Below are 72,089 nucleotides of genomic sequence, written 5' to 3' on the forward strand. Positions count from 1 at the left end.
CTTTTGAAAGGTGTCTATTTAGGTCCTTTGCCCATTTTTTGACTGGATTGTTTATCTTCCTTTTGTTAAGTTGTATGAGTTCCCTATAAATTTTGGAGATTAGGCCCTTATCAGATATGACATTGGCAAATATGTTTTCCCACACAGTGGGTTTTCTCGTTGTTTTGTTGATGGTTTCTTTTGCTGTGCAGAAGCTTTTTATTTTGATGTAGTCCCATTTGTTCATTTTCTCTTTCGTTTCAAGTGCCCTAGGAGCTGTATCAGTGAAGAAATTGCTTCGGCATATGTCTGAAATTTTGTTGCCTTTGGATTCTTCTAGAATTTTCATGGTTTCCTGTCGTACATTTAAGTCCTTTATCCATTTTGAGTTTATTTTTGTGTATGGTGTAAGTTGGTGGTCTAGTTTCATTTTATTGCATATATCTGTCCAATTTTCCCAACACCATTTATTGAAGAGACTATCTTGGCTCCATTGTATTTTCTTGCCTCCTTTGTCAAATATTAATTGAGCATATTGGTTCGGGCCGATTTCTGGGCTCTCTATTCTATTCCATTGATCTATATGCCTATTCTTGTGCCAGTACCAGGCAGTTTTGAGAACAGTGGCTTTGTAATACATCTTGATATCTGGTATTGAGATCCCACCTACTTTGGTCTTTTTCAGGATTGCTGCAGCTATTTGGGGTCTTTTTTTATTCCAGATGAATTTTTGGAGAGTTCGTTCTAGATCTCTGAAGTATGCCGTTGGTATTTTAATGGGAAGTGCATTGAATTTATAGATTGCTTTGGGTAGTATGGACATTTTAATGATGTTGATTCTACCAATCCATGAACACGGTATGTTCTTCCATCTGTTTATGTCTTCTTCTATATCATTTTTCAACGTCCTGTAGTTTTCTGAGTAGAGGTCTTTTACCTCTTTAGTTAAGTTTATTCCTAGGTAGCTTAATTTTTTTGGTGCGATGGTAAACGGGATTGTTTTTATAATCTCTCTTTCTGAAAGTTCACTATTGGTGTATAGAAATGCCTCGGATTTCTTGGGGTTAATTTTGTATCCTGCTACATTGCCAAATTCATGTATTAAGTCCAGTAGCTTTTTGATGGAGTCTCTAGGGTTTTGTATGTATAATATCATGTCGTCTGCAAATAAGGACAGTTTTACTTCCTCTTTTCCAATTTGGATGCCTTTTATTTCTTCTTCTTGCCGAATTGCAATGGCTAACACTTCCAGTACTATGTTGAACAGGAGTGGTGAGAGGGGGCATCCCTGTCTTGTTCCTGTTCTTAGGGGAAATGGTGTTAGTTTTTGTCCATTGAGTATGATGTTGGCTGTGGGCCTGTCATATATGGCTTTTATTATGTTGAGGTATGATCCTTCTACTCCCACTTTGCTGAGAGCTTTTATCAAAAATGGGTGTTGAATTTTGTCAAATGCTTTTTCTGCATCAATTGATATGACCATGTGGTTTTTTTCTTTCAATTTGTTTATGTGATGTATCACGTTTATTGATTTGCGGATATTGTACCATCCTTGCATCCCTGGGATAAATCCTACTTGGTCATGGTGTATGATCTTTCTGATGTACTGCTGGATCCGATTTCCTAAGATTTTGTTGAGGATTTTGGCATCTATGTTCATGAGGGATATTGGCCTGTAATTCTCTTTCATTGTGTTGTCTTTACCTGGTTTTGGTATTAGGGTGATGCTGGCTTCATAGAATGAGCTTGGAAGTGTTCCTTCCTCTTGAATTTTTTGTAGTAGTCTGAGGAGGATAGGTTTTAGTTCTTCCTTGAATGTTTGGTAAAACTCCCCTGTGAAGCCGTCTGGTCCTGGGCTTTTGTTTGCTGGAAGCTTTTTGATGACTGCTTCAATTTCTTCCATAGTTATTGGCCTGTTGAGATTTTTAGATTCTTCCTGATTGAGTTTTGGAATGTTGTGTTTTTCTAGGAATTTGTCCATTTCCTCCAGGTTGTCTAGTTTGTTGGAGTAGAGCTGTCCGTAGTATTTTTTAAAAATCATTTGTATTTCTGTGGGGTCTGTTGTTATTTCGCCTCTATCGTTTCTGATTTTGTTTATTTGGGTCCTCTCTCTTTGCTTCTTGGTGAGTCTGGCTAGAGGTTTGTCAATCTTGTTTATCCTTTCAAAGAACCAGCTCTTGGTTTCATTGATTTTCTGTATTGTTTTTTTGGTCTCTATGTCATTTATTTCTGCTCTAATCTTTATTATCTCCTTCCTTCTGCTCACTCTGGGGTTTTCTTGTTGCTCTCTTTCTAATTCTTTGAGTTGTAGAGTTAGATGATTTACTACCATTTTTTCTTGTTTTTTGAGATAGGCCTGTAGAGCTATAAACTTCCCTCTCAGGACTGCTTTCATTGTGTCCCATAGGTTTTGGATTGTTGTGTTTTCATTGTCATTAGTTTCCAGGATGTTTCGAATTTCTTCTTTGATTTCATTGGTAACCCAATCAATATTTAATAGCATGCTATTCAGCTTCCAGGTGTTTGAGTATTTTGGGTTGTTTTTATTGTAGTTTATTTCTAATATTATGCCATCGTCGTCTGCGAAGACGCTTTTTATGATTTCAATTTTCTTGAATTTGGGGATACTTTGCTTGTGACCCAATATATGGTCTATTTTTGAATATGTCCTATGAGCATTTGAGTAGAATATATATTCCCTGGCTTTCGGGTGAAGTGTTCTGAAGATGTCTATTAAGTCCATCTGATCTAGTGAGTCATTTAGGATTGCTGTATCTTTGCTGGTTATTTGTCTAGAAGATTTATCCAGTGCTGTCAGTGGTGTATTAAAGTCCCCTACAATTATTGTATTGTTGTCGATCTCTCCTTTGATATCTTCCAGGAGTTTTTTTATGAATTTGGGTGCTCCTGCATTGGGTGCATATATGTTTACCAGGGTTATATCTTCTTCTTGTATTGATCCCTTTAGTATTATGAAGTGGCCTTCCTTATCTCTTGTTATGGCCTTCACTTTGAGGTCTATTTTTTTTTTTTTAAATATATTTTATTGATTTTTTACAGAGAGGAAGGGAGAGAGATAGAGAGTTAGAAACATTGATGAGAGAGAAACATCGATCAGCTGCCTCCTGCACATCTCCTACTGGGGATGTGCCCGCAACCCAGGTACATGCCCTTGACCGGAATCGAACCTGGGACCTTTCAGTCCACAGACCGACGCTCTATCCACTGAGCCAAACCGGTTTCGGCACGTTGAGGTCTATTTTGTCCGATATAAGTATTGCTACCCCAGCTTTCTTTTCCTTTCCATTTGCCTGAAAGATATTTTTCCATCCTTTCATTTTCAGTCTGTGTGAGTCCCTTCTAATGAGGTGGGTTTCTTGTAGACAGCAGATGTATGGGTCATGTTTTTTTATCCATTCAGCCACTCGATGTCTTTTGTTTGGAGCATTTAGTCCGTTTACGTTTAAAGTTATTATTGAAAGGTACTTGTTTGTAGGCATTTCTGTTTTTGTGTGGCTGTTTTCTTTCTGAGCTTTTTATTTCTTATTTTTATACCAGTCCCTTTAGCATTTCTTGCATTGTTGGCTTGGTGGTGATAAACTCCCTTAGCCTTTTTTTGTCTGTGAAGCTTCTTATTTCCCCTTCAAGTTTGAATGATAGCCTTGATGGATAGAGTATTCTTGGATTTAGTCCTTTGCTTTGCATCACTTTGTAAATTTCTGTCCATTCTTTTCTGGCCTGATGTGTTTCTGTTGAGAAATCATTTGACAATCTAATGGGAGATCCCTTGTATGTAACTTTCCGTCTCTCTCTTGCAGCCTGTAAGATTCTCTCTTTGTCCTGAACATTTGCCATGGTAATTATGATGTGTCTTGGTGTGGGTCTTTTTGGGTTCACCTTGTTTGGGACTCTCTGGGCTTGTGTGACTTTTTTCTTCCCCACCTCAGGGAAGTTTTCTGATATTATTTCTTCTAATAGGTTTTCTAATCCTTGTTCATCCTTCTGTTGTTCTGGTACCCCTATTATTCGTATGTTGTTTCGTTTCATGTTGTCCCAAAGCTCCCTTAGGCTCTCCTCCTGTCTTTTCATTTTTTTCTCCAATTGCAGTACGTTTTGTGTGTGTTTTGCTTCCTTGTCTTCTAAATCACTAATTCGGTCCTCCGCTTCTCCTAGTCTACTGTTGATACTTTCAATGGAGTTTTTCATTGCAGCTATATCACTCTTCATTTCTTCTTGGGTCTTACTTAAGTTGTTGATTTTTTCATCTGTTTCTTCTAGCTTCTTCCATATGTTATCGATTTTTTCATCTGTTTCTTCTTGCTTCTTGGAGAGGTTGTCGATTTTTTCCTCCATCCGGTTTATGCACTCTAGGATCCTTATTCTGAATTCTTTTTCTGTCATGTTGCATGCCTCTGTATTACTTAGCTGCTTTTCTGGAGAGTCCTCCTTCTCTTTCCTTTGGGGGTTTCTTTGTCTACCCATGTTTGATCTCGCTGACATATCTAGACGTTGAGTCGTTTAGTGGCTGCTCCCTTGGTGGCAGTGACTCCTTGGTCTGTGGTTGCTCTTCCGGTGGTTGCGGTAGCAGCTGCTCTTCAGTTGGCAGCAGCTCCTCTGGTGGGTGCTGTTCACAGCTGTGGTGGCTCTTCTGGCTGGTGGGGCAAGGTTTCACGTACAGCTGCTGTTCCTCAGCAGAGGGTGTGGTGCTCAGGAGGTTGCTGTTGCTTGGATCTGCTGCGTTGATTTAAAGGCACAAAATACAACACAACAAGGCACCACGTACCAGGCACTATACACAAATATATTCACGATATGAATAACCCCAAATAAAGGTGACCACCTGAATTAAGAGAATTAGGGGATAAGGAAGAAGGAAGAGAAAAAGAGAAAAGAGAAAAAAGAAAAGAAAATTAGGGACCAAAAAAAGGAGTGCAAAAATGAAGTTGGGAAAAAGGAGGGGGGAAAATAAAAGCGAGAAAAGAAAAGAAAAGAAAAAAAAAGAGCGAAAAGAGAGAATGAAGTGGAAGAGGGGAAGAGACTTTTTTATATGAGGAGAATACTCCTATAGAACAGCCATTATTCCCAACAAATTCCAGCAACAGCTCCCTGGAGATGAATGCAAACTAGAAACAACCAATAATATAACGATGAAAATAGAATGGAGAACACTAATCCCAAAATAAAATAAAGAGAAAATAAAATGGCACTTTAAAAAAAAATGGTAAAATGGTAGCAGTAATAATACTGGTTAAAAATAAGAAGGTAGTAATTAAAAGGGTAAAATCAGGTGATGGAAAAAAGAAGAAAAAAAAAAGAAAAAAAAAAGAAGAAGAAAAGAAAAAAAAATTGGTTTCTTAGTTAAAAGGAGAAAAAAGAAGAAAAAAAAAATATTGCAGTAGTGAAGGTCCTTCGGTTCTTCTATTCTTCAGTGTGGCTCGCCTTAGACCTGCCAGGTATTCAGGAGAGTGTTGAGTTTCCCTGCGATACACTGTTCCTCTGTGTTGTAAACCACAGTCCTTATTTTAAAGCAAGCCGCATTTGTTTCCCAGACTGCCTTATTTTGTGTTTAGCAAAGAGTCAGTTTGTGGGTCAGCCTCTGGGTGGCAGTGTTCTGGGGTTGGCCTCTGAGGCTATAGGGCCTCTCTGTCCAGTGGAAGTTCACTGCCCAGAGCTGGCTGCGTAAGAGTTACCAGTGCTGTGTTGTTGCTGGGATTGAAAATCCCTCTATAGGCCAGACCCTGTTAACTCCCAGGGACTGATCAGGTTATTTTAATCCTTGATCTCCTACAGGGTGGAATCTGGGTGTGGCTGTGCTCCTTGCCTGGGGGCTGGGGGGAGGAGTCTCACTCTCCGGAGAGAATGGCTGCCTCAGCCCTGGGCTCAGGGGTGTCTCAGCACTCAATTCGCTGCCACCTCTCCCTGCCCCCCTTCTCTCCTCAGTCTCTCCCCAGATTCCACTCCTCCGCACACTCTCCCTCTCTTCAGCACAGGTGAGTGTCTGTATTCGAAATGTCCCATGAACAGGATTCAGTGAAAACAAGCAAACAAACGCCGGCCGCGGAACCGGGGAAGGCTTGGTTTCTGTAAGCTTCTTCTCTTACCGGGACTGCATGGTCTGGTCAGCTCTTCAGGCTGCCCCCTTTAGGCTCAGTCCTCTGTGATCACAGACCCAGCTCTCAATTCCCCCGGCAGCGCCAGGAATCCCGCGGTTCTCCTTTCCCCCGTCAGGGGCTGTGCCTGTCCCAAGGGACACGCTGTCTGCCACTCGGTCTCCCTCCGACTCTCTGGGCTCAGAGGTCTGGCAAACTTTCCTGCCCAAATCCCTGGTTTTTTTTACCTTTCCAGGGGAGTTCTGCTCTTCCCGGCTGCAAACCGTCTCGCCAGCTGAGGAATTTCGCCAATTCGGGGTGGATGTTACTAGTTTCAGCTGCTCACTCCATTTGCTCAGGGACACGACCTGGGATGCGTCTGCCTATACCGCCGCCATCTTCGGAATCTGCCTCTAGTCTTTTTAAATAGGATGTTTTGCCTCCCTGCAATACTCAACTCCTAGTTTAACCAAGAAAGCTCATATTCAATCTTAATATATACATCCATGTAACTAGCATCTAGACAAATAGTGAAGAGAACAGATGGAAAAGTGCAGTCACTACCACATCAAGGTTCCCATTATCTTGACTTCCTACCCCATGAATTAGTTTTGCATGCTGTAGAACTCAAATGAATTAAATCATACAGCATCACTCTTTTATGTCTGTATATATATTTTTTGCTAAGTATACATATCTGAGATTCATATATGTTGCTATGTGTGGAGTTGGTTTATTTTTCTCATTGCCATTTGGTCTTATATGTATATAGACTTTAATTAGGGTTTATGTGTCAAAGATTTTTTGCTTATAAACAGGAATATATCATGATTATCTTTTTTGTCTATTACTGTCTGAAGTTGGTATTGGAATTGAGTTAAAACAGTCTTCTAATATGAGTAACTTCCTTTCTTTTTCTATTCTTCAGAACACTGATATAGCAAGAGGATCTGCTAGGTTGGATTGGTGACTGCGTAACAGAAAGATACCGATAAAACATGTATTTGACTTAGAAATAATTACATGTTTTATTTGGCACATTGCAGTGGACTATTTGATTCAACCTTTAATAATGCTCATTTGGCAGGAGGTAGTTTCAAAACTACTACAATTAAAATCAATTTGTGTTATATTTTTGGAATCTCTGATATTTCACCTTATGTAATCATTTCTCAAGGTTGCTTGTAATGCTAAGGAAATATTAATGTTGATAATGCCCTCTTATAAAATCTTAAAAATATTTTTATGAAATAAATAGCATTCCTAATCACCTTTAGTTGAATTTTCACAGGTTTTTAAAATCATCAGAACTGAGCCCTGGTCATATGACTCAGTTTTGCTAGAGTGTCTTCCCCTACACCAAAAGGTTGCTGGTTTAATTCCTGGTCAGGGTACATACCAGGTTACTGGTTCCATCCCTAGTCCAGGTGCATATGGGAGGTAACCCATCTATGCTTTTCTCACATTGATGTTTCTCTCTCTCCCTTTTTTTTTCCTAAAAATTCAATAAAAAACAAAACATATCCTTCGTCAAGGATTAAAAAAAATAGAGCTGACTTTTTAATATCAGGCTTTTCTTAAAAGACTTATTTCATTCAGCTGTGATAATTCCAAATTTACTAGTATGTTTGAAATTTGTCAAGACTCATAAAAAAACATTATAATTTACATTTTATTTTATATAAAACATTTATTATTTAGCTTTTATTTTCTATTTCAATGGCTTTGCATTTAAAGTATCACATGATTGCAAGCAAGAAGTAAAACTTAAAATACATTCCTGGTAAGCTAAAAAATGTTAATATATAAAGACTGCATGGTCATAATGCATACAAAATAAAAGGTCAAAGGATAGATATTTAGCTTTTGCCTGATGTGTGGAACATTATTTTAAAATCATTTTATATTTATTAGTTTATATGAATTTGTGACAAAGTGACTATTTCATTTATCTTCATGGTTGTTCAGTGCTAACATTTAAGTTTTTAAGCCTTTTTATTTTATCTTTTTATTATACTTTTAAAAAATATGTTTTTTATTGATTTTAGAGAAAGGCAAAGGCAGAGGTAGAGAGAGAGAGATTGATGGTTGAAACATCAATCAGCTGCCTCCTGCATGCCTCCTACTGCAGATGGAGCTTGCAACCCGGCATGTGTCCTGACTTAAATCAAACCTGTGACTTCTTGGTGCATTGGACAACACTCAACCAACTGAACCACACCAGCCTGGGCTTATTATATTTTTATAATTATTTTCTCATCATTACAAAGCTAGTACTCAGTGTTGATAAATTAATAATAAAATCTGATTCAGGATGTTATTGTGCCAGTAATTAACATGTATTTCAAAAACTGCTGAATATCAAAGTTTTACATCTGCCTCAGAAACATGACTTAAGTATGAATTATAATTTACATGCTATGATTTGTTATCACATGTATTAACTTAAGTAAAAGCATAATAAAAACTATGGTATAATACTCATAAGAACAGTTTGTAAGTAACTTGATATCATTAGTTATTATAATAAAAACAAATGCATTGCTTATTAGTTGATAAGATCTGGCAACTATGTATAATATATTTTTAAATAGTGTTGACTTAAGGAACACAAATAATGAAACCAAAGTGAAAGTTGATGTAGTACATGTAAGAACACTATGAAATAGAAATATAAAGCTAGCCAGATTTGTAATTTTAAATTTTATAGAGCCACATTTTTTAAAAAATTAAAAAAGAGAAAATAGTTTAATATTGTATTTTATTTAACCAACTATATCTAAAATATTTTTATTTCCACATATAATCAAAATAAAATTATCAGTGACATCCTTTTTTTTTAAGAGTCATCAAAATCTGGTGAGTACTGTATAATTACAATGCATCTTAATTTAGACTAGCCCTATTGCAAGCATTCAGTAGTTGCATGTTTTATATTTTTGGAGAAGTAAATATAAAATATGGCCCTTCAAGTGTTCACCTTAAAACCTGGAACATCCTAATTCTAAGGTAGAAAAATTTAGATCCAATACCTTTAATTTTATAGAAGATGGATAAGCATTTATTGGATCAAACAATATATTTACTGTTTGCCAAACATTTATGGCAGCAAAGCTGTGTCTAGAGAGCAAAAATATTTAAGGCAGGTCCTAGCTTCATGAACAAGTTAAAATATAAAAAATATATGTGTATAGATACATATATCTACAGGCACATATATATGTATGTATCAACATGCATATATATATGTATATGTATCTACATGCATATATATATGTGTATATATATATATATATATATATATATATATATATATATATACACACACACACACACACACACACACACACACACAGTGTGGCCTTGACTTACAAGTGTCCCGACTAATGTGTTTTTTGAGATATGAGCAGTCTCTCAGCCGATTTTTTGCTTTGAGTTGCGAACTAAAATTCGGGTTACAAGCCAGCTTCAGATACCCCACCGCTAGTTGGCGCAGCGAACACCACAGTGAACGCCACAACATCAGCCCAGCATCATGTGTCTCACTCATTCACTTTATGATTTGACATACGAATAATTTGAGTTATGAGCTCCATCACCGAATGAATTAAACCCATAAGTCAAGGCCCCACTGTATATACACACATACATATGTCTCCATATATGTTCATAAGTAATATAATGTTCTATTATCTCTTCCATTTAAAAGTGAGGGTTCTAAGGCTTAAAGAAAAAAAAAATTATCCAATCATTTTCAGATCCTCCTATGCCATTTTCTATATATTTTCCTCAGAACCAACATTCTTAACCACTGCAATACATTATCATTAAATTATCAGGTCACCTAAGGGGCTTTAAGATTGAATAATGGGTAGAAGTCACACCCATCACTAAACTTTATGAATTCTTTGTCAAATAAAATAAAAAATGTGACATAAACATTATTGATTATGCCAAATGATTTTCTTATAGATTCATGTTTTCTTCCAACTTCTGGTTGACTATTATTTAGTTATAATATTCATTTCAATATTAATAATATCATGTAATCTAAAATACTTTTATTAATCTTAATTTTAAGAGTTGATAGGGGCCATCACATTCCTGAACTTTTGATTCCACTTCCTAATGATTTGCTTATTTTATTATAAGCTTAATGCCATAAAGATAACACCAGAGCCTGGCCGGTGTAGCTCAGTGGTTGAGTGTTCACCCATGAATCAGGAGGTTATGGTTCAATTCCTGGTCAGGGCACATGTCTGGGATGTGGGCTCAATCCCCAGTGGGGGACATGCAGGAGACAAAGATTGATGACTCTCTCATTGACATTTCTATCTCTCCTTCTCTTTCTCTAAAATCAATAAAAACTTATAAAAATACTTTTAAAAAGATAATACTAGAAATAATGTGTATGTAGATGTGTGTTTACATATACACATTGTTTTAATATTCTTTAAAATATAGTTTAATAATCTTTAAAATATATGTGTGTAAATAAGTTGAAACAATTTAAAGTAGTAATTAATTTAAGCCAACTCATAAAGAACAGTGCCACTGTCAGTACCAAAAATTTAAGGTATAGATCAGACTATTGTCTGCTGTTATACTGAATGATAGGGTTGCGACAATCAAGCATTTGATAAACATATGAGCAGATCTAAAAAACAAGTCATATTTATAATTTTTTGTTTAATTTTGAAGGTTAAACTATCTGAAATCTTTTTATATTTTCTTTAAAAATGCATTCTTAAATAGATATGAAAATGTTAAAATATTCATGCTAATATGAACCTGGTAAATAGATCTCTTAGAATGAGTTCTCTGTTAGTTTTTAAAATGCTCTTGAATTATTTAATGTATTTCTAATATCTTCAGTGAATCATGGCCCAATAATTTTTTCATGAGTTCAGTCAGCACAATGGTAGAATTTTAAGGTTTATAAAATTCACTTTCTTCTTACTTTGCAGGAGAATAAAATCATTCTTCAGTTCATATAGACCTTGTTTCCCTATACTGATGGGAATACATAATGAGAACTATAATGTCTGATGTCACAGTTTTTATATAGGTATGAAGTTTTGATACATTAAATATAAAATTTGCTATTTCCAGTTTTCTGTTTCTTCTGAGTTATCAAACCTCAATAAAACAAACAAACAAAACAAGTAAACAAACAAGCAAAAAAAACAAGATGGGGAGAAGGTCTGGACTTCTAGGAGCTTTATGTTTAACTAGACAAAAAATCATTTCAAAACAGTTGGATGATTCATAGCCCATGGCCAGCCTCACGGTATCATAAAGGGAGGCAAAGGAATTGATGTAGGACTTGGTAATGGGAAATTATTTGTATACCAATAGCTTTGCCTATTGTTCTTTTTCTCTATTATCCCTCAAGTTACATGTAAGGATTTTTAAGGATTTTTTTATTCATAAATCCTACTATGTGTCCACTGGAAGTTTAGGAAAATTGAAAACACAGGGACTGACACCTGATTTCCTAATGATTTGAATAACCCCAGAATGAACTAATGTTAGATTATACTCACAGCAGCCATAACAATTTAGCCCCTTTCCTCTGATTACTTTTTTCATTTACCTGTGTACAATTTCAAATTCATACCTTGTTGTGGGTGAAAGAAAATAATTCTACAGTTCCTCCATTTAAGAGATAAACTTGAGGAGAGAGAGAGAGAGAGAGAGAGAGAGAGAGAGAGAGAGAGAGAGAGAGAGAGAGAGAGAGAGAGAGCGCTGAATTGCCAGGTGTCAGCAGATTAGCCAACTGAAGCAACAAACCAAAAATGAAAGAATTAAGTCTTAATCACTTGCTTAGATGGTATAAGAGCAATAGTCTAAAATTCAAGAAATCTCCAATTCCTCCTGTTCTGTTTATCCCCATGGAACTGAGCAGAAGCGGAGGCTCAGGTGGGTCAGCCTAAATATAGGGGTGGTTGTCCTGCTGCTGAGGGAGCCCTGAGCAAAAAGCTTCCGCGGTTTTATGGATTCTGGGCTTGGGGATAGGATGAAGGGAAGGGCCAGGAAAGGCACTGAGTTCTGAGTGAGAATGGGGAAAGTGTCTCCAACTCTTCTTCCCCTATCAGGCATCCTCAGTATGGAACCGGAAGATCTACACTTAAATGTTAAAAATTAAGAATATTTTAAATTCAATGTAAAAAACAGCTGTTTTATATATACTAGAGGCCCAGTGCATGAAATTTGTGCAAGAGTAGGCCTTCCTGCCCCCAGCTGCCAGCATCGGCTACCCTCATAGCCCTGGCTTCGTCCGGAAGGTTGTCCAGAAGGATGTCTGGTCTAATTAGCATATTACACTATATATATATTACGCTTCAGAGTGCAGGTTCCTGGACTAGGAATTTAACTTTGCAAAGAGAATGACTGGCCAGAGGTGCCTGTGTCCCTGACTCCAACTCCCTCTGGAGACTGCACTGCACTGGCTGTGCACTAAGTCTGGTGTCTGGAGGGCAGCTCTCTCTCCCCCAAGTGGCCTGCCAGGTAAAGTTTTGTTACTGCCTGTGATCTGACCCGAAAAATCACTCATAGGTTTTAACTGGAAGCCAGACTCTTCACCTCTTTCCAAATTGAAGGTTTATACATCCAAAATAGATCTTAAATAGAAGAGAGGAATAACACATATCTGGCTGATTTGTCATTAATGTGAACTGGTATTTTGTTCTTAAATATTTCTATAAAAACTATGAAATAGGTGTAGGTCTCATGGTCTGGGAAGAAGAGACATTAATGAGAAGTTTCTCTTTGTTTGAATGCTACTAGCCCATCTTGGTCAATAAACAAATTATACACAAGTATATATTTAAAAATTTCACATTTAAAGCTTTTCTTAAGGTTATAAAAGCAATATATGTTTGGTGTAAGAAGATGCCCAGTAAAAAAAAATGTTTAACGTTTAATTGAATTACCAGGTATGTTATTGTTTTAAGAGAGTGCATCCTTAGAAAATTTTCTCTTTTCATATAAACATGTAAGTTTGTATAAAAATATGTGTTTCTGTAGGTAGGTATATTTGTCTACTTTCTAACTTATCAAATAATAGTGTCTCTAGTGCCTGCTGTACCTTTAAAATTAAACTATGAGAGCAAAATTATGTTAAGTTTTTGTCAGCTCCAAGCATAGGAACAACTGAGATTAAATTAGTGTCTACAAAGTACATAATGATGAGTGTTGAAGCTGTTATTATTACTTTTTTTCTTGTAAGTGTCTAGCTGGTTTAGAATGAACCATAAAGAAACACACCATCTAGAATTTTGCAGAGAATATAGCTGAGTATTCAGGTGCTGAATCCCGTGAGAAAGATGGGAGAACAATAGATTTGAGACCAGAACAAAAGGGGTTCAATATAAGCTACAAGACATAGTCAGAAATAACAATGTAGGACAGAAACACAGAGACCAATTCAACTGCTTCTATGAGACTATGTAAACTTCCCTCTACATCCACTCACTGTCTGGCATAGGAAAAAGAAGAGAGTTACTTTTGAATAGTGTGGAGTGAGACTTACTGACAATGTAAACTTTTAATTCATTGAGTATATCCAAAAATTGAATGAATTAGGCTTAAAATAACTGACTTGAATTAGAAATGCTTATCTACTTTTAATTGCCTAGATATTTTTTTAAAAAAACTATGTTCTGTCTGGTGGGCACAAACTCTCCTGAACAATTTAAGCTTTGTCATATATAAAGAAAGCTACATATTTTTTTGTATATTTGAATAAAAGAATGGAGATTTCAACTTGACTCAAGAAGTGAGATAAACAACTCAAGAAATTACCAATGAATCAAAATGGAAATTACGTAACCCATGAGAATACATAGATAAGAGGAGCTACAAAATTAAAGGATGAAACAGGGAGGAATCTTGGCAGAATTATTTCAGCTTCTTTTACAATAGAGCATTAATCTCTATAGTTTAAATAAAAAATATTATTTAATATGAGAGAACACAACATAACTTCAAAATCCAAATAGTATTCCAATTTATTCTCTTTGCCTGACAGAAGGATTTAAGAAATCAACATTACATTCCACATATGAGTGAAGTCATATAGTATTTGTTTTTCTCCAGCTTATTTCACTTAGCACAATACTCTCAATGTTCAAATATGCTGTCACATACACACACACACAAAATTCTTTTTTATGGCCGAGTAGTATTCTATTTAGTAATTTTACTACAGTGTTTTGTTTGTTTGTTTGTTTATGCATTCATCTTGTGCTGCTCCCAAATCGCGGCTATTGTATATAGTGCTGCAATGAACAAAATAAACTAACAAAATAGAAACAGATTCATAGATACAGATTGACAGCTGTCATAGAGGAGGATGGTTGGGGGGCTGAATGAAAAAGGTGAAGGGATTAAACAAAAAAAAAATCATAGACACAGACAATAGTACAGTAATTACTGGAGGGAAAGGAGGTTGGGGAAGGTAGAAGAGAGTAAAGTGGGGATGAATGGTGATGTAAGGAGACTTGACTTTAGATGGTGAACACACAACACAATATACAGATGATGTATTCTAAGATTGTGCACTTGAAACATATAATTTTATTAACCAACATTGCCCCAATAAATTAAATAAAAATTTAAAACAAATTAAAAACAACAACAACATTACTCATGGGGAAGAAATAGTTATTGGTTTCAGCAATTCCTTTTATTCAGTTCTTTACCATTAAACAACAGTAAAATAAAATATTTTATTAAATATGAACATGGGTTTGATGTTCACACATATTCCTACATACATATGTTTTCTCTCTGTGAATATAATCATGGATGCAGTCACAATTGGCACCAAGTGCTGATTCTGGGTTTTATCATTTGGTCCACACAGGTATCATCAAACTTTTTTACCCACTACATATTGACAGTTGAATTTAAGAACATCTCTTCTTCAGAAAAAAAAAAAAAAAAAAGAATTTCTAGTAAGAGCTAATGTGACTGGCACTCATGTTGTATGTAAATCTGAAGCCATTTCAGCATTATAAATATTGAATGAAAAGCAAGTCAAGTCAGCAGAAATGTCAAAAGTGACAATTTCGTCTGGGCTGTATGGTTCACAGCAATCATCAAGATGCCTTTAATTTGTCAAATATAAAATAATAGGGGTTACAGGAAAGTTAGCAGAAATAAAATATATACATAATATTTCAGGAATAAGAAATGGACATTGGCAAGATAGTGCATAAACTTAGTTGTGCACTTAGGAATGGCTGACTAGTGTGTTTTTTAATGGCACCTTTTTATTTGATGCTAAATAAGTTACTAGAATGAAAATTAAGACTTACACAAGCTTAGTGTCTTTGAAGTGAAAATTAAGTTATTTATCAAGAGGGTTTGTATTCACAAATAAAATCAGTATTTACATTAGACAGACTGAGATGAATGTAACCCACTACTGCTGCCCAAATGCTTTTCCCAGGCTGCTGGTCCCAGCCAAAGGGATGGTGAGGCAGAGGCACTTTCCCCTGAAAGGACTGATTGACCCACACGGCCTGTGTGCCACACCACCTGGGAGAACCCTGCTGCAGGCCCTGCTGGAAATCCAAGCCTCTGACTGGCTGTTGGGCTCCCTGCCATCTTCATCAGACAGCCATGGTTCTCACACATGCTTTGTAGAGGAGAAAAAAGCCCTGACCTGAACATTTGACTGGTAAACTTAATTTTGTTGATGAAAGAGAGTGACAAGAGAGATGTGGTTGGAACTGGACACACAGGCCAGTAACTTTAAGGAACTCTCTTCTTCTAAATAGTAAAAAAGATATCTTAAGCAAGGAAGTAGCTTTCTTTTTGAAAATGTCCTGAGTCTTGTCTCTTATCTTTTTTTGTCTAATAACTGTAAGTCTTAACTGAATGTGTATTACTACACTGAGTAGCATTACAAATAAGTGAATTATAATTGGATGTCTAATTAATGTTGTCAGTAAAATTGGATATGCAGCTATAAAAATGGAATATAGCTAAATATATCTTATTAAGGTTATTTTCAGAATGATTAGGAGTTAAACTTGAAGAATAATCTCCATTATTTAGATTGTTCTCTATGATATCTTAGATATCATGTCTTAAATATGCACAACACACACACATAATAAATAAAGTTGGGTAAATTTTAGTACCTGCAAATAAAAAATCTATATAAATATATACAGCATAGATATTTTATAAATTACAAAATGGAGACTATATTTAAATATATATTTATACATTTATATATATGTATATGTCTGCATAGCCATCAAATATGTATATAATCCAATTACCATAAGACATATTTGAAGAGACAGATAACAATAAGAAAAAAAGAAACAAATAGAAATAGAAACAAATGGCATACATAGATAATTTAAAGAAAATTGATGCCAGGTGGCCAATAAACATAGGAAAAGTTGTCCAACATTAGTGTAATTAGGGAACTATAAAACAAAACGAAAACAAGTAATTGCAATTTTATACCTGTTAGCCTGTACAAATTAATATCTGATTATGCCAGTATTGGCTTGAGAGAAAATGGACTCTTTACATATTACTGTGACAGTAATTAGTATGGTTTATTTGGAGCTCAATTTAAAAATACCAGGTAGTATTGACAAGTGGGTACCATAATCTGGCAACCCATTTCAAAGGGCTCTTCCACAGGGAAATTCTCTCCTGGAGTCTTTCAGAGAACATAAAGATTTACACGTATTACATCATTATTGTAGAGTTCAATGATGGCAAACAATCTAACAGTACCTCGTTAAGGAAATGCATGAATAAACATTGGCTATTTATATGAGGACTGCAGCAGAGATGTTCAATTGAATGAAATAAATCTTCACAGCTAAGTATCATGTAAACAATATTGGGGTTTTCAGAAGGTAATTTTCAAAGGACAAGTTATTTTTGAAAGCCTTTATATATATTTAATTTTATTTATTTGCTATTATTCAGTTATAGTGGCATACAATATTATATTAGTTTTATGTATTGTTAAATCTCAAAATAATAGAATACACCTAGTAAGACTGAGACATAAAATTACTAATGTTTGATCTTTCTGACCAACAATAATAGCATTTTATATGATTCAAATAATGACCTTAGAAATAGATGGAAAGTGCTAAATGAAAATGACTCATCTCAATTTAGGAATAGTGTGCATCTCTAGGGAAAGGTAAGTTGAAAGGAAGGGAACCAGCTATATCTCCAAATTTTGCTTATCTATGCTAATAAAAGGGTAATGTGCTAATTAGACCAGACAGACTGGACGTCTTCTGGATGTCCTTCCGGACAAAGCTGCAGCGGCTGCGAGGGCTGAGGAGACAGCAGCAGCGGGGTGATGGGGCAGCGCCTTCCCCTGATCTGCCCGGTAGCCTCCTGCAGAGGGAGGCAGACTGTGGCTAAGCCATCAGTAGGACATCCCCTGAGGGCTCCCAGACTGAGAGAGGGGGCAGGCTGGGCTGAGGGAACCCCTCCAGTGCGCAAATTTTCATACACTGGGCCTCTAGTTTAAAGTAAAAGAAGAGATGAGAAAAAATATTCCTAGTAACAGCAAATAAAATACTTAGGAATATATTTAATTGTAAATACATTTATAATTAAAAATTTATTTAATTATAAAAACTGTGAAAACTATAATGCTTTCTGTAGGAATTAACATAACTCATTAAATCAAAGGATAGAGCATAATATAAAATTAATATTTTGGAGTCTATAAAGAGGTTAAAATTAATTTTATTTTTCATTAAAGTCTAATGAAAGCTCCAATGAGAATATTTTTATTTGAAAATTGAGAACAATTTTATTCATAAAAAAGTGAATATAATAAAAAATTTGATAACAGACAATTTTAATATTATATTTATTAGTCAGGGTTCTCTAGAAAACTAATAGAAGGTATGTGTGAGTGGGTGCTCTTCTGAGTCTCCAGCTTTCCAGCCCACCCTGTAGATGTTGGGACTTTCTAGACTCCATAATCATGTGAGTCAATTCCTTATAGTAATTATCTTCATAATAATCATTATTATTATTAATAAGTAATTAATAAGTGCAAGTTTATATCATTAATTTATGTTTAAAGATTGCATTATTTACTATTAATAATTATTATTACAAACATGGAGGGTGGGTGGTTTAGTTTGCTTCTGAGTTGGCAGCCTGAGAAGCAGGACAGCCAATAGTGTATTCTATTCTGAAGGCCAGCAGGCTCCTGTATCAGGAAGAGAAGTTGTTCACATGATTAAATAATTTTTATAAAGAGTAAAACTTTGAAACCCTTCTCTCATAAAACAAGTGAGTAAATATTGAACTTGTATCATAAAGGATACAAGGCTGTAATTTGACTTTTTAAGACTGCTATTTGTGATTGTTCCAGTTTTAGGAATAAGTTGCCATTAATATATTAACCTTAGCAATTCATTCTATGAGAAGACCTGGGTGCAGTGGAACTGGCATGGGTTTTGTAACCAGACACAAAGGGATTAACTGCACATCTACCACTTATTTTGGGTGATTTTGCAAAATTCCTACAGTTTTTGTATCACAGTTTTATTTTCTATAAAATGGACTTAGCAAAATCTACCAAATCTTCTAGGGTAGTTTTAAAGGGTTGATGAAATCATGGCTATAACTACCCTGTCACAACTTAGACAGTCAAAATTAATTTACTTCTTCCACTTTCATTATCAGTATTCTTTTCATATTTATATGCAAAAGTCTAGGTTCTGGACTTATGTTCTTTCTAGTACTTTACTATTTGTCTTGTTTAATTACAACAAAAACTGTGCTTAGAGGAAGTTATGAAGAGGTGTGTGATAATGTAAACTCCAACTCCCTTTAAGAATCTCTCTAATACAGTTGTCCCCGTGATACATATGAGTAAAACAATTGTCCTTTAGATCTTCAGTCTTAGAAACTGAATTTTCCCAGTTGAAACAATGGGTCTTTGAGGTCCTCTCCAAAACTTGATACATACCAATCAATATATCAGTAAATTCTTCTATAAAATGAAAATTACTGTTGAAAACGAATTTCTTACATTGACAAGCTAGTACATATTCTACTGATAGGGGAGCTGTATGATGAGCCAGCATAATACACAAAGCAAGTATCATCGATATATGATTCACATTTTACTAGTAGGCACACTTGCCAGGTGGATGGAAGAACATTAGCCTATGAAGTGTTCTTAGATGGCATCTGCAACTATTTTCACTTTTCCAATGGTTTTATTTTTTACATGCTTTTTTCTCTAAACAATATAAAAGTTGATAAATTAAGTTTCTGCTTTGCAAATTAAATCACCTCTAGTTTTGTTTCATTGATTATACTCATGCTATTATTGCAGTTTTGGAATTTCCCAAACTCTTTAGTGATAACCTTTTCACAGTTCTTTAATTTATTTTTCTAATCATCTAAATTTATATGGAGATTTTATGTTTTTAACTCTCAGAATACAAACTTAGTGTTATAATTTTTAATCATTAAATATTTTGGAGTAAGTCTACTGTCATTCTCAATTACTTAAAATAAAAATCCTCTTCTGCAGCTAGAAGGCAAAGAAATCCGAGCCGAGGGCCAGCACAAAGACATAATATTACTGAGCGGCTTAATGTTACAGAAAGCTAAATGTCCAGCCAGAACAGGTCTGTCATTGTAAAGTCAGGGGTCTGGTTGGGGGAATGATATTTTGATCTGTGAGATGGAATTATCTAGGTGGATGTCCCCAAATAGTTTGACTATCCAGCCTCCTTTGAAACTTCTGAGCCTGCAGAAGTGACATGTCCTGCCCTGCACAACTAGAACACCTCATTCGCTGGAATAAAAAATACAGAGACCTTTTTCCCAAATGTCGAGCAATCTTCTTGGGCCACTTCTCCTATCCATTAAGTCTATGAAAGAGGGTTCATTCACAGTATAACATAGATAGGAATGAAAGGCTTGATAATGGAGGAAAGGAGCTAGAAAACTACACTCCAAAGGAGTTAGAAAAGTTAGACATCATATAGCAGGAGGGGTTCAGGGAATACATGTGCGAGCTATATTTTTACTAATATAAACTAGGTAAGGAAAGATGGTTAGTTAAGGTAATATAAAGCTGCATATTTTTAAATATATTTTTATTGATTCCAGAGAGGAAAGGAGATGGAGAGAGAGATAGAAACTTCAATGATGAGAGAGAATCATTAATAGGCTGCCACCTGCATGCCCCCTACTGGGGACAGAGCCTGCAACACAGGCAGGTGCCCTGACCAGGAAACAAACCAAGACCTCCTGTTCATAGATCAACTCTCAATCACTGAGCTACACCGCCCAGGCAAGATGAAGCTTTATTTTAAAGTTAGACTAACCATCCTTCTTTGAAAAGCTAAAGCCGGTTTTGTTCTTTAAAAATCACATGTGACCTATTCAGTAGATAAGCCTCATCACAAGAACTGTGATGAGATGCCCTAGAAAGGTTATTTCTGAAATACTGAAGAAGTGAGGCATGGAGCCCATCATCCCTACCGAAGGGGGCCAGGGCGAGTTATTCACTGCCACCGAGGCCGAGGGAAGAGATGGATCTGCTTTGAACGACACAAAAATAAAAATGCCCTTTACTCAAGGGATATTTGAAAAGCATGTTCAGACATTTGAGAGCTCTATGCAGTGATTCAGCTTTAGCAAATATTCACATCAGGCCAGTGCTATACGATCCTCTGAGATTCAATGAAGTAGTTATTATCAAGTAGACTGATTTCACACAATGGTACGGTATCACATCCCATCCTTGTGAAATTGTCCAAACAATTCAGCAAAAGAGAATTTGGATCTAGGAAAGGTCTGTGTAAAATCATTTAATATATTGGCCATTCTTGCATATATAGACCATGTGATTCAGGATAGGAGAACTGTATAGTTTTTTTCTTAATTTTTGTAAATATACTTTAACTCTTCCTTACTCATTTTCCCCTCTAATACTGAGGTTTAATTTAGGTGTGTTTACCAAACATTAACTTAACTTAGTTTACTTCTTTGTATTAGTGTAGGTTAGGCTGCATTAATAGACAGATTCCTAAAATTGTAAAGGCTTGAAGACAAAGAACACTTTTTAAGGCTTAATTTTTTTTTTCAGTTTACAGAACATAAAAACAGTTGGCTGCAACCTAGGCCATCTTCAGCACATGACTCACAAGTTAATTCAGTGGGTTTCCATCTTGGAAAAGAGCTTGGAGGAGCATAGCAGGAGGAAGTTTACAGAGAGAGACCTGGTCTGCAAGTAGCAAAGTTCCCTTCCTCTTCTATTTCATTGGTTAGAACTCAATTTCAAGGTCATACCAGTAACAAATAAGGTTAGAAATTTTGTTTCCCAGAAAAAGGGGAAAGGGATCTTTTAAAGAATTAGCAACCTCTTTATAATGTGCAAAACTAAAGAACCTATGTGATAAAATTTTGGCTCATATCCTATTTCAGCTTTCTGAACAAATTATTCATGACTGAATTCTTATGAATGTCAGTTGATATTAATGTTTTCAACAGTCTGGAAATCAACTGAGCATAATAAAAATGGGCTATTTTGCTTCTAAACATTTTCTCTGAAAATGTTAACATCGGAAAACAAACAAACAAAAAAACAAAAAACACCCACAACTCTATATCTAATAAAATTTTCAAAAACCATTATGTTATTTTATTTTATAAAAAGTTTAAGTTGCTTCATCTCAAAATTTATGGCTTAATCCAAACTCTCCAGAAACTGTATCAGTTTTAAGTCTATGATAATATGTACTTCATGCGATAGAAAGGCATCTAATACATTACATTGTATATGTTGTAAGTAGTAGGAAATACTGTATTCGTAGCAATAATATACACCTTGTGACTTCCCTTCCTGATTTGGGAATGGTTCTCCAGTTCTTTGAATGTTTCCTGACCCCTGATGCACTTTTTTTTTTGTCATTCAGTGTAACTTTACTGTTTATTGCACATGATTTGAGGTCTTGAATTCTAACCACCAGAGATTCAAAGGACTATTTTTTCCATGAAGTTTAACATTAACATTAGTGAATTCATGTATTCATGTGTTTTTATTGTAAACATATGAATTATTCACATTGCTATAGATCCTGAACTCATAAGCGTGGACCATGCACAGGCTGGCAGGAAGCCAGGAAGCCACTCTGCAAGCAAACAGATACTTTGAATAAGGAGAAAAACCATAGCACAACATTTAATGTCCAACCTGAGTCACGTCAGAATGTTACATATATTGACTTTTTAATTCATATAGTATCGGGAACTCAACTGCTTGGTTGGTGATGGGGTTGGCCTGGTTTCGGGAGGATTATTACTGAACTAATTAAGGAAAGGGGGGCTCAATCTTTCTTCTCCTTGGTTGCTTTCTCCTCCCCAGCACCTTCATCTTTCTTCTCATCCTCAGTTTCCTGGGCATCTTCTCCTTCACCTTCACCTCTTTCTTCCTCCTTTGCGTCCTCAAATTCTTCCTTGGCGCCTTCTTTCTCTTCCTCAGCCTCTTCCTTCTCCTTCTCCTCCTCTTCAGCTTCTCCTTCAGAGGGGGGTTCATCCTTAGCTTTCTTGGCTTTTGCAGCCTTAATGGTCTCCTCCACCTAGATCTGCTCCTCCTGGACGTGGCTGGTGTACTAAGAAGGGAAGGAGTGAGTGGACATCAAGTAGGAGCTGGTCTGTAAACCACTGTAGGCAGATCGGCCAAAGACCTGGGAACTCTGGGAGTAGCTGCTGGCCATGCTTCCCACGCTGGTGAAACTGAGCTGGGCTCCTCACCTTCCAAGAGTTTCCTGTAAGCTGCAATGTCAATGTCCAAAGCCATCTTCACATTGAGGAGGTCCTGGTATTCTTTTAAATATCGTGCCAATTCACTCTCTGCAGTTCTCAACTCATTTTCTAATTTGTTGATTGTGTCCTGCATAGCACTAATGCCAGCGTTCTGCTTATCCTCCAGCTCTTGCAGCTGCTGTTCCAGCACTTCCTTCATGCCCTGGCATGCTTCCATCTCCAGGGTCTTGGCCTTGAGCAGGCAGCGGCTCTCAGAACCTCGTCCTTGGCAGTGCACACCTCTTTGGTGTTCCTGGCAGCACTCTCGGTCAGCATGGTGAAGCGGCTCTTGAACCATTCTTCAGCATTCTGCATGTTCTTGGCAGCCAGCTTCTCATACTGGGCCAGATGTCCTTGAGCAGCTCAAAGAGGAGCCGGAAAACAGGTCCATCTCCACAGACATCTGAGCATACTGGATCTGAGCCTGCAGCTCAGCGATCTCCTCTTCACTCATCTTCTTCAAAAAGGCGATTCCATCCGTCAGGCTGTCGATGCGCTTTTCTAGATTAGCACCAGCGAGAGCTGCCTTATCTGCACCTTTGCGTACCTCCAGCAGCCGGCCCTTGGCGTCCCGGAAGTTCAGAACCTCTTCCTCGGAGTGTGCCTGCAGGTTGCTCTCAGCCCCTCCCAAGTCCCGTGCCTCCTAATGGGGTCCGAGGCTGCACCCCTGATCCTGCTGCCCTCTCCTTTCCGGGGACCGGGGGTTGTGTGGTGGGGTGCAGTTGTCCCATTTTCATTAAAATGTTCAAACCATGCCTGCTCCACTGGTGTCCACAGGCGACCCGGGGGCAGACAGTGATCCCGGAGGCGCTCGCTGCCCCCACCAGAGCTCAGCCACAATGGTCTGTGGTGAGACAGCCCCACCAGGCCTCCTGGCTGCAACTTGGACCCGCTTCCTTAACCAGGGACCTGGCGCTGGGCAGGCGGCAGCAGTGCTTCCTCCCCAGCCTGTGCTGGAGTGGGTCCCTGCGGTTTTAGAACTGAACTCCAAGGGCCTCCCAGTGGGCAGTGGCCCTGAGCCCCCCAGCTCTCCCTCCATCTGCCAAGGCTTGCTTCTCACACTTGCTTCTCACACTTGCTGAAAACCTTCTCGGTCCACTTGCCATAGTAATCAGTTCGGGCTGAAAGAACTGGGGACTCCGGGAGCCTGAGGGGACTGGGTGCTGCCATCTTTGTGATGGAGTGATGGTTAATTTGCATATTACCCTTTTATTAGATAGGACTAGAGGCCTGGTGCACAAAAATTTGTGCACTGGGGTGGGTCCCTCAGCCCGGCCTGTGCACTCTCGCAATCTGGGGCCCCTTGGGGGACCCTTCCCCTGGCTGCTGGCACCAGTTTTCCTTTGGTGCCCGGAACCCAGGCCTTCGCTCTTTGCCGGGAGGGGCCCGCGTGGTGGGCGAGGGGCTTAGCTCTTTTAAAAATACTTCTGAATGTTTGGTAAATAGTCCTGTAGGAATCTACTTTCTGAAACATGCTGGTTGTTAAGGGCTGATTTGGGTAATCAACAAAATGTATGTTAAAATCCTAATCCCAGAACCTCAGAATGTACCTGTATATGGAGATAAGATCTTTAAAGAGGGGATTACATTAAATTGAGGCAGTTCCAGTGTGACCCTTAGCCCATCTCACTGAAGTCCTTATAAGAAGAGGAATGTTGGGGTCCTGCCTCAGCAGGTCCAGGGGTTCCCAAATGTGTGGACGGAGTTGGCGAAGAAGGAATGACACAGAGGCAACGTTCAGGTGATCATCATAGCCAGGTTCTCTTTTTATTGTCCTGTTAAATATTTATACTATTTGATCCTATAAGCATGCCTCTATAAGCTTGTTTTTTTTTTCCGAAGCGAGGATGGAATGGGGTCCGTTTATTGGGAGGTCAGTCAAAGGGGGAGCTGGCTAGGGTGGGGTAGGGCAGTAGCTTGTCTGGCCCCCGAGAAACCCAACTTGAGTCCAGAGCCTTGACTGCTTTGAAGCCAAAGTCTTCCTCCACCTTTATCTACACGGGGGCCAGCTCCGGAGTCAGAGGGACTCCCGCCCGGCACCCTTCCCATGGCACTCACCACCTCTTCCAACTGCTGGGCCCCTCACCAGGGGTCGGGCTGCTGGCTTCTGTGGGCGCTGGCGTCCTCCTGGGCGGGGACAGCCCCTCTTTCTCCGGAGGCTCGTTCTCAGCATTGCCTGGGGTGGGAGCATCTGTGCCCTGGCTGCCCTCGTCCTCCAGTAAGATGGTGAACTGGCTGGCCCGGTAGTCGTCGCCGTAGGAGTCCAGCACCCTCATGAGGAACCTCTGCTCCTGCTGGAGTCTCCATGTTATCCTCTGTATCTGATGGAGCCTGTTCAGGACCTGCTGGTTCACCTGCTCGATCTCCCTGCAGCGCTGATCTAGTGCTTGGTACTTCCTGTGATTGAGTTCCCGTTGGCACTGTGGCCACCGGCCTTGGGCTGCCTCCTCCTCTTCGTCTTGCTCTTGGAGGCTGGAGCTTCCCAGACCCCCAGACATGAACTCCACTTCGGTCTCAAGCTTGCTCTCCAGGATGTGACCACCAAACAGCGGAGGCAGCGCCAGCTCCGAGCAGGGAGGTGCTGAGAACTCCTCAAAGCCCACGGCTGCCATGGACCCCTCTCTCTGCTCCAGCTCCATTTCTCCCTGGCTCCGGGCCAGAACTTCCAACCTTGCAAGCCTCTTAAAGTGCAAAACAACACGCCCCATCCAATTTCACGGCCAGGCACACAGGCCCCTGCCGCTAAGCCTCCTGGGGGTTGTAGTTCTCTATTTCTCGCTCGCTTCCCTCGCCCCCACCGTGAGTCCTTGCTGAAAGGCCCTGCTTGCTGGTCAAGTGCCTCTGGCCAGGCATCTGAGTCACCTCCATCTTTATTCCTGTCCTGACACCGTGCCCTCTGATCACGGAGACTCTCCTCTTGGAAGGCCCCTGCGTCTCCTTCTGGGGCCTGGCTGCATCGCCCCTGGGACCGGATCTCGAGCCCCAGCAGCAACTCAGCCCTGGCCCCTGGGTCTCCTTCTGGGGTCGGGGATGCACTGCTGCCTGGGCACTGGATCGCGTGCCCTGGTGGCGACACAGCCCCGGCCTCTGGGTCTCCTTCTGGGGCTGAGGATGCGCCGCTGCCCAGGCACCGGATCGTGTGCCCTGACGGTGACACAGCCCCAGCCCCTGGGTTTCCTTCTGGGGCCTGGCTGCCTTGTCCCCGGGACCGGATCACGTCCCCAGGCAGGGATGCAGCCTGGCCTCTGGCCCCGCCTCTGGGTGTTCTCAGATCACTGGTGATCCGTGATCTGAGAAGCCCTGCCCCACCTGGTTTCTCCGATTACTGGCCCAGGGCCAGCAAAGGTGGCCCAGTTCTCCTGCTATTGGCAGCCACCTGGGTTCCGTCAGCAGCAGACGGCTTCTTCCATCCTTCCCCTTTCGCCTCCCATCATTGTGCCTATATATGCAAATTAACCGCCATCTTTCTTGGCAGTTAATTTGCATATCACCCTGATTAGACAATGGGAAGCATATCGGAAGTATGGTTAATTACCCTTTTTGTCTTTTATTAGTATATATATATAATATATTATAGATATATATAATATATCTATAATATATATATATATATTAGAATATTATATATATATATATATCATTTCTGAAGTAGAATACCTACTTAAGTTTTGTCCTTATTTTTGGCCCATAATAACCAATATCTAATTTATTTTCACCCTTGCTTTCTAAAACAAATAAGTTGATAACTGTAGAAGGTCCTGGGCTTACCATGATACAATTTATAATTTTTTGATTTTACAATGGTGTGGAAGCTATTCAGTAGAAACTGTACTTTGAACTTTGATTTTTTTCTGGGCTAGCAATATATGGTTCCTAATTATCTGGTGATAATGGGTAGTGGCAGTGAGCTGCAGCTCCCAATCAGCCATGATACAAGGGTAAACAGCTTATACTCAGTGTACTAGCTGCCAGCGATTTTTTGATATTGTGTTTTGTGTTTTTGCATCCCATCATGTCTGCAAAAATGCCCATCTGTGTCTCCTGCTTCTGATGAGGCAAACATGCAGGTGGTTACAATTACTATGAAACTGAAGATGATTGCCCAACTGTTTGCTAATGTAAGTATTCTGAACACATTAAAGGTAGGCTATTCTAAAGTATCATGTTCAGTAGGTTATGGGTATTAATTGTATTTTTGACTTATGATGAATTTATTGGGTCATAATAACCATGGTAAGTCAAGGAGCATCTATACTTCAATTTTAGATTAAACTAGAGGCCTGGTGCATGAATTCATGCATGGGGAGGTGGGAGGAAGGATTACAGGAGGTTGGCTGGCTGGGGGTGGGGGGGGGTGGGGGCGGAATCACAGGAGGTTGACCACCAACCCTGAGGAGGGAGCTGGCCCTTGGCTCCCCTGGGAAAGGGGCTGTGTCTGTTGCCCCATACCCCTTGTTTCCCATCCCAGCCTGGGCCCTAAGGCCCCAGTGGGGTTGGAACAGGAGGCAATTGTCGCCAGGCTGGGCATGGAAGGAATGTACACCAACACCACTGTCAGTGCCCTACCACTGGGTGGTTCCCCGCCTCCCCCCCACCTCCTTCCCTTGCAGCCACACCACCACCGTGGTGAGCGAGTGGCCCCTGGGAAAGGGAGAGGACAGGAATGAGGCAAACCCTTGTGTTGAGGGCTAACTTTCAATAGATCACAGCGAGGGAACTGCTCTGCTACATAAGAAACCCTGACCCAGAAGCAAGTCTCTATAAATGGTTTAGCACCAGGGGCTGATGGGTGCAAGCTGGCCAGGGGGAGGGGCCATGGGAGGTTGGCTGTGGGAGAGCACTGACCACCAGGGGGCAGCTCCTGCATTGAGCATCTGCCCCTTGGTGGTCAGTGAGTGCCATAACGACTGGTCAACCAGCCGTTCCAGTCTTTCTGGTGGACTGGTTATAATGGTCACTTAGGCTTTTATATATATAGACTAGAGGCCCAGTACACAAAATTCATACATGGGGAGGGGGGGTCCCTCAGCCTGGCATGCACGCTCTCCAATCTGGGACCCCTCAGGGGATGTCCAACTGCCAGTTTAGGCCCATCTCTCAATCTGGGACCACTGGCTCCTAACCACTCATCTGCCTGCCTGCCTGGTTGCCCCTAATCACATCTGCCTGCAGGCCTGATGCCCCTAACTGCTCCCCTGCCAGCCTGATCACCCCTAACTGATCCCCTGCTGGCCTGATCATCACTTAACTGTTCCCCTGCTGGCTTGATCATCACTTAACTGTTCCCCTGCTGGCTTGATCATCCCCTAACTGGTCTTCCCTGCTGGCCTGATCACTCCTAACCACCTCTGCCTTGCCCCCGCAACCGTGGCTTTGTCTGGAAGGACATCCGGAAGATGTCCGCTCTAATTAGCATATTACCCTTGTATTAGTATAGATTACTACTGTAAGAGTTAAAAAGGAATGGGCTGTGGCAAAACCATAAGTGATATTTAGCCCATTGCTGCACAGTAGTCATTTTAAAATGAGTACCTTGATCCAAGGTAATATACTACAATTAATCTATATTCTTTCCTTGAAACCTTCACTATGGTTTTGGCAGTAAGGTATACAAATCCTAAATGTTAATACATCTAGACTTCTGACAGGATCCATTAAAATTGCCCATGTATAAAAGGGTCAATCTGCCAACTGTGACCAGGATATTGTCTCCAAAGCTATCATCCTATGGAAAGCTTTAAGTAAGTCAGGTGTACTGGTATTCTGAAAAATCTTTGGCACCCAATGTTGCCTCAGCTATTATTAAATAAATATTAATGGATACGTAAGAATTTTGGTGATAATTTTATATAATATGGTTTTATTTTGATGTTCTGATTGAGATTCTATTAGAGAAAATTAGAATTGACCTACTCTTCAGTGGTGGAAAGAGAGAAAAGGAAAACATTAAGTAAGAAATAAATGAGAGATTAAAGAATTTAAGAAGAAAGATCAGATAAAGAATACACTACAATGACTAAAAAAAGAAACGTTGATCAAGAAAAAATATGTAGAAAGGGAAAGAAAAAAACTAATTATTTATTATAATTGTATTAATTGATTTATCAACTTTTGATTTTCATCCTGTTTTTTTGACTGGGAGCTAGAAACAGTGCCAGCACTTTACCATTGTGGAATATTTACCAGTCTTGGTTACAGAAATTTCCAGTGGTTACCTAACATAAAATAGTTTATCTGGTGACTTCAACATATTCCTTTACTTGTTTCACAACAGAAAAGCAGATTTCTTCCTGGGGGCTTAGTTAATATAAAGTCAATCTTTGCAAAACAATCTAAACTGTTATCTAAAACCAGACATATATCTAGAGCTCACTAAATAACTTTTAATTAAATTAGTTAAAAGTGATCTATAAATTTACAAAGTTCTTATGAGTTTGAAATGTAAGGAACATTTAATTTTGTCAAACATTAATTTATATAAACAGTACCTATAGTTAAAATTGTGAAGATTAATTAAATAATGATTATAGTAGATTTTTTCATTTAAATCATAATATATTATATTCAACTAGAGGCCCAGTGCATGAAATTCGTACATGGGGTGGGGGGGTCTCTCAGCCTGGCCTGAACCCTCTCTAATCTGGGACCCTAGGGGGATGTCCAACTGCCTCTTGCAATTCGGGACCGCTGGCTCCTAACCACTCGCCTGCGTGCCTACCTGATCACCCCTAACCCCTCTGCTTGCCTTCCTGATCACCCCTAACTGCCTCTGCCTCACCCCGCACCCATGACCCAGGATTCCCTCCTCCAGCCAGTTGCAGGCACCCAGGACCTGGGCTTCCCTTCCTGTGGCGAGCCACAGGCACCCAGGACCCGAGCTGGCTTCACCTGGGCCGGCCACAGCAACAGGGGATCTTGGGTGAGCGGCTTTGCCTGGGCAGCAGCCACTGGTGCCTGGGACCACAGGGCAGGCAGCTTGTCCTCTCCCGGGCCACAGCCTGGCTGGTTCTCATTCCTCTCCCGCAAGCCCATTTGTACCTGGCTGGTCCCCATTCCTCTCTCCCCAGTATTGAGTGTCTGAGCCATTATGGTGTGACAGTGTGAGGGCATGACAACCATTTGCATAGTAACTCTTTATTATATAGGATAATATAATATTTATAATATATTGAGTATAATGTATGTTAACTGATATACTATTTTCTGTATTAAATTAAAGCATAATATATCATACTATATGTCTTGATAATATAATATCAAGATTTCTGTAACTCATGTTGTGGTAAAGAGCTTCCTGGGAACATGTTTAAAAAAGTGCCTTTTGAGACCTTGAACAATTCTATTCTAATGTATACATTCTCCTCCCATCAGTCTGTTCACTTTCTATACTATTCTTTGAGAGATACTTTTAAATAATGCTGAAAACCAGGAGTTCAGTAACTCATGTTATTTACCTTAATATCTGAGCTTGGACAATCAAGTGGCAGTAAAAACTTTTGTGACCTTGATATGGTTGTAATCCAATCACCGGAAGATTAATGTGGCTTTAATAGGAACAAGGAGAACTTTTAAAATAAAGTATGATGTTTATAAGAATCTATGATTACAAAGATACTATTGAAGTTGGATTATTTTCTTAAAGCTTAGAGTGGTATGCCTTTGCAATTTAAAAAATATATATTTTTAAGATTTTAATTTAGAAGTTCAAGAATACCAAGTTCAGTTAGTATTTTATAAGATTTTTTAAAGATAAATAGTTTTCATTTTCCTCTACTTTCATGTTAAATATATGTAACTTTAAAAGATGAAAAAATCAGGTATTTTAAAAGTACTTGGTTAAATAAACTTCACTTGTTTTTCCAAAATTATACAAAAATATTCCTGCTTAGTGGAAAGCCATTAATTCAGGCTTTGAATAAGAATTGTACTATATTTTTTCTGAAATAATTTTAATGAAGAAATAGAAAAAAAAAATTCTATAAGTTAAAAAAAGAGAGAAACAGTTTTTTTTCAAACAAATTTTCTTAAATTCCCATCCCACTCCCAAGGTCCTCACCACTCCGTTGTCTGTGTCCACGGATTATGCATATATGCATACAAGTTCATTGGTTGATTTCTCCCCACCCACCATCCCCTGCCTTCGTTCTGAGGTTCAACAGTTGGTTGATGCTTCCATGTCTCTGAGTCTACTTTTGATCATCAGTTTATTTGGTTTATTAGATTCCACATATGAGTGAGATCATGTGATACTTACCTTTCTCTGACTTGCTTATTTCATTCAGCATAATACTCTCCAGGTCCATCCATGCTGCTGCAAATGGTAAGAGTTCTTTTCTTTTTTATTCCATTGTATAAATGTACCACAGTTGTTGTTTTTTTTTATCCACTTATCTGCTAATGGGCACTTAGGCTGTGTCCAAATCTTAGCTGTTGTAAATTACACTGCTATGAACATAGGGGTGCATATATCCTTTCTGATGAGTATTTTGGGTTTCTTGGGATATATTCATAAAAGTGGGATGACTGGGTCAAATGGTAGTTTCATTTTTAACTTTTTGAGGAAAATACTGTTTTCCACAGTGGCTGCTCCAGTCTGCATTCCCACCAGCAGTACAAGAGGGTTCCCTTTTCTCCACACCCTCACCAACAGTTGTCATTTGTTGATTTGTTGACAACAGCCATTCTGACAGGTGTGAGATGTCATCTCTTGGATGATTAATGTCTTTGAGCATTTTTTTTTTTCATATGTCTCTTGGTTTTTCTGTATTACCACTTTGTAGAAGTGTCTATTTAGGTCCTTTGCTCATTTTTAATTGGATTGTTTGTCTTCCTTTTCTTAAGTTATATATGAGTACCCTATATATTTTGGAAATTAACCCCTTATCAGATGTATCATTGACAAATATGTTTTCCCATGTAGTGGGCTCTCTTGTTAGTTTGTTGATGGCTTCTTTTGCAGTGCAAAAGCTTTTTATTTTAATGTATCCCATTTTTTTTTTATGTTCTCCTTAGTTTCCATTGTCTTAGGAGATGTATCAGTAAACATATTGCTATAAGAGATGTCTGAGATTCTGGTGGTTGTGGTTTCTTCTAGGATTTTTATGGTTTCACATCTTACATTTAAGTATTTTACTCATTTTGAGTTTATTCTTGTGTATGGTGTAAGTTAGTGGGTTGGTGGTCTAGTTTCATTTTTTTGCATTTACCTGTCCAACATTCCCAACACCATTTATTAAAGAGACTCTGCTCCAAAGTATGCTTTTGCCTCCTTTGCCAAATATTAATTGAGCATAATGGCTTGGACTGATTTCTGGGTTCCTTGTTCTGTTTATTTGGTCTATATGCTTGTTCTTGTGCCAGTACCAGGCAGTTTTGAGAACAGTGGCTTTGTAATATAGATTGATATCTGGTATTTTTATTTTATTAAATCTTTATTGTTCAGATTATTACATTTGTTCCTCTTTTCCCCCCCATAGCTCCCCTTCACCCAGTTCCCACCCCACCCTCTGCCCTTACTCCCCCACTGTCCTCATCCATAGGTGCACAATTTTTGTCCAGTCTCTTCCCGCATCTCCCACACCCTTTTCCCCCCCAAGAATAGTCAGTCTATTCCCTTTCTATGTCCCTGATTCTATTATAATCACCAGATTATTTATTCACTTGATTCTTAGATTCACTTGTTGATAGATGCATGTTTGTTGTTCATAATTTGTATCTTTACCTTTTTCTTCTTCTTCCTCTTGTTAAAGGATACCTTTCAGCGTTTCATATAATACTGGTTTGGTGGTAATGAACTCCTTTAGCTTTTCTTTATCTGTGAAGCTCTTTATCTGACCTTCAGTTCTGAATGATAGCTTTGCTGGATAAAGTAATCTTGGTTGTAGGTTCTTGGTATTCATCACTTCGAATATTTCTTGCCATTCCCTTCTGGCCTGCAAAGTTTCTGTTGAGAAATCAGCTGACAGTCCTATGGGTATTCCCTTGTAGTAACTGAGTTTCTTCCTCTTTCTGCTTTTAAGATTCTCTCTTTGTCTTTTGCTCTTGGCCTTTTAATTATGATGTGTCTTGGTGTGGTCCTCTTTGGATTCCTTTTGTTTGGGGTTCTCTGCGCTTCCTGGACCTGTAAGTCTATTTCTTTCACCAGGTAGGGGAAGTTTTCTGTCATTATTTCTTCAAAGAGGTTTTCAATATCTTGCTCTCTCTCATCTTCTGGCACCCCTATAATTCTGATGTTGGTACGCTTTAAGCTGTCCCAGAGGCTCCTTACACTATCTTCGTATTTTTGAATTCTTTTTTCATTTTGCTTTTCTGGTTGGGTGTTTTTTGCTTCTTCACATTTCAAATCTTTGCCTTGATTCTTGCGCTCCTCTGGTCTGCTGTTGGGAGTCTGTATAGTATTCGTTATTTCAGTCCGTGTATGCTTAATTTCTAGTTGGTTCTTTATCATAACATTGAGGGTCTCATTAGATTTCTTGAGGATCTCACTACATTTATCGGCGGCTTCTAGACAGTTCTTAAGAGACCTTAAAAGTGTGGTTCTGAACTCAACATCCTCCATTGACAGTTTTGTCCTGTTTCTTTGTCTCCGCATTTTTTATGCTTTCTTGGTGCACCCCCTAGTAGTCTTTGTGCGCAGTCTTGTTGTAGTTAAGCCTTGATTGTTGTCGGCAATACCGGGTTGATTTTACCTCCAGGCTAACTGGCTAGGAGAGTCGATATCTGGTATTGATGGATCCCTCCATCTTTGCTCTTTCTCAAGATTCCTGCGACTATTCAGGTCTTTTTTTTTTTTTTTTCTTTTGGTTCCATATAAAGTTTTGGAGTGTTTGTAAGTCTGTGAAATATGCTGTTGGTATTTTAGTAGAAATTGCATGGAATCTATAGATTGCTTTGGGTAGTATGGACATTTTAATGATGTTCATTCTACCAATCCATGAACATGGTATAATCTTCCACTTGTTTATATCTTCCTCTATCTTTTTTTTCAACATCCTATAGTTTTCAGAGTATAGGTTTTCTACCTCATTGGTTAAGTTTATTCCTAAGTATCTTTTTTGTTGTTGTTGCAATGGTAAATGGGGTTATCTTTTTAGGTTATCTTTCTGAGAGTTCACTATTGGTGTATAAAAATGCTAGGGACTTTTGGGTGTTAATTTTGTATCCTGCTATGTTTACAAAATCACTTCTTAAGTCTAGTAGTTTTTTTTATGGAGTCTTTAGAGTTTTCTATGTACAGTATCATGTCATGTGCGAATAATGAGAGTTTTACTTCCTCCTTTTCAATTTGGATGTCTTTTCTTCTTCTTGCCTGATCACTATGTCCGGGACTTCCAGTACTATGTTGAACAAGAGTGGTGTAAGAGGTCATCCCTGTTGCTGTTTAACTATTGGCCCGTAACCCATTTTATTTTTTTTATTTACTTAGCATTTTATTTAGACTTGTAATCTTAAATTCTTTCTGGTTCTTTGAATATATGTAAATCTTCTTCTAGCCTCTTACCAGTTTTATAACAAGCAATGTTTTTTTTCAAGCACTTGGAAACCATCTCTTTGAAATGTAAACATTGAAAGGAATAGAATCCCTATCTCCCAGTCTCTGTGGGAGGGTAGGAGCCTAAACTCAATCAGAAAACACAGATGGCCTGATCACAGAGAAAAACAGTTGCAAACTCAGGAATATCTCTAAGATCTGGACACATCAATAGATGAACTTCCCCCAGAAAGTCCTTTAGTTCTTTTCCATTAGCTTACCTCTTGCTTTTTCTTTCAGCAGATTTGAGTTCAGTCTCTCCTAATGAGATAGTCTTGAATAAAATCTTCCTTGTCTATTTAACTTTATCTGGTAAAACTTTTGCTTTGACATGCTGAATATTTATTGGGTACATTTTGTGTCCTTCTAGTTAGTACAGGTGCATTTAACCCACATTTTTTATCACTACATAATAAGTAAACCAACTTTTATTTTTCCAACTTTTATTTTCCTCACTGCCCACTGCCTGGTTCCACAGAAAATGCCACATACTTCAGTAATTCTTCCCTTTGGCAGTGTCCCATTTTTATTTTTCTTTATTTTTAAAATTATATTCATATGTTTATTTTAAAGATCCTCACCCAAGGTTATGCTTCCATTGGTTTTTAGAGATAGATGAAAAGAGGGAGAGAGAGAAACATCAATGTGAGAAAGAAAAACATTGTTTGGCTGGGCTGACTCCCCCATGCACCCCAACTAGGTATAGAAACTGCAATCTAGTACAGTATGTGCCATGACCAGGAATCGAACCCACAACCCTTTAGTGTGTGTAATGACTTTCCAATCAACTGAGCCACCCAGCCCAGACAGGCAGTGTCCATTTTTAGTATCAATCAGCTACATTCATAACAATGCTGCACTTCCCCCAAATTTGATGGTATTGAGGGGGAGCAGAGTTTGACACCACAAAACATGTCATTGGGAGGATATTGATTGTTTTAGGTTGGTTATTTTTAAGAAGTTAATGACTCAGTGAGAACTTTTGACCTTTCTCCTCACTGCATAAAAATATTTGGATAGAGGACCTGTTCCAAGAAGAGAGTCATCATCATAGATAAGTGTAGTGTAATATAAACTATAGGAATCAGCAAGGCCCATTTATTCAGAGTCCTTTCTATGACCCATTGCTAAAGATGGCCGAGCAAACATTTGTTTTGCCATCTCCATGTTAATTGCCTTCCTCCCTGTGAAGTTCCAAACCACACATGCCTGGGGTCTCCCTTTCTTCTTAGATCAAAATGGCATGTAAACCTTAACTGTCTCTTTTTTTTTTTTTAAATATATTTTATTGATTTTTCACAGAGAAGAAGGGAGAGAGATAGAAAGTTAGAAACATCGATGAGAGAGAAACATCGATCAGCTGCCTCCTGCACATCTCCCACTGGGGATGTGCCCGCAACCCAGGTACATGCCCTTGACCGGAATCGAACCCGGGACCTTTCAGTCCGCAGGCCGACGCTCTATCCACTGAGCCAAACCGGTTTCGGCTTAACTGTCTATTTTAAACGTTGATATTTTATCCTATTAATCTGCCTTATGTCTATTTTATTATTAGACCCACCAGAAGAACTTAGAAGAGTAGAAGAAAAATTATTGTTTCTCCCCTAGAGTACATATATAATCTTACTTTTTTTTTTTTTTCATTAGTTTTACAAGCCAGCGAGAGAGGCTGTGTTTTGGGCTGTAAGTCTGAAATTCAGCGGGCGTGACTCTGCTTCAGTATGTAGTTTGGCTAGGCTTGACTCCAAACTCTGGATCTGCTCCATTTGCCTCAATATGTGGTCCAGCTCTAATGGCCAGCAATTTCTCAGAGTATTTTTTTTTTCATGGCATTGCCAGAAGCTCAAAAAAGACCAAAACACCATCCAAGTCTTTGCTTATATCACATCCACTAACATCATATCAGCCAAAGCAAGTTGTAGCAAGTCTGAAATAAAGAGGTAGGGAAGGACATTCTGCCTACCAGGAGGCTATAGAAAAGGTGCACATATACAAGGCAAGGGCGGAAGCCATAAGCTGTTGCCTAGAAAAGTGCATTCGTGTTTTCACTACATATAGTCCACTGTTCAAAGCTTCAGAATCATAATTGGAGTAAATAAACAACAATAGTTGATTTAATTTTTGATGTGCTACAATGAGGTGAAGCTGAAGAACTGTCAGCATCATAGGAAGAGAGAGTTGGGAAGGGCTCATTTTAGGAGTGAGGCACGGCTGAGTGGTTCTGAGGAGGGTTGAAGTAATAGAAGACAGCTTTAGAGTAGATCAGTGGTTCCCAACCTGTGGGTGGCGACCCCTTTGGGGGTCGAACAACCCTTTCACAGGGGTCGCCTAAGACCATAGGAAAATACATATTTTCGGTGGTCTTAGGAACTGAGACACCGCTCCTCTATCCATCTCCAGGCAGGTCCGCCCACATGCAGATATGCCCACATACGAGTACCTGGCATGATGACATCATCACGCCAACCCCATCACATACACCATGTACATCCAATACAGGTGTATGTGACAGGGTTGGCGCCATAATGTACTTATGTGGACCAGTCACACACGTGTAGAAAGCAGCTGCTGTGTAGAAAGCAGCTGCTGTGCTGAAAGCAACAGTATTGGAGGTAAAACGACACTTCATGAATTATAATTACTGGGTAAATGTAAAATCATCAACTACTGCAAAAAAAAAAACAAACAAAAACAAAACATCTGTACCAGGGGAACTCAATCTGGATGCCGATTGGTCTTTTTATATTCAGCTATGGTTGATGTGAGTACTGCCCCCTTGTGATAGTAGCAGGTATGTAAAAACAACAACACAGAGAATGGTAAATCATAGGAAACTTTAATGAACTGTATTGACTGAACTATGCCATGTATCATCTTTTGTATTATTAAAGCTATTGTTACATATTATTTTCATTAGCAAACCATCCCATGACAATGGATCCTGTAGAGAAGAACATTAAGAAAAGAAAATATAGTGAGGATTTTTTACAGTATGGTTTTACCTCAATAATTACAGCAGAAATTGAGAAACCGCAATGCGTTATTTTGTTGTAAAGTTCTATTAGCCAAATCTATGAAGCCAAACAAACTAAAAAGCCATTTTGATAGCAAGCATCTGAGCTTTGCCGGCAAGGATACCAACTATTTTAGAAGCAAAGCTGATGGATTCAAGAAAGCCAGACTTGACACTGGTGGCAAGTACCACAAACAAAATGTAGCAGCCATTGAAGCTTCATATTTGGTGGCACTCAGAATCACCAGAGCTATGAAACCTCACACCATTGCTGAGGATTTACTGTTGCCAGCGGCCAAAGACATTGTTCAAGTTATGATCGGAGACGAATCTGTTAGGAAATTCAGTGCAATTTCCTTATCTAATGACTCTGTCCACAGAAGAATAGATGACATGTCTGCTGATATTCTTGATCAGGTAATCCAGGAAATTAAATCTGCTCCGCTTCCAATATTTAGTATCCAGCTTGATGAATCTATAGACGTTGCAAACTGTTCACAGCTACTGGTTTACGTGAGGTATATTAATGATGGCGACTTTAAAGATGAGTTTCTTTTTTGCAAACCTCTTGAAACAACAACTACTGCATGTAGTGATGTATTTGACACAGTTGGTTCATTTCTGAAAGAGCATAATATCTCTTGGGAAAGGGTTTGTGGTGTTTGCACAGATGGTGCTCCAGCTATGCTAGGATGTCGATCTGGATTTCAACATTTGGTACTGAAAGAGTCACCAAAAGTCATCAGAACTCACTGTATGATTCATCGGCAAATATTAGCAATGAAGATGCTGCCACAAGAGTTACAAGAAGTAATGAAAAGCATCATAAGTTGTGTCAATTTTGTAAAGATGAGCACTTTAAACAGTCAACTGTTTTCACAACTGTGCAACGAGTTGGATGCGCCAAACAATGCTCTGCTATTTCACACTGAAGCGAGATGGTTGTTGAGAGGAAAAATTTTAAAACGTGGTTTTGAGCTTCGTGATGAACTCAAAACGTTTTTTAATCAGAAAGCAAGACCACAGTTCGAAGCACTTTTCGGCGATAAAAGTGAACTGCAGAAAATAGCTTACTTGGTTGCCATCTTTGCCATCTTGAATGAGTTAAATTTATCACCCCAAGGATCAAATGCAACATGCCTCAATCTGTCTGAAAAGATCCGGTCATTCCAAATGAAACTTCAGCTTTGGCAAAAAAAATTGGATGAAAATAAAATTTACATGTTGCCTACCTTATCTGCTTTCTTTGAGGAACATGACATTGAACCAGACAAAAGGATTATGATGATAATTTCTGTGAAAGAACACTTGCACATGCCTGCAGACGAAATTTCATCGTACTTTCCAAATCTACCTGACACCCATTTGCACTTGCCAGAAGCCCATTCACAGTCCAAGTTGAAGATGTTCCTGAGACAGCACAAGAGGAGTTCATTGAACTTACTAACAACGATGCAGCGAGAACTGATTTCTCTACAATGCCGGTTACAAAATTCTAGATCAAGTGTTTGCAGTCATATCCTGTTCTGTCTGAGACTGTGTTGTGCCTTCTTCTTCCATTTCCAACAACATATCTTTGTGAAACAGGGTTTTCCAGCTTGTTGGTTATCAAGTCTAAATACAGAAGTAGACTTGTTGTGGAAGATGATCTTCACTGTGCTCTTGCAAAGATGCAATCTCAACCTTCGCACCGACGTTGGCTTTTTACGCATACTGTCGCAAAATGTAGCAATGTAGTTTACTGTTGTTATATTAAGACTCTTACCCATGCTACACCATGCTTCAAGACAAAATTTCATTTATTTGTAATTAGAAATAAATATTTCACAATATATAATTACATATTGTTTTTGTGATTAATCACTATGTTTTAATTATGTTCAATTTGTAACAATGAAAATACATCCTGCATATCAGATATTTACGTTACAATTCATAACAGCAGCAAAATTACAGTTATGAAGAAGCAATGAAAATAATTTTATGGTTGGGGGTCACCACAACATGAGGAACCGTATTAAAGGGTTGCGACATTAAGAAGGTTGAGAACCACTGGAGTAGATGCAGATAACAGAAAGGAGCATGTGAGAGATAGCATATCTGGGTAATTTTTAATTTGGTAGTGAGTACAGCAGGGTTAGAATTTTCATTGATAAATGTAGTCACTCATGTGACCTGGAAGCAGAGGGAATATATTTAGTTGATTTCATAGTTCCAATGAGTTTTAAGAGACAGTTCCACTGTCTCTTAAGAAGCTTCTGCTTCTGAAGATAAGTTTGAAAGATTCAGAAAGCAGATAGTGTGCTGTTTCTATAACGACCACCAAAGGTCTTTCAGGTCGTGTGCCCTGCCTCCATCCTTTCTTGTGAGCACCAGGTGGAAACTCACAGAGGTGGTAAGTGAGGACATCTTTTGTGCCCGGGACTCCAGGTGACTCTAAACTGTTATTGTAGGCCACATTAAGCCTTTAAATGTCCATTAAACCTTTACTTGCTTTCCCCCACTTTTATTGCTCTCATCTTTCTCCCATACTATGCTAAAGGTGAGACAGTTTCTCCTAGGAAGGGCTTCTTTAACCTTTCAAATTTCAGTTTATTTGGTTGCCTTGAAACTTCAGCTCTCTAAGAAACTAAAAAATAGTTATGATTGTGGAGATTGCATAGATTTTTCTAATTTAAAATCACATTCTCTTGTGATTTCCTATACCCTAAACCAGTGATGGCGAACCTATGACACGCGTGTCAGAGGTGACACACGAACTCATCTTTTTGGTTGATTTATATTTGTTAAATGGCATTTAAATATATAAAATAAATATCAAAAATATAAGTCTTTGTTTTACTATGGTAGCAAATATCAAAAAATTTCTATATGTGACACTGCACCAGAGTTAAGTTAGGGCTTTTCAAAATGCTGACACACCGAGCTCAAAAGTTTCGCCATCACTGCCCTAAACCTCCAACTTATAAGGTATTATTTTCAGAAAAATGAATGATTTAACATTAAACATATTATCCTGAGGATAATACAATGAGTTGATTATTATTTTTGTTTAAAAATGAGAAATATGAATGTTAATGAAACCTGGGGTGCGGGGAGCAGCTCTCCCCCTTGCGGGTTTTTGCCTCACGAAGTTTGAAGAATAAAATTCATGGACTAAAAGGACTTGTTAGTAAAAGGGTGGAAATTTATTGGAAGCAAATACAAACTCCCACATAGGGTGGGGTTTACAAGGGGGTAACCTATGAAGCTCCTTTTTTCTAAGGTTGATAAATGCTGTAGTTCTTTGTCTCTTCATGCTCCCTTCTAATTGGATCCCTTCCCCATTTTATGACCCTGTGTTTTTCTAATTGGTCAGTCTGCAGAATATCAGCTTCCAAGTTCTAAACCCACATGGTTCCTCTCTTTCTCTCCCCCTTAACTTGCAACATTTCTCTATCTCCTGTGAACATGTTTCCCACTTTCCAGCATCTGTCGACATTTCTCTACCCTCTGTGAAAGTATGTTTCCTTTTTCCCAAACTCTGTGACTCTGCCTTATCCTCTGTGAATGGATGCCTTCCTCCCCCCTTATCCTGTGGCACCTTTCTATCCTCTGTGAATGTATGTCTTCCTCGCCCGTTAATCTGTGGCACCTTTCTATTCTCTGTGAATGTGTGCCTTCTGGCACCTCCAAGCCCTCACTGATGCATTCCTTCCCCATGGACCTTCTTTATTCCTAAGACTCCCTAAACCTGCCTATTTTATCCCTAAAATTCCTTTCATCAGGAAGGTTAAGTAATTTGCTTCAGGTCAAGCCAATATCATTTGCTATGGTGAGAATGGAAATCTTGCTGCAATGTCTGTATAAAAAGCCTAAAACCATGCTGGCCCAGAAGATCTTTCTAGGCCCTGATAACTCCTTTCATTTTTCAAGCTGATGTTTCCCTCATTGTTTTCTCCATATTGTTCTTTATACCACACAACTATATCCAAATTTTAAATTTTTACATGTATTAAATGTGTTTATATTGCAATTTTGCATTTCTTTTCTTAAAGAGGGTCCCCAAAATTGGTTAAGTATCAGTCTTCACAAAACTTTGATTCACTTTGTCTATGGGTGCTAATTGGAAATTAATCTGAATTTTAAATTGTAAATACTCATGCAATTCCTATCATATAACTATAGCAAAAGTATAATCAATAGCACATGCATACATGAAATAAGGGACTAGTTAGGACAGTGGTCTGCAAACTCATTAGTCAATAGAGACAAATATCAACAGTACAACAATTGAAATTTCCTTTGATAGCCAAATTTATTAAACTTATACTGCATAGGTAGATACATTCAACTTTAAATTCAACTTTAAATTCACAGTTTTCATATTCCAATTTTCTTTGCTTCTTCTTTGTAGCCATGGGCCACAAAGTTTCAATCGCACTGTACGTGCGTGCCTGCACATGGTATTTTGTGGAAGAGCCACACTCAAAGGGCCAAAGAGCCACATGTGGCTTGCGAGCCACGGTTTGCCCACCAATGAGTTAGGAGGAGTAATGATAACATATATTTTAGATATTTAATTTAGAAGAAAAGGTCTTTCCATTTTAAAGGGCACACTAATTTACAGCTGGAAAGTGGAGTCACTGAAGCACAAAAACACTTTGACATCAAAATATGTCTTCTATTTTTTTTAAATATGATGGAATTGTGTTTTAAATGATGGATCTTTTAATACTTATAGTCAAATTTACTCAATGGAGCAGTCACGGCACAGTACAAAAAATGTCAACTATGTCACTATAGATGTTATGAGACCATTTTGTAAAAGAGGAATTGAAGTAAAGTGATCTATCTTGGATCTCCATTTCAGCCAGGTAATGCTATTATAGTCTTGTCTCTTTATAATAGGGGTACTTTCTCTAAATGAAAAATAGCATCACAAAGAAGTAACAGGTTCAGCATGATTCCTACCCCATTCTATGTGTTTAATGATGCTTGTAGGAAAGCTTACTTACTCTGACAAGATACTTCCTTCAGCATCCTTGAGTTGAGCAGAATAAAAATGATGCGAAAATCATGTCCGCTATTCATTTAGGTGAAGATCATGCCCTAAGTGGTTGCTTTTTATGTGACATTATATATATATATATATATGTATATATATATATATATATATATGTATTTCTGTGTTATAATTTCCATAAAGGTGCATGCACCCAGAAAGATAATAAAGTAATTTTTTCACAATCACAAATTAAATTTAAGCTCTAAGTAGACAACTCTTTTATCTCAAATTCACATTCCCATGATTCCCTTAGGTTGATGTATCAATAACATTAAACCATCAGGTACTAAGAAATACCTAAAATGTCCTTACAAAATGGTAAAGACCTTGTACTTTTTGTCCCTGTGGATTTATTAACTTAATAATTTTAACAGGAAAGTGAGGAACTTAGCTATAAAAACATAAGCATCATTATCATTGTGAAGAAAATTGTCCTTGTGTCCAAAGTGTAGTGCTTTATCATTATCCTACATAATAAAAGCCCAGCAACTGTTATGGTGTAACTACCAGAACAACCAATGACCAGACCACCAGCCAGTAGCTATGACGAGCACTGACCCAGACCTTGCTGTCGGCGCCCTGATAGCCCCAAATCCCATTCACCCACACTCCAAACCCTGACAGCAGGGAAGAGGGAGCCCCATTCCCCCTGGAATCAGCCATTGGTCAGCTTGCTGTTGATGCCCTGACAGCCCCTAATCCCATTCACCTGCACTCCAGACCCTGAGAGCAAGGAGGCAGGAGCCCCATTCTGCACAGAATCGGCCTTTGGTCAGCTTGCTGTCTGCACCCTGACAGCCCCGAATCCTGTTCACCTGCACCCTGAACCCTGACAGCAGGGAGGAGGGAGCCCCATTTCTCACAGAATCAGCCTTAGTCAGAAGATCAGAAGATTCTGCTTATAGTGAATGGTTACTAAACTTGGAGATGGCAAACTTGATAGCAGTTTTCATTTAGGAATGGGTATTATTGAAATCTCCCATGAAATGATTTGTAATGGATCTATTATTAAAGCTACTTTTGGAAATACTATATCTACACTAATAAAAGGGAAACATGCAAATTGACCATCCCTCTGCTATGCCCACCAACCAATCAAGGTGAGTATGCAAATTAACCCAACAAAGATGGCGGCGGCCACGGAGCTGGAGGCTTGGGTTGCCCTTGGTGACGGAGGAAGCCAAGCTTCCCACCCACCCTGGCCACCACTGAAGGAGTGACTGGGTGCCTGGGTCACTGGGGGGCATGACCAGCCTGAAAATGGCCCTCAGCCCCTCACCCAGGCTGGCCACACCCCCAAGGAATAAGAGTCCCCACTGGGGGGCTCAGCAAGCCTGAAAACAGCCATCATCCCCTCATCCAGGCTGGCCAGGCACCCCAGTGGGGACCCCACCCTGAATAGGGTATGGTCAGCCTGAAAACAGTCCTCAGCCTCTCACCCAGGTTGGCCATGCCCCCATGGGGTGAGGGTCCTCGCTAGGAGGCATGGCCAGCCTGAAAACAGCCATCAACCCCTCACCCAAGCTGGCCAGGCACCCCAGAGGGAACCCCCACCCTGAAGAGGTGTGGCCAGCTTGAAAACAACCCTCAGCACCTCACCCAGGCTGGCACCCCCCCCCCCCAGCGGGGACCCTCACCCCATGGGGGCATGGCCAGCCTGAAAACCACCACAGGCCCCTTGCTCAGGCTGCCTCACACCTCAAGGGAAACCCCACCCTGATCCGGGACACCCTCAGGACAAACTAGCCATCCCCCACCCGTGCACCAGGCCTCTATACTAATAAAAGGGTAATATGCTAATTAGACTGGGAGACCTTCCAGGAGACCTTCCAGACATTCTTCTGGACAAAGCTATGGTGGCAGGGCCAAGGTAGAGGCGGTTAGAGGCCAAGAGGGGAGGGCAGTTGTGGGTGATCAGGCCAGGATGGGATGGCAGTTGTCAGTGATCAGGCCAGTGGAGGGGGCCATTGGGGGTGAGAAGACCAGCAGGGGGGCCAGTTGGGAGCAAGCAGGCCATCAGTGGGGGTCAGTTGAGAGTGATCAGGACTGTGGGGAGGCAGTTTGGAGTGAGCAGGCCAGCAGGGGTGCATTTGGGGGTGAGTAGGCCAGTGGAGAGGAAAAGTGAGGGTGAGCAGGCCAGGAGGGGAGGCAGTTGGGGCCGAGCAGGCCAGCAGGTAGAGTGATTAGGGGCAATCAGGCAGGCAGGCAGGTGAATGGTTAGGAGCCAGCAGTCCCGGATTGTGACAGGGATGTCCAACTGCTGGTTTAGGCCCGATCCCTATAAACCAGCCGTAGGACATCCTTCCAGGGGTCCCAGATTGGAGAGGGTGCAGGCTGGGCTGAGGGACACCCCCCATGTATGAATTTTGTGCACTGGGCCACTAGTCTATAGATAATATTAAAAATATTTCTAAACATGCAATTCTTTGTCCTAAAAATGAGCACATTCATAAAGTAAATGAAGAAATTTTGGATATAGTTGATGGAGATTTTCACACATATTTGAGTGATGATTCCATCAATTCAATAGATGATGCTGAAAAGGAAAATTTTCTCATTGAATTTCTTAATAGTATTACACTTTTGAGAATTCCATGTCATAAATTAAAATTGAAAGTAGGTGCAGACAGCCAGTTGGCCTGGAGGTCAAATCCCCCTAGTATTAACTACAACAATCAAGGCTTACCTACAACAAGACTGCGCACAAAGACCACTAGGGGGTGCACCAAGAAAGCATAAAAAATGTGGAGACAAAGACACAGGACAAAACTGTCAATGGAGGATATTGAGTTCAGAACCACATTTTTAAGGCCTCTCAAGAACTGTCTAGAAGCCGCCGATAAAGTTATTGAGATCTACAAGAAATCTAATGAGACCCTCGATGTTATGATAAAGAACCAACTAGAAATTAAGCATACACCGACTGAAATAACAAATATTATACAGACTCCCAACAGCAGACCAGACGAGCACAAGAATCAAGGCAAAGATTTGAAATGCGAAGAAGCAAAAAACACCCAACCAGAAAAGCAAAATGAAAAAAGAATATGAAGATAGTGTAAGGAGCCTCTGGGACAGCTTCAAGCGTACCAACATCAGAATTATAGGGGTCCCAGAAGATGAGAGAGAGCAAGATATTGAAAACCTATTTGAAGAAATAATGACAGAAAACTTCCCCTACCTGGTGAAAGAAATAGACTTACAAGTCCAGGAAGCGCAGAGAACCCCAAACAAAAGGAATCCAAAGAGGACCACACCAAGACACATCATAATTAAAAGGCCAAGAGCAAAAGACAAAGAGAGAATCTTAAAAGCAGCAAGAGAAAGAAACTCAGTTACCTACAAGGGAATACCCATACGACTGTCAGCTGATTTCTCAACAGAAACTTTGCAGGCCAGAAGGGAGTGGCAAGAAATATTCAAAGTGATAAATGTCAAGAACCTACAACCAAGATTAATTTATCCAGCAAAGCTATCATTCAGAATTGAAGGTCAGATAAAGAGCTTCACAGAAAAGGAAAAGCTAAAGGAGTTCATCACCACCAAACCAGTATTATATGAAATGCTGAAAGGTATCCTTTAAGAAGAGGAAGAAGAAGAAAAAGGTAAAGATACTAATTATGAACAACAAATATGCATCTTTCAACAAGTAATCTAAGAATCAAGTGAATAAATAATCTGATGAACAGAATGAACTGGTGATTATAATAGAATCAGGGACATAGAAAGGGAATGGACTAGTTTTTTTGGGGGGAAAGGAGTGTGGGAGATGTGGGAAGAGACTGGACAAAAATTGTGCACCTATGGATGAGGACAGTGGGGGAGTAAGGGCAGAGGGTGGGGTGGGAACTGGGTGGAGGGGAGCTATGGGGGGGGGGAAGAGGAACAAATGTAATAATCTGAACAATAAAGATTTAATAAAATAAAAAAAATAAAAAAAGAAAGTAGGTGCAATCATCATGCTACTGAGAAATCTTATTAGTAAATGGGGTCTTTGTAATAATACTAGATTTATTATCAAAAGATCTCAACCTAACATAATTGAAGCTGAAGTATTAACAGGATCCGCAGAAGGAGAGGTTGTTCTGATTCCAAGAATTGATTTGCCCCCATCTGACACTGGCCTCCCATTTAAATGAATTCGAAGACAGTTTCCCGTGATGCCAGCATTTGTGATGACTATTAATAAAACACAAGGACAAACTGTAGACAGGGTAGGAATATTCCTACCTGAACCCTTTTTCAGACATGGTCAGTTATATTTTGCCTTCTCTTGAGTTCAAAGAGCATGTGACATTAAAGTTAAAGTTGTAAATACTTCATCACAAGGGAAATTAGTCAAGCACCCTGAAACGGTTTTTACTCTTAATGTGGTATACAGGGAGATATTAGAATAAGTTTAATCAATTTATCAGTCATTGTATCAATGTTGTTTTATATTATGTTTTTGTTGTTTTTATATCATGTTTTTATTGTTTTATATCATATCTTTGTTGTTATATTATGTTATTATTGTTTATTTATAAATAAATTTATATATTATTTTCATATACATTTTACTACTTTTCTTTAATCTCTGACACTTATATTATAGAGAAAGGGTGAATAGTAATATTAAAATATTTCTTCTAATTAATTCCCTTTCAATGTGCATGAATTCATGCACTGGGCTACTAGTAATGATAATAAAAGCAATTTATACTGTGTGATTCATAATAGAATTGGACACTTCAATAAATGTATGTTCATTAATAAGCTCTTATTAAGAATCTAGCCAAGAAGAAACATTGAAGATGATGGCTGGCAGGATGGAGGTGAGGGATAGGAAGTGAGTGAGTGAGGGGATGAAAGGAGAGTGTGTGGATGTGTGTGGTGTGTGTGTGAGGGAGGGAGGGACAGTTCAATCTGGCAGGAGCAGCAGAGGCTGGCAGACCAAGCTCTCTGGGACAGAAGAGACTACCACCGCTGAGGCACTCCCAGGACTGCAGACTGGGCACAGAGCCCACGCCATCTTAAAGGGGAGAGCAGCCTCTTCTAGGAACTCAACAGCACCACCACCCAGACAGGCCTTGGGCACTGCCAGTGACCCGGCAGCCACTCCAGCAAAAATCCTGCAGCCACACCCGCAGACTTGGACTCTGCTCCAAAGGAGCAACGCGCCACTGGCAGCAGTAAGTGCAGCCTCCCCCTCCCCAGGGGCAGACCTCTGACATCACATTAGTGTGTCTCCAGCACACAGGTCTCCAAGGCACACCACTCCATAGACTACTCTTGGGAGTCACTGGGAGACTAAGCTGGGTGTGGTTTTGCACAGACACAGGCTCACTGCCACCCCGTAGAAATTCTGAATTCCCTCTGCCTGAATAACTACCCCCACAAACCCAGCTGTGCAACTTAAGCTCCAGGGCCCCACAGAGTGTGTCAGAGCTCAGCGCAGGGGAACTGCGCCTGTGAATTGCACCACCACAGTTGCTCACTCCCCCTCAGCCCATCTATCCACAGGGCACTTTGGGGACGCCGTGGTGAGCCTCTGCTGGGTCCGATCTTGGACTAATAGGGACTCACTCCCCTGGGCAGTAGAAATTTGGAATTCACCCATCCTGGATACCTGACCAAAGCATACCAGGGCCCTTCAGAGTGCTTCAGTGCACCTGCGCTAGCAAACTCACTGCAGGTGCTCCTGATTGCCACTAAGGGAACGCAAGCCTATCCACCACAGTGCACCAGCAAAATCTGAGTTTCCCTACCCCACAGCTGCAGAACTCTGGACACTACAGGTGCATGCTTTTCCAGCGTGCGGGTCCCCCAAGACCACTGCTCCACAGGCAGCCCTGCTGCAAGCCCTGCTAGTCCTGCACTTAAACAAACAGAAGTGCACTGCTGGGCTGTAGAAATTCTGAATTCCCTCTTCTGGGATACCTGCCCACAGACACTGCAATCCAATGGCTTCAGTGCCAGAGCCCTTCAGAGTGTGTCAGTACACCCTGCTGGCAAACACACCACAGGTGCCTCTGTGAGCTGCTGCTGGAATCGCGTGTATCCAACCATGGAGGCAGCAGCAAAAGCTGAGTCTACCCACCCACAACGACAGAACTCTGGACACCACAGTCACGCTTTGCCAGAATGCAGTCTTTCTGAGCCCCACCACCCCAATAGACGGTTCCTGGGTGCCACTGTGAGTCCCTGTAGGGCACACGTGATTTCAATCAAGGGCATAAGACAGCAAAAATTGGAACACCCCCTCCACAGCTGCTGACTTCTAGACACCTCAGTTGCGCCTTTCCAGCTCACAGGCCTACATCAAGAGAACTCAAATAGCTCAAGTAGGGAGCTACACTAGACTACCAAACCCAGGAGACCTGAGAGGTCACAACAGTAGCACCACACCCTAAAGAAACTGGGTAGCAAAGCAATCCGAACTAGAATTAAAACATTACAGCAAAACATGGGAAGACAAAAAAGCAACCCACAAAGGAAAGAAAAAGAGGAGTCACCAGAAAGGGAGTTAAATGAAATTGAGGCTACTAACTTATGAGAGAAAGAATTCAGAGTAATGGTTATAAGGATGCTCAAATGGCTGGATGACAAATGCACACAACTCAATGAGAATTATAAGGAGCTGAATGAGAATGTCACCAACATGAAAAGGAACCAAGAGGAAATGAAGAACAACATAGCTGCAATAAAGAACACAATGGAAGGCTTAAACAGCAGACTAGAAGAGGCTGAGGACCGCATCAGCGAATTAGAAGACAAGGTAGGAAAAAACACACAAACACAGGAGCAACTGGAAAAAAAACCTTAAAAAGCAAGAGGAGAGCCTAAGGGAGCTTTGGGACAATGCAAAATGAAACAACATTTGCTTAATAGTGATACCAGAAGGAGAGGAGGAGAAGCAAGGAATAGAAAACCTGTTTGAAGAAATAATGACAGAAAACTTTCCCGATACTGGCAAGAAAAAAACTACACAAGTCCAAAAAGCACATAGCTGAGCACAAGATGAACCCCAATAAACCAACACCAAGACACGTCATAATTAAATTGGCAAACACCAACAACAAAGTAAGAATCTTAAAGGCTGCCAGAGAGAGACAGAAAGTTACCTACAAGAGATCTACTATTAGAATATCAGCTGACTTCTCAACAGAAACACATCAGGCAAGAAGGGAATGGAATGAAATATACAAAGTGATGCAAAGCAAGGGAATGAATCCAAGAATACTATACCCAGCAAGGCTATCATTCAAAATTGAAGGTGGAATCAGGAGCTTCACAGATAAAAAAGGGCTAAGAGAGTTTATTACCACCAAACCAGCAATGTAAGAAATACTAAAGGGACTGCTGTAAAAAGAAGAAACAGTAAGACAAGAAGAAACACAAAAATTAAGAATAAAAATGACCACAAACAAGTACTTTTCAATAATAACATTAAATGTAAATGGATTAAATGCTCCAATAAAAAGACACAGGGTAGCTGAATAGATAAGAAAACATGACCCATATATTGGCTGCCTGCAAGAGACCCACCTCAGAACAAAGGATTCACACAGACTGAGAGTGAAGGGATGGAAAAAAATTTTTCAGGCAAATGGAAATGAGAAAAAAACTGGGGTTGCTATAATTATATCTGACAAAATAGGCCTCAAAGTAAAGGCCATAACAAGAGATAAGGAAGGCCACTACATAATACTAAAGGGAGCAATTCAACAAGAAGATATAACTCTGGTAAACATATATGCACCCAATATAGGAGAACCCAAATACATACAACAGCTTCTGGAAGATATCAAGGGAGAGATCAATATCAATACAGTCATAGTAGGGGACTTTAATACCCCACTGACACCACTGGATAAATCCTCTAAACAAAAAATCAGCAAAGAAACAGCAATCCTAAATGACTCACTAGATCAGATGGGCTTAATTGACATCTTCAGAATATTTCACCCCAAAGCTACAGAATATACATTCTTCTCCAGTGCACATGGGTCATTTTCAAAGATAGGCCATATATTAGGACACAGGCAAAGTCTCTTCAAATTCAAGAGAATAGAAATCATAACAAGCATCTTCTCAGATCACAACTGCATAAAATTAGAAATCAACTACAATAAAAACATTGAAAAAAATCAAATACTTGGAGGCTAAATAGCATGCTATTAAGCAATGACTGGGTTACCAGAGAGATCAAAGAAGAAATGAAAAAGCATCCTGGAAACTAATGACAATGAAAACACAACAATCCAAAATCTATGGAACACAATGAAAGCAGTCCTGAGAGGGAAGTTCATAGCTCTACAGGCCTACCTCAAAAAAACAAGAAAAACTGGCAATAAATGATCTAACCCTACAACTCAAAGAGTTAGAAACAGAGCAACAAGAAAAGCCCACAGTATCCAGAAGGAAGGAAATAATAAAGACCAGAGCAGAAATAAACAACATAGAGACAAAAAAAAAAAACACAATACAAAAGATCAATGAAACCAAGAGCTGGTTCTTTGAAAGGATTAACAAGATTGATGAACCTCTAGCCAAGCTCACCGAAAAACAAAGAGAGAGGACCCAAATCATCAAAATCAGATATGAAAGAGGGGAAATAACAACAGATCCCACAGTTATACAAAGGATTCTTAAAAATACCATGAACTCTATTCCAACAAACTAGACAACCTAGAGGAAATGGACATATTCCCATAAAAATACAACCTTCCAAAACTCAATCAAGAAGAATCTAAAAATCTCAATAGGCGAATAACTATGGAAAAAATTGAAGCAGTAATCAAAAAGCTTCCAGCAAACAAAAGCCTGTGGCTAGACAGCTTCACAGGGGAGTTTTACCAAGCATTCAAGGAAGAACTAAAACCTATCCTCCTCAGACTATTCCAAAAAATTTAAGAGGAAGGAACACTTCCAAGCTCATTCTATGAAGCAAGCATCACCCTAATACCAAAACCAGATAAAGACAACACAATGAAAGAGAATTACAGGCCAATATCCCTCATGAACATAGATGCCAAAATCCTAGCAAATTTCTAATAAATTTCTAGCAAATCAGATCCAGCATTACATCAGAAAGATCATACACCATGACCAAGTAGGATATATCCCAGGGATGCAAGGATGGTACAATATCCGCAAATCAATAAACGTGATGCATCACATAAACAAATTGAGAGATAAAAATCACATAGTCATGTCAATTGACACAGAAAAAGCATTTGACAAAATCCAACCCCATTTCTTGATAAAAACCCTCGGTAAAACGAGAATAGAGGGATCATCCCTCAACATAATAAAAGCCTTATATGACAAATCTACAGCCAACATCATATTCAATGGGCAAAAACTAAAACCATTTCACCTAAGACAGGAACAAGACAGGGCAATTAGACAAGAGGAAGAAATGAAAGTTATCCAAATTTGAAAAGAAGACATTAAACTGTCATTATTCACAGATGACATGATACTGTATATTGAAAACCCTAAAGACTCCATTGAAAAATTATTAGACTTAATAAATGTATTCAGCATTGTAACAGGATACAAAATTAACACCAAGAAATCTATGGCATTTCTATACACTATAGTGAACTTACAGAAAAATAGACTAAAAACAATCCCATTTACCATTGCACCAAATAAATTAAGATACCTAGGAATAAACTTATCTAAGGAGGTAAAAACCTATACTTGAAAAACTACAGGAAACTGAAAAAAGAGATAGAGGAAGACATAAACAGATGGAAGAGCATACCATGTTCATGGATTGGTAGAATCAACATCATTAAAATGTCCATACTATCCAAAGCAATCTATAGATTCAATGCACTCCCCATTAAAATACCAATGGCATATTTCATAGAACTTCAACGAACTCTCCAAAAATTCATCTAGAATAAAAAAAGACCCCAAATTGCTGCAGCAATCCTGAGAAAGAAGAACAAAGTAGGAAGGATCTCAATACCAGATATCAAGATGTATTACAAAGCCACTGTTCTCAAAACTGTCTAATACTGGCACATGAACAGACATATAAATCAATGGAATAGAATAGAGAACCCAGAAATTGACCCAAACCACTATGCTCAATTAATATTTGACAAAGGAGGCAAGAACATACAATGGAGTCAAGACAGTATCTTCAATAAATGGTGTTGGGAAAATTAGACAGATACATGCAAAAAAAATGAAACTAGACCACCAACTTACACCACACACAAAAATAAAATCAAAATGGATAAAGGACTTAAACATAAGATGGGAAACCATAAAAATATTAGAGGAATCCACAGGCAGCAAAATCTCAGACATATGCAGAAGCAATATCTTCATTGTCACAGCTCCTAGTGCAGTGGAAACTAAAGAGGAAATAAACAAATTGTACAACATCAGAATAACAACCTTCTGTACAGCAAAAGAAACCATCAACAAAACAACAAGAAAGCCCACTGCATGGGAGAACATATTTGCCAATGTTATCACTGATAAGTGTTTAATCTCCAACATTTATAGGGAACTCATACAACTTAATAAAAGGAAGACTAACAACCCAATCAAAAAATGTGAAATGGACCTAAATACTTTTCGAAAGAGGACAGAAGGAAGGCCAAAAGACATATGAAAACATGTTCAAAGTCACTCATCATCTGAGAGACGCAAATCAAACAACAATGCGATACCATCTTACACCTGTCAGAATGGGTATCATCAACAAATCAACAAAGGAGAAGTGTTGGAGAGAATGCGGAGAAAAATGAACAGTGCACTGCAGGTGGGAATGCAGACTGGTGCAGCCACTGTGGAGAACAGTATGGAGTTTCCTCAAAGAACTAAAAATGGAACTCCCATTTGACCCAGTGATCCCACTTCTAGGAATATATCCCAAGAAACTAGAAACACCAGTAAGAAAGGATATATGCACCCCTGTGTTCATAGCAGCAAAATTTACCATAGATAAGATTGGGAAACAGTCTAAGTGCCCATCAGCAGATGAGTGGATTAAAAAACTGTTGTACATCTACATAATGGAATACTATGCTGCAGTAAAAAAGCATGGATGGAACTGGAAAGCATTATGCTAAGTGAAATAAGCCAGTCAGAGAAAGGTAAATATAACATGATCTCACTCATTTGTGGAATATAATGAACAACATAAATTGATGAACAAAAACAGATCCAGAGACAGAGAAGCATCTATCAGATGGTCAAACCTCAGAGGGAAGGTAGAAGAGGCAGGGGTAAGGGGTAGAGATCAACTAAAGGACTTGTATGCATACATATAAGCCTAACCAACGGACACAGACCCCAGGGGGGTGAGAGCATGAGTGGAGGGGTGGGGGGGTGGGGCAATGCAGGGATAAGGACACATATGTAATACCTTAATCAATAAAGAAAAAAAAGAATAGTTTTTAGTGAAAGAAAAAAACAAAAAGCAAAATACTGTTTACAGATTATGTATCAAAACTGTTAGTCACTGTAAATGCACTAGTTCTGAAAGGCAGTACTACTTTACTTCATTGGAAAAAATATTGCTCAGGATATATAACTTTAAAAAGTTTTCAAATGGATGACCATATTTTCTTACACACAAAATCAAAATCAATGTTATTTCAAATAAACTATATGGTTACATCACCAGAGCAGGCAGTAGATGAGGATTTCTGCTATTAGAACTCTATCTTATCTCTCACCCTCCTCCTTTTACTGGAAATGGGGAAAAAAAAAAAAGAATTCTTGATAGATAACTTGTTTCACCTTTTGTGTTTACTGGTATTATGAGACCAGGAAATACTATATCTCTCGTTCAACTCAAATTAATAAATTTCTACAACAATTTATGGAAGCTGAAAAATAACAGGATTCCTTTTTTTTATCTCTCTCTCTAGATCATAGAAATCTACTTGTAATGTGAATGCCACAGAAGCATTAGCATAGGACTTAGGCATAGAGAACCTTAAAGGTAATTCAGAGACAATTTTTCTTGACAATTGTCTAATAATACTAATTTGTCCTTGTACAAATTTTTAGTCTTATGTTAAATTAATACAGGGGTGGGAAAAAGTAGGTTTACCGTGTCATTGTGATAGTCTGGGTTAATAAAGCTATTTAATAATTATAACCCACATGTCTTTCCATACAAATAATTGTAAGCATACTTGGCCCATCCTTATATGCAAAAATTGTCTCTATTACACACTAAAGCATTATATCTTAAATGAATTCAGATATATTTAGAATAAGATGTACCTCAAGTGACAGAAAAAAATAAAACATGTAGTTATTCCCCAAATTTTAATCCATTAATATTGCTTAAAGCAATGTGCACTCATGACAACATCTATAAATACATTAAGTACTAAAACTATGTGAATATTTAAAAATTTGAAACAGGAAAAGTCTCAGCTCCACTGTTCCTAGCATTATAACTTGTAAGCAAGGCAGATGATCAATTATCTGATATTTGAATTCTTGAACATGAAAATGTGGCATATTAGAGAATTCTGGGAACAGTGTATTCCTCAGTAACACTAGTAAACAGGCCAAAAAGGAATGAATACAAAAATATTCTTTTTAATTTTGGTAGAGAAAACATGAGCTATTACAAGGAATTTGTTTTTATGATTATGTGGCCTGGATTGGCAAGTGTGAAATGTGTTGGTGTGAACCTCTCGAGTAGAAGTTGATGCTGCAGTGCACAGGCGGAATTTCTTTTTCCTTAGGGAAACCTCAGTTCTGACCTATCAACTGATTAGATCAGATCCACCGACATTAATCTTCTTTACATAAAGTCAATTAATTGAAGATGTGGCTCACATCTACTAAATACTTTCACAAAAACACCTAGATTAGTGTTTGATGAAATAACTGGGGACTCCAACCTAACCAAGTTGACATATAAAATTGATGATCACCTCAGTATACTCCTTGTCAATTTGGAACCCATGCAGATCTCCTTAATCAACACCTAATCCACAAAGGATGACATACAAAGCCAAACTTCCAGTGAACATGATAAACCTGTTCTACATAAAACAAAACATGCTAAAGTTTTCCCCAGAAAATACTTCAAAGTCCTTGGGTGATACCCTTCTTAATATAGCATAACTTAAATACATGTAAAGTATTATTAATATATCTTATGTGAGACTATAAAGGGATAAGAAAGGAAAGATAAAAAATAATATATATATATATATATATATACACTAGAGGCCTGGTGCACAAAAATTTGTGCATTTGGGGGTGTCCCTCAGCCTGGCCTGTGCCCTCTCACAGTCTGGGACACCTCGGGAGATGACCACCTGCTGGCTTAGGCCCACTCCCTGAGGGATCAGGCCTAAGCTGGGAGTCAGACATACCTCTGGCAGCCTGGGAGCCCTTGGGGGATGTCCACTTGCCAGCACGGAGCAGGCCTAAGCTGTAGTCAGACATCCTTAGCACTGCTGAGGAGGTGGGAGAGGCTCCCACCACCACCACTATGCTGGCAGCCATCAGCCTGGCTTGTGGCTGAGCAGAGCTCCCCCTGTGGGAGCACACAGACCACCAGAGGGCAGGCAGCTCTTGCATTGAGCGTCTGCCCCCTGGTGGTCAGTGTGTGTCATAGTGACCAGTCATTCTCAGTCTTTCTGCTGTTAGGGTTAGTTTGCATATTACCTTTTTATTATATAGGATAGAGGCCTGGTGCATGGGTGGGGACCGGCTGGTTTTCCCTGAAGTGTGTCCCAGATCAGGGTGGGGATCCTGCTGGGGTGCCTGGCCAGCCTGGGTGAGGGACTAATGGCTGTTTTCAGGCTGGCCACGGCCCCCAGCCACCCAAACTCCCAGTGGAGGTTGGCTGGCAACAGGTATCTGGGATTTATTTATCTTCTATGATTGAAACTTTGTTGCCTTGAGCGGAGGCCACAGCCAGCCAGGTCAGGCGGGAAGCTTGGCTTCCTCCATCGCCAGGGCAACCAAGCCTCCTGCTTGCTCCAGCTCTGTGGCTGCCGGCCACCATATTGGTTGGCTTAATTTGCATATAGTTGCTCTGACTGGCTGGTGGGCATGGCTTAGGGCGTAGTGGAGGTGTGCTCAATTTGCATGTTTCTCTTTTCTTAGATTACTAGAGGCCCGGTGCACAAAAATTTGTGCACTTGGTGGGGGGGATCCCTCATCCCGGCCTGTGCCCTCTAACAGTCTGGGACACCTCAGGAGATGACCATCTGCTGGCTGAGGCCTGCTCCCAGGGGATTGGGCCTAAGCTGGCAATCAGACATTCCTCTGGCAGCCTGGCAGCCCTCGGGGGATGTCTACTTGCCAGTGGGGAGCAGACCTAAGCTGCAATCGGACATCCTTAGCGCTGCTGAGGAGGCAGGAGAGGCTCCCACCACCACCACTGTACTGGCAGCCATCAGCCTGGCTTGTGGCTGAGCAGAGCTCCCCCATGTGGGAGTGCACTGACCACCAGAGGGAAGTTTCTGCATTGAGCGTCTGCCCCCTGGAGGTCAGTGTGTGGCATAGTGACCAGTCATTCCCAGTTTTTCTGTGTTAGGGTCAGTTTGCATATTGCCCTTTTGCTATATAGGATAGAGGTGGTGCACCGGTGGGGGCCAGCTGGTTTGCCCTGAAGGGTGTCCCAGATCAGGGTGGGGGTCCCGCTTGGGTGCCTGGCCAGCCTGGGTGAGGGGCTGATGGCTGTTTTCAGGCTTCCCGCACCCCCTTCAGGGTGGGCATCCCCACTGGGGTGCCTGGCCAGCCTGGAAGAGAGGCTGAGGGCTGTTTTCAGGCTACCCGCACCCTCTTTAGGGTAGACGTCCTCACTGGGGTGCCCGGCCAGTCTGGATGAGGGGCTGAGGGCTGTTTTCTGGCAGGCCAAGCCTTCAACTGAAGCTCCCAGTCTCTCCTTTTTTCTTTTTTCTTTTTTTATTCTGGGATTTATTTACCTTCTGTAATTGAAACTTTGTTGCAGCTCCGAGGCCAGCTGGCTGAAAGCAGGTATCTGGGGTTTGTTTAGCTTCTATAATTGAAACATAGTTGCATTTTGGAGCTGTTGCTTTCAGGCTCAGAGCCGGGCTGCGGCAGGTGGGGAACCTTGGCTTCCTCCATCGCCGGGGCAACCAAGCCTCATGTTTGCTTTAGCTGTGTGGCTGCTGGCAGCCATCTTGGTTGGCAGTTAATTTGCATATCACCCTGATTAGCCAATGGGAAGTGTAGCGGAGGTATGGTTAATTACCATGTTTGTCTATTATTAGATAGGATATATATACATTTGTATATATATATTCTTAAACATTCACGTGAACATTCATAACAATAATAAAGATATGCTCATTACAATTTACTGTCTTTGTTTCTGCAACTGGTCACATGGTCATAATTGCTATTGATAACTATTTTCTTCTACTGCCCATTCCATGTCTCCTTTACCATGGGCAAACATCTCAGCTGGTTATAGTCCATAGTCTGGTGGGTTGATCTGAACTTTCACTTCTAAAGGGTCTTGGCCATTAGCACTCCTCTCTGAGTTGAGTTATAGTTTTCTATTGACTTTAATCATAGGACTTGGTATGACTAATAAATGCCCTAAGGGACCTCCTCTGTTCTAGGGACACACATACACTTACTATCTCCACTGTGCAGGAGCAGTGCTTTTTCCCTTTGGTAAGCAGGATCAATCACCTCATTCAGTATATAGTAACTCTCTTTGTCTTTTAAGAGGTATAAGAAGTCCAAAATGGCACAGTAGCAGTCATCACTTTGATTCAGTGGAAACTTTGTTGTGGTTTCCAGTGGAAGCATTTCTTCCTTTGTAACTAGACCTCTATACCAGCACAACTTAAGGTTGTGGTGAACAGGAAGTAAATATTTTGTTCGGAGATCTCTAGAGGCGATAATTAGTGGTGCTGTTCCACTGGTTTGTTCCTGCACTTGGGAATCCTAATTATGCAGGGACCAGCACCATGTATTAGATTTTGGTTTACAGCGGACACAGCCTCCTTGAGCACATTGTCCCAGCCATGCAAGGTATTAAAACATAGCTGGCATTGTAAACGAGTCTTCAAAAGGCCATTTTGCCATTCTTTCAAGGATGTTTAAGTACAATGGGGAAACTGGTAAGACTAGTAAATTCCATGAGCAGGGGCACATTGCCACATTTCATCTGCTGTGAAGTGATTTCCCTAAGCAGAAACAATGCTATGTGGACTAGAACAACAGCAAATAAGACTTGTGCCTTCATTCTTTTCTTTTCTAAGTCCACAGATTGTAGTCAACCTAAGCCAGGGGTAGGCAACCTTTTTGTGAGTGCGTGCCAAAACCAGCAAAATCTCTGACTCAAAATTCTTCTGCATGCCAACCCTAATTTTTTGAGAACATGCTATGCCTACTTGATATCTCTTAAGGTGTACATATGTGAACAACCTTGAAGAAATAATAAAATTCATTTGAGCGACAAAAACACAGTATATGATGATGAAAAATACATTTATTTTTTAATGTATACATGTTATCTAAAATTATTTTTTTATCTAAGATGCACCTACACTGAATTTATCTGAAAAATAAAAAAGTCGATATTAAGAAAAAAATTGTAGATGGAAGATTATAAGAGAGGGTTTCGCGTGCCAGCAAAAGTTACTGGTGCGCCATGTTTGGCACACGTGCCAGGGGTTGCCCACCCCTGACCTAAGCACTATTTTCATGGAAAGCAAATCCATAGCTAGAGTGTCAGATCCAGCAAGAACAAAGTGTTGATCCTTTGAAGATGGAAGCAGTCCTCTATAATCAACCTGCCACCAGATAGCTGGCTGATTACCTAGGGCCGTGGTTGCAAACCGTGGCTTGCGAGCCACATGTGGCTCTTTGGCCCCGTGAATGTGGGTCTTCCACAAAATACCTCCACACTCAAGGGGCCAAAGAGCTGCATGTGGCTCATGAGCTGCAGTTTGTGGAGCCACAAGTTTGCCAACCACTGCCCTAGGGAATGGTGCCTTATCAGACACACAGGTTCGGTTTCCACTGCAGTGTTACAACTACCTATTTTTGGGTGGTTCCAGAACATCACACAGATCCATGTATAAAAGAGGTCAAGTTTTCTCTGCATTAGTCATCTGTTCATAGGAAACCTTTCATGAGGCGATAAGTATTACCGGGAAAGAGAAGAAAATGTAGTAATGGTAGGGATCAGGGGCATTTGGGCCACTTACTTATGTAACTTACTTGTGCCTCCAGAACCTCTGAAACCCATTATTACTTGATAATAAAATGCTTTTCTTCATACCCAATTTTATGACTTGATGGGTCATAAATACTGAGTAACTCAGGTGACATCATATCTTAATGGCCTATGGTTAAGCATTCAATCTCTAGTTGAATAAACAAAAAGTTGTTTCTAAAAAGAAGAATAGTTATCCTCAAAGGATAGAAAGCTTTGATCCAAATCCATAAGAGATGGGGTTTAAAAGAGACCTACAAAAAGCAATAAACAGTCTTTCATTTTGCCAATGACACTTCAAGCACCATTGGATCTGCTAGATGATATGACCTAAGGGACAACAGTATGCATGGCAGCTTAGCTCTGTTGAAGAATGTTTTCTTATGTTGAGCCCCACTCAAACAAATTGCTCTTTTGGTTACTTGGTAAATAGGATGGAATCGCATATTCATATGAAAAATGTGTTGCCTCCAAAAGTCAAATAGGGTCCACTCTGTATCATGCCTCATTTTTGCTTATAGGTGGGGCCAGATATAACAGCTTATTTTTCATCATAGTAGGGATCTCTAAATGTGTTACACCACTGGACTCCTAGAAATTTCACTGAGCCTAGAGCAGTGGTCAGCAAACTCATTAGTCAGCAGAGCCAAATATCAACAGTACAACAATTGAAATTTCTTTTGAGAGCCAAATTTTTTAAACTTAAACTATATAGGTAGGTACATTGTTATTAAGTTAATTAGTGTACTCCTAAGCTGGCTTTTGCTAAAAACGTCCTCAATCTGATTGAGGTATGTTCGCTGAGGTCAACCCCTTCCAACTCTCCCATCCACATTCGTCTTGTATAGTTGTTTCGTCTATCTCCTTTTGTTCATCCTCTCTATATGTCCAAACCATCTCAACATACCCTTCTCAATCCTTGACACTACATCTTCTTTCACTCCACAACATTCCCTAAAATTAACTTAATAAACTTTAAAGTTTTAAGTCAACTTTGCACTGTATGTGCATGCCCGCACGTGGTATTTTGTGGAAGAGCCACACTCAAGGGGCCAAAGAGCCACATGTGGCTCCTGAGCCATGGTTTTCCAACCACTAGCCCAGAGGCTTCTGAAATTCTGTCGGATTTAATTCCTACCATTTGACATGTAACTGTCTTACCAATATATCTAAGAGTCATTGCTATTTCTTGTTTACACACATCATTCCTTCTTCCCTTTTTTACCTTATCAGCACTATGGAAAGAAAGAGGGAGGAAAGTAATCAATATTTTTGTAGTTTCCAAGACTATATATATAGGTAATTCCCAATACTATATAATAAAAGGCTAATATGCAAATTGACTGAATGGCTGAATGTCCAGTCGCTATGAAGTGCTCTGACCACCAGGGGGAAAACGCTCAATGCAAGAGCTGCCCCCTGGTGGTCAGTGTGCTCCCACAGGGGAAATGCTGCTTAGCCAGAAGCCAGGCTCATGGCTGGCGATCACAGCGGTGGTGGCAGGAGCCTCTCTTGCCTCTGCGGCAGTGCTAAGGATGTCCAACTGCTGACTTAGGGCCACTTTCAGTCAGACATCCCCTGAGGGTTCCCAGACTGCAAGAGGGTGCAGGCTGGGATGAGGTACCTCCCCGAATGCACGAATTCTGTGCACCAGGCTTCTAGTATATCATATTTTAATAAAATTGTATTTAGTAATGTTTATTGTTTTTTAAATGAATTTTATTTAATCTAGTAGAATTTTTCTAGTTCATCAACAACTCCTGATTCTTTAAACAATTCATTTTTTTAGTTTTATAGCGCAGCAATCTTCTGTTTGTTCTCCTTCTTGATCTCCAATGTTAGCCCAGTTTCCACTCTTAGATGTCTGAATCTTAGAGAGCTCTATTTTGGGATCTCTTCTGATTCTGCACCTTTTCCTTAGAAGCTCTTATCTGGCCATATGGCTCCGTATAACATCTCTAAATGACAATTTTCAATTTTTGTTTTCAGTTCTAGAGCGCTTCTCTTGGTGCAGAATCATACACCCAACTGTGTATTTGAAATTGCAGTACTGTTCCCATGTCAGGACATATTATAGAACTAAACTATAATATTAGCGGTATTAACCAAAATGTGGGACTTAAAAACAAAGAAACATAATAAAAAAGTTAGAAGAGGAGATGAGGGGGAAAGTAGACATCTCTATAATTTGGGGGGACCAGAGACATTTCAAGGACAAAGATGCATATGTATTTCAGAAAGAAACTGAAAAACCATTTGCATGATTTTTCTATAGTTTCTTCTTGTGTGTGTTTGTGAGTATGTGTGTGTTTATGTCATTTATGCCCTCCCTGAGAAATAGATTCCTTTTCTTAGTCATACTAAGGAAGAGATAAACACTATAAAATGATCTTGAAGACATGTTTCCACAATCTTCTTATACTTTTTCTTAGGCCTGCCACTGAGAAAATTGATTTACTTCTTCTTTAATACATCAAAATGTGCTATGTTCCTTAATTATATGCTTTTCAATTAAATCCCCTATTCCCTGCAGAAATTAGTCTCAGCTAGATGTTAAGAAGAAAACTAAAATGCTAAATAAGATCCAAATAGAATGAAATGTTTAAATGTCAAAGACATTGAGGCTTATTAAATAAAAAGAGTGGGTTACAATTAAATACCTGCTTTTATACAACAAAGTGAGGTTTTGAGAACTTAGTTTGCCCTAGCTTGTTTGGTTTAGTGGATAGAGTGTCAGCCCTCAGAAGGGTCCCAGGTTTGATTCTGGTGAAGTGCATGGTCCTGCCCCAGTGCGTGCTCTGCTGGAGGCAACCAATCTCTCTCTCTCTCTCTCTCTCTCTCTCTCTCTCTCTCTCTCTCTCTGTCTGTCTCTCTCATCTCTCTTTCTCTCTTTCCACCCCCTCCTCCCTCCCTTCCACTCTCTGTAAAGATCAGTGGAAAAAAATGTCCTCCAATGAAGATTAAGCAAAAAAAAAAAAAAAAAAGTAGAATGACAGAAATTAGTTTAAGAGCAGTAAGTTTTTAGACTACTCTAAAGTTCTAAACTGTCCAGTCTTTAAGACTATATAATATGAAGTATAGATTTCAAAACAATATTTTCTGGAGGATTATATTAATTTTTCAGTAATATGCTCTAAGTGCAAATTACAAACTGTTACATGCATAGAAGCATTATCTTGATGAAAAGACTTGAAACCTTTTGATAAATTCTTGCAGATATTGCAGATACTGAGGCTTGACACATTTGGTTTTTTAGAGTCTACAGTGTTGGTAACAGAAAATTTTACATATTTACGTGTGCTCAGGAAGGTTAATTTGATCCTTGTGTCATGATTAAGGGGTAGATCACTAGAGCCTTCCAAAAATTACTTAAAGAAAAAACTGATAAAAATGCTAATCCTTATGTCACTAAATTTTATATAGGGGCAGAACAAGCGTTACATGAGAATTTAAAAATCTATTTGCTCTAAAGGTCAACAAATAAACGGAAATCACAGGAAACTGCAAATACATCACTGGCCTTGCTGGAAAAGGAATCGGAGCACACATTTCACACTCAGTGGAACCATTCCCATTTCTTGTACTGTTTGAGCAAATTTAATTGTTCCTGCTGCCTTGGCATTTTTACTACTTGTATGTCTCATCAGTTTAAAACATTTACTTCTGTGACTGCTGAACCAATGAGCAAATTGGTTCTTCAGCTCAATATTCTTGTTCCAAAAAAGAAGTCATGCACAGGTGTCTGGCAATGTTTATTCACTGAAAGCAGTTTATCTACTACTGTTGACTGTTAGTGAAGTGACACTCCATTTTAGGTCTTTAATCATTTAAAACATTTTCTAAGAAAACTACAAGTTGAGAAAGAGAGAGCAAGCTCAATGTACTATTAAATAAAAATGGCCAATCAGTCAACACAGACACTCTCTCTTCACAGCAATCAGCAACAGCTGCATCCCAATTAATGCTATGATTTTGCAGGTGCTCACAGAAGTCTATGTCAAAATAAATCCACCTATTTAAAGTGTTTTGAAGAGCTATAAAGTCTTTATAGTTAATTTCAGGCAAAATAATTTGTAGGGTTTTACAGACAACTTATTTATAAATGTCAAGATTCTTGGGTAAAAGAAGGAAATGAGATCAAAACAAGATGTCTTTGGGAAAACATCATTCTCTTATTAGTTGTAAAGATAGACAGGAGAGGAGAGATTAAACAGCACTACATAAAACAGGTGGAAACATATGTCACCTCTCAATTGCCTACAGGAAATTATTCATTTTTAATTATTCAGTTTAATTAATGTGTGGTTGGCATAGCACCGTGGTCGGCAAACTGCGGCTCGCTAGCCACATGCGGCTTTTTGGCTCCTTGAGTGTGGCTCTTCCTAAGCATTAGGAGTACCCTAATTAAGTTAATAACATGTACCTACCTATATAGTTTAAGTTTAAAAAATTTGGCTCGCAAAAGAAATTTCAATCGTTGTACTGTTGATATTTGGCTCTGTTGACTAATGAGTTTGCCGACCACTGCCATAGCACATACACTTATGGTAATTCCTCTTAAAGCATTTCTATTGGATGAATATTATATATATATATAAACTCTAAAACAGTCATTTTAAATTTTACTTTGCATAAAAATTACAAGGTAATGCTATAAATACAAATATGTCTATACACATTCTAGGGATTCTGATTTTGTAGGTGTATTGCTAATTTGTCCATGAAATCTACATTTTTATCAAATATGCCTAGTAATTATGATATAGATAACTTACTCAGGCAGATTTTGAGAAAATCTGCTTTAAATTTGTGCAGGTAAAGAGTCAGAGTTTAAAAAAGTCTTTGAATATTTAAATTTTAAAAATATTTATTTCCAAAGAAACATATACCCATTTGCTTATATACACAAGATAGCCTTTTCTCTCTCTGAATCCACTCACCAGTATAATGATATATCTGTTTTTTAAACAGGTATTATCAGGAATGTTTACTTATCTAAAGCACTAGAAAGTTGTAAAGTTTAATTATTTAATGTTTGTCTAATGCTTTGAAAATGGGATATTCTTTTTCAGAGCTAAATATTATTGTAGCTATTAAACATCTATTGTAGTCTGGTTTAAGTTGGCAACATTTGACAGTAGCATATGAAACTATTCCCTTAGGAATTTATAAATTGTCTGAATTGAACATATCACACAGGATGACAAATTATTGATTTATTTTAAGAGTAGAATTTTAGTTGTTCTTACTACTTTTTAAGAGTATTCAGATAAATTTAACATAAATTTAATTAGAAATCAGAGAAGCAACAATTTGGTTTACAGAACACTTCTCAACAGAAATGATGGGAGACACAAACAAAATTATTTCATTCAAGTACTTAGAGCAAATAAATGCCAATCTAGAATGCTTTATATAGAGAAAAGATTCAAGAATCACTTAAAATTATATTCTATAATTTCTGCAGGCAGAAAGTTAAATTATTATAACTATTTATTTTTTTCACATTTTAATTGAAGTATAACATAATTTTTTATTGACATATAAAGTACACCAATTGTAAGCACAAATCTTATGACATTGTTCAATGTCATAAGGTACCCATGGGTATTCTTACACATACCCATGTAAGCAAAACTCAGATCAAGATGTAGAGTATGTTATAAATAACCACACTGAACCTCTTCGTCTCAATGTGGTTATTTTATAACTAACATATATTCAAAGTCACTCATTCTTAATTCTGCTCTTTAGAACTTTCTTTCAAGTGCATTTATTGAACTATTAGTTTCAGATGTCATAAATATTTTAAGGAAAATATTATTTTGATCCTTTTATTAGATATTTAAATTTATTGGAAAATGTTTTATATTTTCACATCTTTTCTTTAGTATTTAGTTATTTAATGTCCTTGTTTGATAATTTCAAAAACTGTATTGTGTATGAATGTGTTTCTTTGTCCCTTTTAATCCTTGAATTTAGTCATTAGGATATATTTTTATTGTGTCTTGTAATGTTTTATTACATACCAGATATTGTCTTTTAAATTATTTGGAGTCTCTTGGATTATGTCATGTTCCTCCAAAATAGTTAAAATTTTACTTTAGTATATAAATGGAATGAAAGCAGATTGTCTTGAGAGTTATTTACATTTTACTGTTTCTTAAGTGAAAGCTTTCAATAGTCTCAAATGAAAGTTTGGATACTTTTATGACCCCTTTACCTTTGTGGCCCTGACTCCAATTTTTTTATCTACATCTTATTGCCAGTACTTATCTTTATTATTTGTAGCCTCTTAACATCTGTTATCTGCTTTGTTTCTGGAGTCTTGCCTCACACATATGAAGCTTAGGAGTCACCAAATAGCTTGAGGGCTAATTACATACAGAATAGCTCACTTCTTTGTGTCTCCCTTTTCTTCTGTATTTTATATCTTTCAGTTTTCAGTAAGTGTTGGTCAGGTTTCCTTCAAACTGCTTCCTCTCTCTACTTGTTCTCCTTCCCAACTGGGATTTAATTGTGTGTGTGTGTGTGTGTGTGCACGTACGCACGAATGTGCTTTCCAATTCTATTAGGTGATTTCTGGTTTCTGTAATACATAAACTGCAATTTTCCAGTGGCTTGATCCAGTATGTATTCTATAATCATGCAACAATAAAATAAATCTCTACCTGGTTAATGAGAAATTATGCTTTGGATAGCCACTCAATAATCCAGGCTTTCCAGTCTTGTGACTCTGCTGAAATTTTCAACAATTGATAGAAATGATGATTATGTCTCTGTATGCTTTATGCCATTATTCAAAATGCATTATGTACAAGTATATGTAATTTTGCCCTTCAACAAATAAGAATGACATGTAATTATTTTTGTTGCTGTTAATACAGGACAGTTAAAATTACTATCCTGCTTTAAAAAGCATTTGCTTTTACAGACAACATGTTATATTTACACAATGATTTTTAGATTATATTCAAGAAGTCTATTTTCAGAAATCTACATCTTTGGTAGATTTCCTCTCAATATTGAAATGTCTTTAATAACTGTCAATGGTAATAGTTTATCCTAGAAAAATTGGAATGGATGGTGTCGTGTTTCCCTCCACGTCCTGCGTGGTTAAGGGTTCGGGTCTGGAAGAGGAGCCGCGCAACAAATGAAAAAGAAAAGACAGGAGATAATTTGGGAATATTGGGGGACCAGGTGGCAAGTCCAACTCAAGAGGAAGGACTTCCACTGTGCTCAGGCCTCACCAAGCTTTTTATAGTGAGGGCTAAACAAGGTGGTGGTTACCAAAGTTACACTTTTCTTATGAGTTTCACTTGTTTACACCATGGTTATACTTCCTGCACTTCCTCAGCCCATTAGATTCCCAGATAAGATCTAGGGAGTGTTATAAGGTCAAGCCTAATTATGCTAAGAGGACTGTGCCCTCTAAGCTAGGACTTGTTTGTGACTTTGCCAGCAGGTCAGTCCGAGGCTTAACCCTATATCAGTTTCCCACATCTCACCCTTTTTTTTTTTTAATTAATTAAGGTACTGTAACTTACACATCAAGAACAAAACTCTGGCTATTAAAACAATAACAATGCCAATCTGTAACCCAAAACATTTTAAAACTTAAGCATAACATTTCAAGGACAAAAAATGTTTTAAGTCCCAATTTCAATATCCAACTGTTCTGAGTCCAAGTTTCAATGTCCGACAGTTCCTTATGTGTACATGTCAGCAATGATATTTCAGTTCTGGATGGTGGACAAATGGTGGCAATGCAGGTCCGACCCTCTCTGGTTTGATCCTGGGCAACCTGCAGTGATGCACAGCTGCTGACTGCTAGCATGGCAAAGCGTCGTCAGCGTCTCCATCTCTGAACTGTCTCTCCTCTTGTCTTCATGACTGGAGCATTCCTGAGAATTCCTCTCTGTTGCATCAATCCACGTGGTCTTGAAGTTGTTTTCTGAAAATATACAAACATATTCTCGACCGAAGGTTAATAAAGAAATTTTTACTTAGGGTACTTTTTATATTTGCCCAAATGATTTTCCTTTGGCTTATTTTGACACCATGTGTGTTTTCCTGGGTGTCTCACTGTTAGCATTATAAATGAAAAAAATTTTTCTAGATTTAATTTAGTTACAGGATATTTTTCCTTACATGGTATTCTTCCACTATCCCCCCTTTTTAGATTTAATTATTAGGAGGAGTTTTGGAAAATTTATAATGCAGTCTAGATAACTTTAAATTTTAATTTTTTTGCACAAAAATATGACTGTTTTAGGTTCATTATATGTTAAGCAATTTTTCCATGAAATGAAAATTTTGGTTAATACTTCTTGAGCCAATTTTAATCTGAAAACCTGACTGCTATTTTACTGTCAAATTTAATACTCTAACAACAATCTTAGTTTACACTGTAAATATTAATGGAAAGGATTATTTTGCATCCTTGAGAAAGCCCTCAGCATTCCTGGTGTTAGGCTGGATGTAGATATAGGGTAGCTGTTGTCAGCCAAGTCTCTGTTTTCTGGGTACTGATCTCAGCTGGGCCAAGTCTCTTTCTGTTACCTGGGTCCCGATCTGAGCTGGGCATGGGAAGCGCAGCAGCCATGGGGGTAGGAGACCTCCCTCAGAAGGGACGAGTGTTCAAGTCCCTGCATAATTGGGGGGGTGAGGATCTGTGCACCACCTCTGTTGACCCCCAAGTTCTCTCCCACTGGCCCCCAGCTGTGCCTGTCTTAGGTTGCCCCACCCTGTGGGGTCTTTTTTTTTTTTAAATATATTTTATTGATTTTTTACAGAGAGGAAGGGAGAGAGATAGAGAGTTAGAAACATCGATGAGAGAGAAACATCGATCAGCTGCCTCCTGCACATCTCCTACTGGGGACATGCCCGCAACCCAGGTACATGCCCTTGACCTGAATCGAACCTGGGACCCCTCAGTCCACAGGCTGACGCTCTATCCACTGAGCCAAAGCAGTTTCGGCCCCTGTGGGGTCTTACCCGTCTTTGACTACCAGCCATCTCTGGGCCAAGTAGGGTGATGTGAGGTTCAGTTCTGTCTCCTTGGTAGCCTATGCCCCTGTGGCCTCCATGCCCAGCAACTGCCTTGGGATCCCCTTGCCTACTGGCGGGACCCCGGCATTGAATCACATATCGTGGGGAACCCAGGTTTTCTTTTCCAGGGAGGGCCCAGCTCATGCCATTAGGCAAGAGACAGATCCATGGCACCAGCCACCATGAGACTTCAACCTCAGCATGAACAGAGCTCAGGCTACAGCTGTGGGCAATTGGATTGTGAGAAGAGGGACACTCTTGGCAAAAAGAGCAAGAGAGGTCAATATAGAATGCTCAAGTGCCTTCCCAGGGGGCCTTCCACACAGTAGAAAGGATTAAATCATTTCATGTCCTTAATTAAATTACTGCCAAACATTCAAAGAATTTGTAAGTTTGTTTGGGATAAATGTACAATAATGACATTGTACAGCAATATCATGTAATGATATTCTTTTTTCTAGGCCATGGCAATTCAATTTTAAACTGGCTGTTAATTTCTTTTTGTATGGACAAGCTCTTAGTTACATTTTCCTTGACCTGTTGTACGAAATGAGAGGTCTGAACAGTCTGTACCATAGATGAAACAGCAATGCCCACAGAAGTAAGTAACGTTATGAGGGCAAAGATTCCTGCAATTAACATTCCAAAAAATCTTTTTTGTCTTTTTAAGATTTTTTACTAGATCATGCAATAGTTCGTAGGTTTGATGAGATTCCCATGGTTCAGTTAAGTTAGTGGGAACCCAAGCAAAAGCTGGTTGTTTTAAAATCATGAGGGAGTTCTTTTGAACAGTAGAATTGATACAAAGGGGTTAATGTACAATCTGTGCATGACACCTCATACAGATGGCTTGTAACATTAAGATGCATCTGAATGGGGCCTGATAGGAGCACGAACGGATCAAACACACAGGCAGTAGCAAACACTGTCTTATTGAGAGTTCCTCATAAAAAAAAAAAAAATGGAACTATTTGAGCTATCATTGAAACTATACCATTTTATAGGTGCAAGCGCAGCAGCTAATTTCCACTGCGTGCTTTGCAGAGGCCAGTTGCCATGTTGAAATTGAGGCCCAACAAAGTCTCCTCCAGGAGATGGAGTGATTTTCTTCAGCAGATAGATAGGATGCATGCCCTTTCCATTTAGGGTGCGGGTGTTACTATACAGAGAACCATAAGGGCTCCGGTCTACAAAGAAAAAAAATCATTAAGTTTGCTGGTGGTAGGATAATTACTATAACAGTCTTGCCAATTAACTTCTTTCTCAGTGGGATTCCATACATAAGACCCTTTACGTAAAGGCTTAGTGGGGGGGGGGGGGGAGGGGGGGTGCCTTAGCACACTTATATTTTCTTCACCTTTCCCCAGAGCAAGTAGAGATAATACATGTACTTGTGCCGTTTCTTCCCCGTTCTTTGGGGTCCAGGCTGGCCAAAAACTTCTCTTTAATTTTACACACAAGAGCAGTGGCTTGATTTAGAGTCATACAAAAGGGAAGCTGGGTGGCAACAACTGTGTAATAATACCTTGTTCATATGCTTCCTTGACCCACTTGTGGTCTTCCTGGAAAGACCGGCCCATGTAAGGTTTCTTACCCATGAAGGGTCAGGAGTGTAAGTCTGAAATACTTACACATTTGCCCTAGGTAATATTACTCTACAGATGATTACTGCTAGCATGGCAAGAAAGACATTCTCTGTAGTCTTCTTTACCATGCCCCAGGTGGTCTCCAGGCTGTTTGTTGTCTGGCTCGTCCTCCTCCTGCTGCTGCTGGGTTAGACTTGGAAAACTTCAATTTAAAAAGAAATCTTTTTCTTTTACACTAAGTAACCTACAGGGTTACTTCCTGGATGTTGACTGATAGTGCCGCAAGGCCATGTATTTCAAGTCAAAGCCATTACACATTTATGGTGACTGTACTTTCAGATTTGGTATTTTAACAGCAAATCATTAGATTATCCTATAAATATTAGTGGAAGATATTTCAAAATTTTAAAATTTCTCCTTTTTATTAAATTTAAGATAATATTTTTAAACAGCATTCCCTTTCGGCTTATTCACATATATGGAGGGATCATGGGAAGCCTTCAGTAAGTTTTTTAGAAGAATTTTACTTTACTAGGATTCAATTGCTTACAAAGATACTGGCTTCTTATAGTAGGTACAGTTAGTAAATTTAGTAAAGTTTTATGTCTGATTCACAAGGTGCAAACGCTGCCCCACCTCCAGCCTAATTTAAAATGCAGCGGCGAGGAGCTTTTGCTATTTTAAATTACATCTTAAAATTCTACTGCTGCATTTTAAGAAATATCAAACAAAATAACTTGTTTTGCCCTTTCTTAGAGGCAAAAACTTAAAATATATTTATTAATTTATATTTGATAAATCTTTCCATGTGATTTCACGCATATTAAATTGGATTTATTAAAAAATCCTTTAAGAAGAGAGAATAAACTTTTGAAAATATTTCAGGGCCCATGAAATGTCCCAAAGTCATTCCTTGGTTATAGTTTTGAAATACAACTTGAAAGACCATCAAATATATATGTGTATATATGACTTAAAGATTATATATCTTTTATAATTATTAAGAGATATCAATTAAATTAAAACTGATCTTAGCATATAAAAATTTTGGTTGGGATCACAGAATTTACCCTCTTTTTTCAATTAGACAAATGTTGAAATTTTACTATAATTATATGATTTCTCCCAATTTATTTAACCAGAACTTTAAACTCTTAGCTGGCAAGTCAAATATTTAGCATTTCTCAATCAATAACATTTTTAAGAATAAATTTCAAAAATGCAAGACATAATCAACCAACAGATTTAATTCTGTCCTCTAGATTTTTCATGAGGCAGATTTAGCAATTTAGCAAACTCCCAAAGCCCTAGGCTGCCATTGCTCCCAAGGATGGGAAACTGGGAAGCAAGCCTGTCTTTAGAAGTTGCCACTGGCAGGAAATTTTTGGTCTACCTGCTTGTTCTGTTGGGGGAAGGGAGGCTAGCCCTTTCTCCATTAGAAATTGCCTTGGGAAGCCAGCCTTAATTAAAGAGCGTAACCGTCCTTTACCTGGGCTACTTAGATTTTTATAATTAACGGAGAAGTAAACATTTCAGGATTAGGACATGGAGGTGGAGGGAGCCATGAAGGCCATTCCTCCCATTTTTTCTTTCTTTCTGCTCCTCTTTAGGAGCGGAGGGTGCACGGGGAGGAGATTTATCCTCCTTGGCCTCTCCTAAAGGCTCTAGCGAATGAAATACTGTGTTCCACAAGGAAAAACAGTTTGGAGGCAAGTTTTTCCCTGCTGCTGACCTTTTTTCAAGTTCTAACTAACT

The 72,089-nt window shown here is 39.1% G+C and overlaps 2 pseudogenes; both read right to left on the reverse strand.

The window, feature by feature from the left end:
• Positions 1-22,438: 22,438 nt before the first annotated feature.
• LOC118667193 lies at positions 22,439-24,086 on the reverse strand (annotated as a pseudogene).
• A 704-nt stretch (positions 24,087-24,790) lies between these two features.
• On the reverse strand, positions 24,791-25,556 carry LOC118658740 (annotated as a pseudogene).
• Positions 25,557-72,089: the final 46,533 nt, after the last annotated feature.

This window comes from Myotis myotis, unplaced genomic scaffold, assembly GCF_014108235.1.
Source record: "Myotis myotis isolate mMyoMyo1 unplaced genomic scaffold, mMyoMyo1.p scaffold_m19_p_1, whole genome shotgun sequence".
In the NCBI taxonomy this organism is placed as follows: domain Eukaryota; kingdom Metazoa; phylum Chordata; class Mammalia; order Chiroptera; family Vespertilionidae; genus Myotis; species Myotis myotis.